A 72,089-nucleotide genomic window follows, 5' to 3' on the forward strand; every position below is an offset into this window, starting at 1 on the left:
ATCTTGGAGAAGCCAAGGAGCGAGGAGAAGAAGAAGAGGAAGATGGACGTGAAGATGGAGAAGAAGTAATGAAGGGGAAGCTACAGGCTCCGGATGACCGGCCTGGACCGGACGTCCGATGATCTCCAGGATCCGCATGTCTGGGCCCCTCCGGACGACCGACGCCACCGCACCCGAGGCAAATCTATGGATTTCCAGAGCCCCTCGTACGACCAATGATGCCCGGACCTCCACCCTGACCGGATGTCCGACCGAAGCACACCTGAGCCGGAATTATGGACGACCGACAGGCACTGGACGTCTGGACCCTCGCGAGCCTCCGGAAGACCGGTGACCCCCGGACGTCCGACGCCTGTACGCTGTTGCGTGTTGGGCCACAGCCCATGTAGCCCTTCGTTCCCCCTCTTTTGCACTAAGACTATATATACTCCACATGTTCCTTCTAGCTAGGGTTAGCAAAGGTTTAGCTCATGTTTGTGTGAGAGCTTTGCTCATCCACTTGGTTACCTTCTCCACGGAGATTCGAGCCTCCACCGGAGAAGATCCCCCAAGCGGATTCAAGACCCATTTTTAGGGAAGAACTCAAGACCTCCTCACGGAGAAGACCGTTACCATTGTATCGTCCCTAGTTGATCGTGTACCGTGTATCGTTCCATGTATCCGAGGTTCTAGCACATGTGTGACCTATTCATGTTGGTTTGAGTGTTCCTCTTCGTTTCCCCTTGTGTTTCTCTTGTTTTCCCCTTTGTGTTCTTCGTGTTCTTCGCGGGATTCCGCTCCTTTCATGAAAGATCGGTCGATTAGGGTTCCACCCTACATCATCTTGGTATCAGAGCCACGTTGATCACGATTACGGAGCCTCCCCATTGTGTTGCTAGCCTTGTTTTGTTGTTTTTCGTCCTAATTCGAAAATTCCCCACAAAAATAGCCCCAAAAATTTCTTATGATTCGTTAGTGTGTTGAGATTTTGTTGGTTTGGATCCGTGGATTTGCTTTGTTTTGAGAGGATCTAGCTTTCCCCCCTTTCCCCACCCTTTCCATCCACAAAACCCTCCGGATTTGACCATTTTTGCCATCTCCACCTCGAACCCTAGTTGTTCATCCCGTGCCCGAATTTCGCCCAAGCACCGGACGTCCGACCCAGCCCGGACGTCCGACCGACCCTAATGAAACTGAATTTTTTCCAGTAAAGTCACCACCACCGCCCCACATTTCCGCAAACGCAGTCCTACCACCATTTGGACCATTTCGCACTCCGACACGTGTTGCCACTTCGAGCTTTGAGAATTTGAGTTGCGGTTCCGTATCCTTTTTTGATTCTGCTATCTAGGTACGGTTCTACATCGACATCACCACCGCTCATCTTCGCCACAAACGCGTCATCAACAACGACCACCTCGACTACATCTTGGTATTCGATATACCATTTTGCCACCATACTGTACGCAAGAACGGCAACCTCATCTTGGTTTTGGACATATCACTCTTGCCATTACATTGATATCCATCATAGCCTTACTCCTTTGCGTTGCTTACCCATTGAGACTAGCCATTGAGTATTGCCGGCAACGAGACTTGTGCACATTAGTGATCATACTTCCCATAGCATACATACATCATTGTTGCATATATTGGTACCATCTCTTGTGTCACAAAGTTGTCATCGCATACACAATTGCTATCTTGGTTCGTCAAGCATCGCATAAGAAAAGAGCTCCAACATCAAAGAGCCAAACAAGCTTTTAAGCAAAGAGGAAATATAAGCAAAGAGCTTTTAAGCAAGAACCATAACATCATACAACATTACGATTGTCATACTCGATCATCTTGGATCATATCATTGAAACACCTTGCATAGAGCATACTCGGGATAGAAATCGTTACATTTTTGCTAAGTAGGTTGTGCACAAGTTCTTGTATCCGCCTATTGTGCAATCATGCTAGCGTCTCTCTCGTGTTGTGCAACAAGAGCATTTTCGTGGATTCCACATTTTGGATCATCCTTGGTTGCCCAACCCCTATTATCTTTTTGCATGTGTGTTTCCGTCTACCTTATATGCTTGGTCTACTTGTTACATTGCATCTTGCGAATCTTTTCCAACATTATTGAAGCTCAGTTACAATTGCATGAAATTTTGTGTCACCATCCTAACCAAGCTCCACCAAAATCTTTTACTTGTGTAGGTGTGAGAAACCGACAAGAGCTAGTACCAATTGTGCTATTTCCTTGTCCTACATTGGAGTGATCATCGATCCACTTTCAACTTTGGTCAAGGTACATTTAGTATTAGTTCTTCTCTTTCAACCACTCACATTTGTCTTGGAATGATGGATAGGCCAAGTACTTCTACCAACCCACTTTTCATGGAGCAAGACGACGACATGAACTCCTTCGTCACCAAGAGTCACCTCTTTGGTGCACAACATGCTTTGCATCAAGAGCAACAAGCCATGAGTGACCGCATCGACAACCTCGGCACCGACTTGCGACTCTCCGAGCAACGTACAAGTGACTACTTCGACCACAAGCTCGACGATCACAAGCAAGAGAATGACGCAAGGATGGATGAAATTCGCGCTTTGTCGCTCAACCGCTCTTCTTCCACTTCTTCTTCATCAAGGACTCGCTCAAGCCGACACTCCGACTTCACACTCTCCGGCTCAAGTACACCGACATCGAACACCCTTCGCCGTGCCGCGCGCAACGAGCATCAAGCAAGCATCAATCCTCTATGCGACACCGACTCGCAAGAGCACCGACGATGACAAAACCAAGAGGCCTTTGCGCTAGCACGAGAACGGCAATGACAACGCCAACATGAAGAGGAAGAGCGAGCGCGTCTACACCAAAATGCTCAAAATGTCGAGGCACAACGTCAAGAACAACAACTCCGTGACGCTCAAGCACTTGAGGCACAACAAGCTCTACATGATTCAAGTCGAGCCATAGCCGACCGAGGCCGACAAGCTCGTGAACATGCAGAAGCACTTCGTGAAGAAGTTCGTGAGAGGATTTATCAAGCTCGCGTGCACCGTCAAGTTCCTCCTCAAGCTCGACAAGCTCCTCCAAAAGCATGTCAAGAACAACAAGTTCCTCAACATCATGAAGACAATGGGGATCCTCCATGAAAAGAGCAACATGAGGTTGACAACCCTCCGCGCCAAGAGCACCACGAGTTGAACAATCATCAACAACATGGGCGTCATCATCCCCGACCCTAACATAATGAAGAGAACGCTATGGCAAGCTCAAGTTCACCATGCCCAAGTTCAACGGAAGAAACGATCCCGAAGAGTACCTTTCATGGGCATTGAAAGTTGACAAGATCTTCCGTTTGCACACTTAAAGAAGAGAAGAAGATCGCGATGGCATCCCTTGAGTTCCAAGACTATGTCCTCATTTGGTGGGAACAAGTCATCGAGCGCCGTGAGGCAAGAGGTGAACCACCCATCACCACTTGGGTACAAATGAAGGATGTCATGAGAGCACGTTTCGTGCCTACCTACTACCACCGCGACCTCTTCAAGAAACTCCAACTACTCAAGCAAGGAACCAAGAGCGTTGAAGAGTACTACAAGGAGATGGAGATTGCCATGATACAAGAAAATGTCACGGAAGATGATGAGCAAACAATGACATGTTTCTTGAATGGACTCAACCATCCTATCAAGAAGATCACCGACTTCCAACCATACTCGAACCTCATCGAGCTAGTGCACCAAGCTACCAAAGAGGAATGCCAAGTGCAAGATGATTTCAAGTATGCCAAGTTCTCTTCCAAGACATACGGTTTCTCCAACAACCAAGCTTCAACGACTCCAACACCGACTACCAAGCCCTCTACTAGCAACATCGACAAGTCGAGTTCCAAGAAAGCTTCGTCAACTCCAAGTCATCCTCCTACTACGAGAAACTTCAAGCCGAGAGCTTCATCATCATCCACTCCAACCGATGAGACCGTCAAGACAAGTTCCTTCAAATGCTTCACATGCAGAGGCCGAGGCCACAAGTCCTATGAGTGCACCAACAAGCGGACCATGATCCTCAACGATGAAGGCACTTACGACTCAATGAGTGAAGAAGAAATGGACGCCATCGAGCAAGTCACCATGCACCGGCAAGTGAACGATGAAGAGGAACAAGTCTTTTGCGATGAAGATTCAAGTCCCGCCCTTGTTGTCTCCAAGGTCTTGACTCTCCAACATCACCAAGAAGAAGACCAACGATGCCATATATTCCACACCAAGGCCAGAATCAATGGACGATCCGTCATGGTCATCATCGATGGAGGGAGTTGTCATAATCTCGCAAGTAAAGAACTTTGCTCCAAGCTCCAATTGCCCAAGACAAAGCATCCACATCCTTACAAAGTGCAATGGCTTAGCGACTCTGGCACTATCCAAGTCGAGCACCGAGTACAAGTCTCCTTCAAAATTGGCACCTACGAAGACACCTTGGAGTGCGACGTCGTTTCAATGACCGTTTGCCATCTTCTCCTTGGACGCCAATGGCAATTTGATAGAGGAGTCATCCACAACGGCCGAACGAACCACTACATCTTCAAGATGAAGGGAAATGAGTACGTCCTCTGTCCAATGTCGCCAAGTCAAGTGATCGCCGACAAGCAAGCCACCCATGGTGGAGATCATAGTGAGAGAGAGAGCCACCAAAAAGAGAGTGAGCGCCACAAGCCCAAATCGAACACCTCCACGATGAGCGAAAAGAAGAAGCTAGTCCTATTTGCCACCAAAAGTGAGATAAGAGGAGTCTGTGAGAACCCATCTAGTGTCATACACTACATCCTCATGTGCAAGGACAATGCACCACAAACTAACACTTCTCACACTCTTCCTCTAGTGTTATCTTCTCTTTTGCAGGAATTTCACGATATTTTCCCCGACAAGCTACCTCCGGGACTACCTCCACTACGAGGCATTGAGCACCGCATCGACTTCATCCCCGGAGCACCGCTTCCGAACAAAGCTCCCTACCGCATCAACCCCGAAGAAACCAAAGAAATACAAAGGCAAGTAAAGCATCTCATAGACCATGGACATGTGCGTGAAAGTTTGAGCCCGTGTGCCGTCCCGGTCATTCTTGTGCCAAAACGTGACGGTAGCTTTCGCATGTGCTCCGATTGGAGACCTATCAACGCTATCACCGTTCTCTATAGGTATCCCATTCCACGCCTTGATGATATGCTTGATGAACTTAGTGGTGCCACTATCTTTTCAAAAATTGATCTTAAGAGTGGTTACTATCAAATCCGCATACAAGAGGGTGATGAATGGAAAACCGCTTTCAAAACCAATTTTGGCTTGTATGAGTGGCTAGTCATGCCTATGGGTCTCTCGGAAGCACCGGGCACTTTTATGCGTCTTATGAATCATGTCTTTCGCCCTTACATTGGTATATTTGTTGTGGTATACTTTTATGATATCCTTGTTTATAGCAAATCTCTTAGAGATCATGTCACCCATGTTCGAACCATTTTGCAAACTCTTCGAAAAGAGCAACTCTATGCTAATATGGAGAAATGCCTTTTTGGCATTGATAAGCTCGTTTTATTGGGTTTTTTGTTTCCTCTACGGGTGTTCATGTTGACGAGTCCAAGATCAATGCTATCAAGACTTGGCCAAAACCAACCAACTTGCATCAAGTGTGTAGTTTTCTTGGCCTTGCGGGTTTCTATCATCGCTTTGTGAAGGATTTTAGCACCATTGCTTCGCCTTTACATGCTCTGAGCAAGAAGAATGCGCCTTTTGTTTGGGGACCATCCCAAGATACCACTTTCAATGAGCTTAAGAACTTTCTTACTCATGCTCTCGTGCTTGCTTTACCCAACTTTGACAAACCCTTTGAGATTCATTGTGATGCCAGTGGTAATGGCATAGGAGGTGTGTTAACACAAGAGAAGCGCCCCATAGCTTACTTTAGTGAGAAACTTTCCGGAGCGCAACTCAATTACCCCATCTATGACAAAGAGTTATATGCTTTAGTGCGAGTCTTGCATGAATCGAAACATTACCTTCGTCCCCATGAGTTTATCATTCATACCGATCATGAGACTCTCAAGTATCTTAAGGGACAAACCAAGTTGAACAAGTGTCATGCTAAATGGAGTGAATTCATTTAGTCTTTTCCTTATGTCATCAAGTACATCAAGGGTAAAGAAAATGTTGTAGCCGGTGCTCTTTCCCGCATATGCATGCTTGTCACTCAACTTGAATTCGATGTCATTGGTTTCGAGCATAACAAAGACTTGTATGAGCATGATCCTACTTTTGCTACTCCTTATGCCAAGTGTTTGTCGCACAACTTTTGCGAACGCTATTACATCAAAGATGGATATCTTATGAGAGCTAACAAACTTTGCATCCCCGTGTCTTCTCTTCGTTTGTTGCTTTTGTAGGAATCTCATGGAGGAGGCTTAATGGGACATTTTGGACGAGACAAGACGTTCTCCACGCTCTTGAAGAACTACTTTTGGCCAAAGATGTTTCGTGACATCAACCGCTTCACCAACCGATGCTCTACATGTCGCAAAGCTAAGTCCAAAGCTCAATCACATGGCCTTTATATGCCTCTACCAATTCCATATCAACCATGGGAAGATATTAGCATGGACTTTGTGCTTGGTTTGCCTAGGACTAGAAATGGAAAGGATTCGGTATTTGTCGTTGTGGACCGTTTCTCTAAAATGGCACATTTCATTTCTTGGAACAAGATAGACGATGCTTCACATGTTGCCAATCTCTTTTCTAGGGAAATATTGTGTTTACATGGAGTGCCCAAGACGATTGTCTCGGACCGCGACATCAAGTTCCTAAGCTACTTTTGGAAGACCCTATGCGCCAAGCTCGGAATCAAGCTACTCTTCTCCACGGCATACCATCCTCAAACCGACGGCCAAACGGAGGTGACCAAATGCACACTCTCCGCTCTACTATGAGTACTCATCAAGAAGAACATCAAGGAGTGGGAGGAGTGCCTACCTATCTCCGAGTTCGCCTACAACAAAGCAAGACACTCAACAACCGGCAAGTCCCCCTTCGAGGTCGTCTACGGATTCAACCCATTGTCACCATTGGACATTCTTCCTCTACCACTCCAAGAGTGCATCAATTTGGACGCAAGTGCACATGTGACACATATCAAGAAGGTGCATGAAGATACAAGAAACACCATCGAGCGCCAAGTTCAACGCCTAGCGACCAATCTCAATGTCAACAAGCAACCTATGGTCTTCAACATTGGTGATCTCGTGTGGCTACACCTTCGCAAGGATCGCTTTCCACAAGAACGCAAGTCCAAGCTGCGACCACGAGCGGATGGACCTTTCAAGGTGCTCGCATGATACAACGACAACGCTTACAAGATCGACCTCCCACGCGACAAGTACAACGTGAGCGACATCTTCAATGTCAAAGATCTCTCTCCCTTCCATGGTGATGAAGAATTTGATCCGAGGACGGATCTTCCCCAAGGGAGGGGAGATGATGCGGAGCATCCCAAGGCCATCCCCATGTACCCAACTACATCTCATACGACACCTCTTGGACCCATGACACGAGCACGTGCAAGAGCTCTCGAAACCAAGGTGAAATCACTCCTTTCAGATTTCCACTTCGGACACTCTGTGCATATTCAGGTATCTTGGAGAAGCTAAGGAGAAAGGAGAAGAAGAAGAGGAAGGTGGACATGAAGATGGAGAAGAAGTAATGAAGAGGTAGGTACAGGTTCCGGACGACCGGCCTGGACCGGACGTCCGACGATCTCCAGGCTCCGGACATCCGGCCCCCTCCGGACGACCGACGCCACCGCACCCAAGCCAAATCTACGGATTTCCGGAGCCCCTCGGATGACCGACGACGCCCGGACGTCTGACCCCGACCGGACGTCCGACTGAAGCACACCCGAGCCGGAATTACAAACGTCCGACAAGCACCGGATGTCCAGACCCTCGCGAGCCTCCGGACGACCGGTGACCCCCGGACGTCCGACGCCTATATGATGTTGCGTGTTGGGCCGCAACCCATGTACCCCTTCATTCCCCCTCTTTTGCACTAAGACTATATATACTCCACCTATTCCTTCTAGCTAGGGTTAGCAAAGTTTTAGCTCATGTTTGTGTGAGAGCTTTGCTCATCCACTTGGTTACCTTCTCCACGGAGATTCGAGCCTCCACCGGAGAAGACCCCCCAAGCGGATTCAAGACCACTTTTTAGGGAAGAACTCAAGACCTCCTCATGGAGAATACTGTTACCATTGTATCGTCCCTAGTTGATCGTGTACCGTGTATTGTTCCATGTATCCGAGGATCTAGCACATGTGTGACCTATTCATGTTGGTTTGAGTGTTCCTCTTTGTTTCCCCTTGTGTTTCTCTTGTTTTCCCCTTTGTGTTCTTCGTGTTCTTCGTGGGATTCTGCTCCTTTCGTCAAAGATCGGCCGATTAGGGTTCCACCCTACATCATGGTGGCCAGCCCGTAAGGCAGTTGGTGCCCTTCTTTCACCGCAAGAAATCCAATATCCAGATAAAAATCGTGTCCAAAATTCAGCCCAATCGGAGTTATGTATCTCCGAGAATTTAAGAAACGGTGAAAGGGCAGAATCAGGAGGGGCTGTCGCCATGCAGGCCATGGACCAGAGGGGAAACCCTTCTCCCATCTAGGGGAAGGTCAAGGAAGAAGAAGAAGGGAGGCTCTCTCCCCCTCTCTTCCGGTGCGCCGGAACGCCATCGGGGCCATCATCATCACCGCAATCTACACCAACAACTTCACCGCCGTCATCACCAACTCTTACCCCCCTCTATGCAGCGGTGTAACCCCTCTTTTACCCGATATAATCTCTACTTAAACATGGTGGTCAACGCTATATATCATTTCCCAATGATGTATGGCTATCCTATGATGTTTGAGTAGATCCGTTTTGTCCTATGGGTTAATTGATGATCGTGATTGGTTTGAGTTGCATGTTTTATTATTGGTGTTGTCCTATGGTTCTCTCCGTGTCGCACAAGTGTGAGGGATCCCTGCTGTAGGGTTTGCAATATGTTCATGATTTGCTTATGGTGGGTGGCGTGAGTGACAGAAGCACAAACCTGAGTAAGTAGGTTGTTTGTGTATGGGAGTAAAGAGGACTTGATGCCTTATAATGCTATGGTTAGGTTTTACCTTAATGATCTTTAGTAGTTGCGAATGCTTTCTAGAGTTACAATCATAAGTGCATATGATCGAAGAAGAGAAAGTATGTTAGCTTATGCCTCTCCCTCAAATAAAATTGCAGTAATGATTACGGGTCTAGCTATCGATTGCCTAGGGACAAATAACTTTCTCGTGATAACAAGCTCTCTACTAAAACTAACTTAGTTGTGTCTTCATCTAAACAGCCCCTACTTTTTATTTACGTGCTCTTTATTATCTTGCAAACCTATCCAACAACACCTACAAAGTACTTCTAGTTTCATACTTGTTCTAGGTAAAGTGAACGTTAAGCGTGCGTAGAGTTGTATCGGTGGTCGATAGAACTTGAGGGAATATTTGTTCTACCTTTATCTCCTCGTTGGGTTCGACACTCTTACTTATCGAAAGAGGCTACAATTGATCCCATATACTTGTGGGTTATCAAGACCTTTTTCTGGCGCCGTTGCCGGGGAGCAATAGCGTGGGGTGAATATTCTCGTGTGTGCTTGCTTGCTTTATCACTAAGTAATTTTTATTTGTTGTTCTAAGTTGTTCTTTATCTTTAGTTATGGATATGGAACATGAAATACCAAAAAAAATTAGGTTTACTTTCTACTCATGGAGATGGGGAACCTCCTAAAACCATCGATGCTCATTATGTGAAAGATATTATGTACTACTTTGATAATCCTGAGAAAACCCCATTCAACTTTATAATGGGAGTAATGTTGGATCAACGTGAATACTTTAGGGATTATCACTTGACTCAAAAAGGGAAACTATTATGGGATCAAATTTATATGTTGCATTGGTTTGCTCGGCAACTATGCTTGAGATATGATTATACTTGTTGCTCTAGGATGAAGGCTCCACACCTTCCCTTTTCATGTGAATTTAATGATAATGAAACCTTAGCTTCTTATGCTAATGGTATATATGATTACTATGATGTGGAACAAATAGAAGAATTCGTTGCTTTTATGGGTGCTTATGAAATTGAAACTTTGTTTAAAGAGTGTGAAAATCTTGATGATGTTGTTTACAGACCTGAAAATTTTGCTATATAGAAATATTGCTATGATAATTATGAATTCAATTCCAATATTGATGATTTTATTGGGAGAGTCTCCGCTGTCCAAGAAGAGACTAATATTTTGCAGGAGTCTATGGAAGAAGAAATTGATGAAACTATGAGCTCATTGGATGAAAAAGATGATGAGGAGAGCGAAGAACAAAAGGAGGAAGAGAGGATTAGCTACACATGCCCACCTTGTAATGAGAGTAACTCTTCAACTCATACATTTTTTAATTTCCCTTCGTGCTTATCGAGGGATGATTGCTATGATGATTGTTATGATCTCGTTGATTCTTTTGAAATATCCCTTTTTGATGGTGCTTGCTATGCTTGTGGCCAAGATGCCAATATGAATTATGCTTATGGAGATGAACTTGCTATAATTCCTTATGTTAAACAAGAAATTTTGCTATTGCACCTACGCATGATAGTCCTATTATCTATTTGAATTCTCCCGACTACACTATATCGGAGAGCTTTGCCCTTATCAAGGATTATATTGATGGGTTGCGTTTCACTACTACACATGATGATTTTGATAGATATAATATGCATGTGCTTTGCTGCTCCTACTTGCAATTATTATGAGAGAGGAACTACATCTCCGCCTCTCCATGTTTCCAATATGATAAAATTGCAAGAAACTGTTTATACTATGCATTGGCCTTTACTATGTGTGCATGAATTGTTCTTTTATGACATGCCGATGCATAGGAAGAGAGTTAGACTTCGTCATCACATGATATATGTTGCTTTGTGCTCACTACTAAATCACAAATCATTGTTAATTAAAATTGGCTTTGATATACCTTGGGATCCGGGTGGATTCATTACTTGAGCACCTTATGCCTAGCTTAATGGCTTTAAAGAAAGCGCTGCCAGGGAGACAGCCCGGAAGTTTTAGAGAGTCATTTTTTTTGTTGAGTGCTTTTATATAGTTTAAAAATAAAAAATAAATAGGTGAACCTAAAACTTTTTCAAAAAGGAATGTGAAAGTGTGAGAGACAAGCATTGTTGAAGTGGGGGAGCTCCTTGAACTTTGTTCATGCTCACGGAAACTTTGTGAATCTTGATTACAGAAACTTTTCAACAAAAATAATTATCCCTTGTACAATTCCATTGTATTACAAAAATAATTTTCCAAGATTTGCCTTTAGGATGTTTACATTGCTTGTTGGTTTATGCGGTGCAGAACAGAAACTTTGGCTGTAGTGCACGATTTTACATTTTTTTACTAAAACATCAAACGGTTCTGAAACTTTTTGCACTATATTTCTATACAAATTATTTATTTTTTCTAATTTTTTCAGAACTTTTGAAGTACTATAAGTATGGTGAATATTCAGATTACTACAGACTGTCCTGTTTAAGACAGATTCTGTTTTTGATGCATAGTTTGCTTGTTTTGATGAAACTATCAATTTCTATCAGTGGATTAAGCCATGGAAAAGTTATATTACAGTAGCTACAATGCAAAAACAAAATATGAATTGGTTTGCAACAGTACTTAGAGTAGTGATTTGCTTTATTATACTAACGGATTTTACCAAACTTTCTGTTAAGTTTTGTGTGATTGAAGTTTTCAAGTTTTGGGAGAGATCACGATGGATGAAGGAATAAGGAGTGGCAAGAGCCTAAGCTTGGGGATGCCCAAGGCACCCCAAGGAAATATTCAAGGACTCCCAAGCAACCAAGCTTGGGGATGCCCCGGAAGGCATCCCCTCTTTCTTCTAACAATCATCGGTAATTTTACTTGGAGCTATATTTTTATTCGTCACATGATATGTGTAAATCTTGGAGCGTCTTTTGCATTTAGTTTTCACTTTTCTTTAATGCACCATGCTGGTATGAGATAGTCCTTGTTTGATTTATAGAATGCTCATTGCACTTCACTTATATCTTTTGAGTATGGCTTTATAGAATGCTTCGTGTGCTTCACTTATATCTTTTGAAGTTTGGATTGCCTGTTTCTCTTCACATAGAAAACCGCCATTTGTAGAATGCTCTTTCGCTTCACTTATATTTGTTAGAGCGTGGGCATATCTTTTGTAGAAAGAATTAAACTCTCTTGCTTCACTTATATCTATTTAGAGAGATGACAGGAATTGGTCATTCACATGGTTAGTCATAAAATCCTACATAAAACTCGTAGAGCACTGAATATGATATGTTTGATTCCTTGCAATAGTTTTGTGATATAAATATGGTGATATTAGAGTCATGCTAGTGGGTAGTTGTGGATTGTAGAAATACTTGTGTTGAGGTTTGTGATTCCCGTAGCATGCACGTATGGTGAACCGTTATGTAACGAAGTTGGAGCATGAGGTATTTATTGATTGTCTTCCTTATGAGTGGCACTCGGGGACGAGCGATGGTCTTTTCCTACCAATCTATCCCCCTAGGAGCATGTGCTTAGTACTTTGTTTCGATGACTAATAGATTTTTAAAATAAGTATGTGAGTTCTTTATGACTAATGTTGAGTCCATGGATTATACGCACTCTCACCCTCCCATCATTGCTAGCCTTGGTATCGTGCATTGCCCTTTCTCACCTCGAGAGTTGGTGCAAACTTCGCCGGTGCATCCAAACCCCGTGCTATGATACGCTCTGTGACACATAATCCTCCTTATATCTTCCTCAAAACAGCCACTATACCTACCTATTATGGCATTTCCATAGCCATTCCAAGATATATTGCCATGCAACTTCCATCATTATCATATACATGACTTGAGTATTTATTGTCATATTGCTTTGCATGATCGTAAGATAGCTAGCATGATGTTTTCATGGCTTGTCCGTTTTTTATGTCATTGCTACGCTAGATCATTGCACATCCCGGTACACCGCCGGAGGCATTCATATAGAGTCATATCTTTGTTCTAGTATTGAGTTGTAAGTAAATAAAAGTGTGATGATCATCATTATTAGAACATTGTCCCATGATCAAAATAAAAGTGGCCAAAGAAGCCCAAAAAAAGATAGTGGCCAAAGAAGCCTACAAAAAAAGAAAAAAAAAGAAGGGACAATGTTACTATCCTTTTACCACACTTGTGCTTTAGAGTAGCACCATGTTCTTCATATAAAGAGTCTCTTGAGTTATCACTTTCATATACTAGTGGGAATTTTTTCATTATAGAACTTGGCTTGTATATTCCAACGATGGGCTTCCTCAAATGCCATGGGTCTTCATGAGCAAGCAAGTTGGATGCACACCCACTTACTTTCCAGTTTGATCTTTCATACACTTATAGCTCTTAGTGCATCCGTTGCATGGCAATCCCTACTCCTCACATTGACATCAAATGATGGGCATCTCCATAGTCCGTTGATTAGCCGCGTTGATGTGATACTTTCTCCCTTTTTGTCTTCTCCACACAACCTCCACCATCATATTCTATTCCACCTATAGTGTTATATCCATGGCTCATGCTCATGTATTGCGTGAAAGTTGAAAAGGTTTGAGGACATCAAAAGTATGAAACAATTGCTTGGCTTGTCATCGGGGTTGTGCATGATTTGAATGCTTTGTGTGGTGAAGATGGAGCATAGCCAAACCATATGATTTTGTAGGGATAACTTTCTTTGGCCATGTTATTTTTAAAAGACATGATTGCTTTATTAGTATGCTTGAAGTATTATTGTCTTAATGTCAAATGATAGACTATTGCTTTGAATCACTCATGTCTTAATATTCATGTCAGGATTAGATTACATGATCAAGATTATGCTAGGTAGCATTCCACATCAAAAATTATCTTTTTTATCATTTACCTACTCGAGGACGAGCGGGAATTAAGCTTGGGGATGCTGATACGTGTATGTCGTATCTATAATTTTTGATTATTCCATGCCAATAATGTTAATCTTTCATATACTTTTGGCAAATTCGTATACTATTTTTGGGACTAACATATTGATCCAGTGCCCAATGCCAGTTCCTGTTTGTTGCATGTTTTTTGTTTCATAGAAAATCCATATCAAACGGAGTCCAAACGGGATAAAAACTGACGGAGATTTTTTTTGGAATATATGTGATTCTTGGGAAGAAGAATCAACACGATACGATGCCCGAGGGGGCCACGAGGCAGGGGGCGCGCCCTGGGACCTTGTGGCTACCCCATAAGTCGGATGGTGCCCTTCTTTTGGCGCAAGAAAGCCAATATCCGGATAAAAATCGTGTCCAAAATTAAGCCCAATCGGAGTTACGGATCTCCAGGAATTTAAGAAACGGTGAAAGGGCAGAATCAGGAACGCAGAAACAGAGAGAGACAGAGAGACAGATCCAATCTCGGAGGGGCTCTTGCCCCTCCACCGCCATGGAGGCCATGGACCAAAGGGGAAACCCTTCTCCCATCTAGGGGGAAGGTCAAGGAAGAAGAAGAAGAAGGGGGCTCTCTCCCCCTCTCTTTCGGTGATGCCAGAACGCCGTCGGGGCCATCATCATCACTTCAATCTACACCAACAACTTCACCGCCGTCATCACCAACTCTTCCCCCCTCTATGCAACGGTGTAACCCCTATTTTACCTGCTGCAATCTCTACTTATACATGGTTCTCAATGCTATATATTATTTCCCAATGATGTATGGCTATCCTATGATGTTTGAGTAGATCCGTTTTGTCCTATGGGTTAATTGATGATCGTGATTGGTTTGAGTTGCATGTTTTATTATTTGTGTTGTCCTATGGTGCTCTTCGTGTCGCGCAAGCGTGAGGGATCCCCGCTGTAGGGTTTGCAATATGTTCATGATTTGCTTATGGTGGGTGGCGTGAGTGATAGAAGCACAGACCCGAGTAAGTAGGTTGTTTGCGTATGGGAGTAAAGAGGACTTGATTCCTTATAATGCTATGGTTGGGTTTTACCTTAATGATCTTTAGTAGTTGCGGATGCTTGTAGAGTTCCAATCATAAGTGCATATGATCCAAGAAGAGACAGTATGTTAGCTTATGCCTCTCCCTCAAATAAAATTGCAATAATGATTACTGGTCTAGTTATCGATTGCCTAGGGACAAATAACGTTCTCGTGACAACAAGCTCTCTACTAAAACTAACTTAGTTGTGTCTTCATCTAAAAAGCCCCTACTTTTTATTTACATGCTATTTATTATCTTGCAAACCTATCCAACAACACCTACAAAGTACTTCTAGTTTCATACTTGTTCTAGGTAAAGCGAACGTTAAGCGTGCGTAGAGTTGTATCGGTAGTCGATAGAACTTGAGGGAACATTTGTTCTACCTTTAGCTCCTCGTTGGGTTCGACACTCTTACTTATCGAAAGATGCTACAATTGATCCCCTATACTTGTGGGTTATCAGTGAGCATCACAAAGTGCAGAGTTGTTGCAAAACAAATAAGTCAAAAACTTAGTTTTAGTTCTCCATAGAAATCATTTCGGAGATACCGATTTGATAAACTAGGTGATACCGAAGCAACTTTTGGAACCTAAACTAGTGAACTCGGTCAGATCGAGTCATGGTTCGGTGGCACCGAGATTTCTAGGGTTTCACAGAGAGGCGAACTCGGTCGCATCGATTTGCAATTTTTGGTCAGACTGAAACGCACGTGCAATGGCCTAAGACAAATCGGTGAGACCAATTTCTACAACTCGGTCGGTCCGAGAAGAGTTCGGCGGAAACCTAACCCTAAATTTTCGAATCAAACCTAACCTAAAGGATGTTTTCTCTGGATAGATTGTTTTCATACATGGTAATGATCATGGCAAAGCAATGTGCTAGGAATCAGAGTAAGGACATAGCACAAAGTATTGAACCCATACCCTAGTTCGGCGGGAGTTCGCTACGGCGACAACGGCGAAGCAGAATTCCATTGACGGCGATAAAAACCAGCGGCGGGAGGTCGCTGGTGGCAAGGAGACGATCCGGAGACCCGAGGAGGCAGAGCAGGATATGCGCGGGCTGAGGAGGTTTGAAGAAATTTCCAAATTCTCACCCGTGGGTATATATATCCCGACCCTGTCGGTGTGACCGAGTGGAACAACTCGGTGGCACCGAGATGCAGAATCGCAAGCGGTTACTGCAACTCAATGTGATCGAAAAGTTCAGATCGGTTGCACCGAGATGTAAAACCTAGATCAACTTGGTGAACTCGGTGTGACCGAAGTGGATGACTTGGTTATACCGAAATGCACAAAGAGGTTTTGGAAGTTTAAGACTATGACGAATCAGGGACTCCAAGTGCTCCTCACACAGAGTGGTTCGAATCTGACTTGATCAAACTTTGTGATGTAGCATGAATAGAGTTTGAGACGAGAAAAGCATAGATAGCTAGAGGAGGTTCTTAGGCATTCTTGTCCATCCACTTGGCAAAAGAGAAAACACCAAACAATCAAAACAACAAGTGGATGTCCTCGAATGAGTAAAATATGCAATCAATATGCTCACACAATAAAATGGCAAATGAAATATGTGGCAAAGAATGCACAAACACTCTAGCATCTATCAAGCAATTGGCGATGACTAGGTCATCTATATATGAGTATATTGACTGAGGATTCAAATGAGAACATTTGATCGTAGGTCATACTCATCGTTTAAGCACAGGTGGGGTTACCACTTTTACATAAAGCGTTGTTGTGCTCACACCTTTAGAGTTGCTTTAGCTCAATTGATTAGAGTAAATCTCCCCCTAGATGTGATATCCCTCCTAAGAGGGATGAACTAACCTTGGGTTTTGTCGATGATGACTTCATGTAGGTGTTGAAGATGTGGATGCTCGATGAAGATCATTTGGAGCAATCCATTGGAGTGAGTTGCACTTTCAATACCTATACGGGTTACTCCCACAAGGAACAAACAAGGATATCCATAGACATAGAGTGATGTACACACAAGATGATGTCCATGAAAGCATTAGGTTACCTTGTCCCTTGTCTTACCAACAAGAGGGTTTGTGACTCCTTGAACTAGTGCAAGATGTGGAGGTTGTTTGCACTTGTCCTTGCCAAAAAGATATGTGTGAAGTATGTTGGCGGAGTCACCCTCAAGAACTCTCTAGTTCTTCTTCTTCAGGATCCACATCATCTTGATGGGAATCCTTGGAGTTGTAGTCGTACTTGATGAAGTAGAACTTGATGTAGTCTTGGGAACCCACTTGACCAAGGCCTTAGGAGCTTCTTCAAATGCAACAATCTCCTCTTGAAGCTTGTCCTTGCCTTTTTGCTTTTGGTCTTGTGGTGGAAGATCATCTTGAGCTTGTATCCCTTGGAAAGAAGTAGGATCATGCTTATCTTGTTGAGGAACAAACTTCGTCTTGGGATATTGAACTTCTTCCCACTCAACTCCATTGGCATTGAACTTTCGTTCAAAACCAATACCTTGATTCTTCCGGTGCCTTCCTTGCTTGCGTACAATTTCCTCAAATTGCTTACTTCCGGCAAGACTCTTGTAGACACCTTTCTCTATAATTCCCTTCAATAAGCTATTTTCTTGCTCAAGTGTAACTTGGCTAAGAGAATCATTAGTGGAATCAAGAGAACTACTAGAAGCAACAATATTGGATTTAACATGATTGTTGTTACTACTAGAAGAAGAATCTTTCTTACTCTTATTGCTAGATTTAACTTGTGGCATGTAAGTAGATAAGAGTAAACGCTTGGCAATGTAAGAAGAACTTTTCTTGTGAAGATCATCATTGATTGCCTTTAAGAACCCATGCTCTTACTCAAGGTTGAGCTTCTCAAAGCATAACTTCTCATGAGCCTTTAAAAGTTCTCGATGATCTTCCAAGGTAGTTTTATGAGCTAACTTAAGAGTGTTTAGTTCTTTAGTTAGACGATCAATCTCCTTCTTATCATCCTCATTCATTTTATCTTGATTAGCATGATTAATAGCAAGTTGATCATAGTTTTCATCACTAGAGTTGTCAATAAGTGAATCATCATCACCTAGCAAATCATCTTCATCACTATTGAAATCAACATACTCGGGGTGTGATACCTTTGGACCTTTAGCCATGAAGCATCTTCCAATTCCTTCGTTTGGTGAGTCAAATATGTCATAGGAGTTGGTTGACACAAGTGCTAGACCGGCAACACCTTCATCTTGATTATATTCGGAGTTAGAGTGATAACTTCTCTCAGAGTGATTATCGGAGTCGGAGCCGGATACCCATTCACCAACATGAGCTTGATGTCTTCGTTTTGTGTAGCTCCTTGATGATTTGTCCTTCCTTTCCGAATCCTTGCTTCTCTGTGATGTTCTTCATTCATCACGGTCATCTCTACTCCTTCTCTCTCTCTTAGTGGTGATTCTTCTCTTCTACTTTTCCTTTTGGGTGAATCTCCTCTTCTTTTGTAGGGAGCCGTACACTCATTGGAGTAGTGTCCGGGTCTTCCACAATTGTAGCAATTACATTCACGACTAGAAGATCTTTTGTCATTGTAGGACCTTGACTTGGAACTTCTTTCCTTGCTTCTACTCTTGTAGAACTTGTTGAAGTTCTTCACCATTAGGCTCAATTCTTCATTGAAGGCTTGTTTCTCACTTGATGATGTAGGAGCATCACACGAGGCTTTGTAAGCACCACTTGACTTGTTGTGAAGCTCTTCCTTATCCTTGAGTGACATCTCATGAGCAACAATTCTTCCAATTACTTCCGGCTTGAGATCTTTGTAATTGGGCATCATTTGAATCAATGTACACACGGTATCATAATTTCCATCCAAGGCTCTTAGGATCTTCTTGATGAGGAATCTATCGGTCATCTCTTCACCTCCTGAGCCGGCAATCTCATTTGTGATAAGAGCAAGCCTAGAGTACATTTCAGTGACACCTTCACCATCCTTCATTTTGAACTTGTCAAGTTGACTTTGAAGCACATCCAATTTGTACTCCTTGACGGAGTCGGTACCTTCGTCCATATCAATCAAAGTATCCCAAATTTCCTTTGCATTCTCAAGATAGCTGATTTTTGTCGAATTCTTCGGGGCACAATCCATTGAAGAGGATATCGCAAGCTTGAGCATTGTATTGCAGCATCTTCAACTCTTCCGCGGTAGCTTCACGGTTTGGTTCTCTCCCATCAAAGAATTCACCTTGCAAGCCAATACATACAATAGCCCAAACGGCGGGGTTATGTCCAAGAATATGCATTTTCATCTTATGCTTCCAACTAGCAAAATTAGTACCATTAAAGTAAGGACCTCTACGGTGGTAATTTCCCTCGCTAGACGCCATACTCTCCTAGGTTGTGAAACCAAGGCTATGATCACCACACCCTATGGAAATTAAGACAAATGGAGACCAAAGCTCTGATACCACTTGTAGGATCGAAAGTATGTCTAGAGGGGGGTGATTAGACTACTTGACCAAACAAAAATCTAGCCTTTTCCCAATTTTAAGTCTTGGCAGATTTTAACAACTTAGCACAAGTCAAGCAATCAACCTACGCATGCAAGTCTAAGAGTATAGAAGCGGAATGTAAAACATTGCACATGAAGGTAAAGGGAGGAGTTTGGAGGGAGCAAACGCAATGTAGACACGGAGATTTTTGGCGTGGTTCCGATAGGTGGTGCTATCGTACATCCACGTTGATGGAGACTTCAACCCACGAAGGGTAACGGTTGCGCGAGTCCATGGAGGGCTCCACCCATGAAGGGTCCATGAAGAAGCAACCTTGTCTATCCCACCATGGCCATCGCCCACGAAGGACTTGCCTCACTAGGGTAGATCTTCACGAAGTAGGCGATCTCCTTGCCCGTACAAACTCCTTGGTTCAACTCCACAATCTTGACGGAGGCTCACAAGTGATACCTACCAATCTAGGAGACACCTCCAAAAGGTAATAAACGGTGTGTTGATGATGAACTCCTTGCTCTTGTGCTTCAAATGATAGTCTCCCCAACACTCAACTCTCTCTCATTGATTTGGATTTGGTGGAAAGATGATTTGAGTGGAAAGAAAATTGGGGATGGCTAGAGATCAAGATTCATATGGTTGGAATGGAATATCTTGGTCTCAACACATGAGTAGGTGGTTCTCTCTTAGAAAATGAATATTGGAAGTGTAGGCATGTTCTGATGGCTCTCTCTACGAGTGAATAGTGCGTCGGGGGGTATTTATAGCCTCCACACAAAATCTAACCGTTACACACGATTCACCAAACTCGGTAGGACCGAATTAGAAAACTCGGTGGGACCGATTCAGTTCAAAATGTGAATGTTAGGCTTTTCAGTGGGACCGACATGTCAACTCGGTGGGACCGATTTGATTAGGGTTAGGGCATAACGTAATCTTGGTGAGACCGATTACACAAACTCGGTGGGACCGATTTTGGTAATAAGCTAACTAGAGAGTTGGTCAGGCAAACTCGATGGGACCGAATCGCTCATTTCGTTGAGACCGAAACATTACGGAAGGGACAGAGAGTTTGCATTGCAAACTCGGTGGGACCGATCGCTCATCTCGGTTGGACCAAAACGTTACAAAGGAAAACAGAGAGTTTGCAATCCCATCTCGGTGAGACCGAGATCCCTATCGGTACGACCGATATGACTAGGGTTTCTAGCAGTGTCTATGTCAAGTGAACTCGGTGGCGCCAGATAGAACATTTTGGTGGGGCAAGTTTGACCTTTTGGTTTGGGACATATGTGGACATGAGAAAGTGGTTGAGGGTTTTTGGAGCATATCACTAAGCATTTTGAGCAAGTAAGCCATTAAGAAACACCTCATCCCTTTTTAATAGTATTGGCTTTTCCTATGGACTCAATGTGATCTTGGATCACTAAAATGAAAAAGTTAGAGTCTTGAGCTTGAGCCAATATGTGTCCTTAGCATTTTGAGGGGTCCACATTCTTAATCCATGCCATGCCAATTATTAAACTTTCTGAAATGATCATCTTGAAATAGTATTAGTTCAATGAGCTATATGTTGTTAATAATTACCAAAACCACCCAGGGATAGTTGCACTTTCAAAATTTCATAATTTTATCAAGCTCGAGAAAATCTCAAGAATTCTGCTACTGGACGCAAAAGTTTCTATTTTTGCACAAAATCAAAGCAACTATCATCCAAATCATCCCAAAGGCTTTACATGACACAAACACTAATTTAAACACAAAAACACAACCATAACAGTAGCATAATCGTGTGCACACAAGAAAACAGAAAAAATAAATAAGAAAATTAAGATAACTATTGGGTTGCCTCCCAACTAGCGCTATCGTTTTACGCCCCTAGCTAGGCATAATGCATAGTTTAAAGTGTTCTCATCTTTCAAATTAACTCCATAGGCTTCCCTCATAATAGATTCATATGGTTGCTTAATTCTTTTTCTAGGGAAGTGTTCCGTACCTTTATTTAATGGAAACAAAAATTTTATATTCCCTTCTTTCATATCAATAACAACATATGGTTCGTAAGAACGGTCTACCAGGTATTATGGGACAGGACGGATTGCATTCAATATCAAACACAATGAAATCAACAGGTACACAATTCCTATTTGCAAGAATAAGAACATCATTTATTCTACCCAAAGGTTTCTTGATAGTAGAATTCGCTAAGTGCAAATTAAGAGAACATTCATCCATATTAGTAAAACCTAGCACATCACATAGAGATTTCAGTATCGTGGAAACGTTAGGACCCAAATCACATAAAGCATTGCACTCACAATTTTTTGTTTTGACTTTAATGGTGGGTTCCCATTCATCATATAACTTCCTTAGAATTGAAATCTCTAATTCTAGCTTTTCTTCTACGCTTTCATCATCGCTTCTACAATATGTTTAGTAAAAGCCTTATTTTGTTCATAAGTATTGGGTGAATTTAGCATGGATTGCAATAAAGAAATACACTCAATGAAAGGACAACTATCATAATTAAAATCTTTGTAATCCAGAAGAGTGGGCACATCAGTATTTAAAGTTTTTACCTCTCAAAACCCACTTTTATCAAGTTTTTCATTAAGATTTTCACCCTCCAAACTATGGGGACGCCTTCTAGCTAATGTTGACTCTTCACCGGTCCCCCTTTCGTCAAGTTTAAAATTGCTAAATAATTGAAGAAACACCAATCATTTTAATATCTTCATCATTACTACGATAAAACCGAGCGGACTCGCTTTTTCTAAGAATTCTCGCTTAGCCCTTAATCTAGCGGTTCTTTCTTTACTTTCATCCATGGAGACATAAAGAGATTTAGTTGATTCACTAATATCAATCTTGGGTGGAAAAAAATTAGACTTAAGATTTTCCACATCATGAAGAATTCTATCCATGCTTCTAGACATATTATCAAGTTTACTCAATTTTTCTTTTATCGTGGTGTTGAAAACATTTGAGCATTAATAAATTCTTTAATATTAATCTCAAGATAAGAGGAAATCCTATTATTATTATTATTATTATTATTATTATTATTACCATAGGAATTTCCATAATTATTAGAGGAATTTCCAGGAAATGGCCTAGGATTAAAATTACCTCTATAAGAATTAGTAGTAAAATTGTTTCGGGAGACAAAATTCACATCTACGGGATCATTATGTTTCTCAATCAAAGTGGACAATGGCACATCATTAAGATCAATAAGAGAATTTTCACTACCACCCAATTTCATGAGAGCATCAACTTTTTTTATCACTCGTGAAAGTGACTACATAGGAGACTCTCTATATGAAAAACATGGGTTACTTTGAAGCACAAATGTGGAAAACCATAGTAACATTGCCCCTTCTCACTTTTTCTCTCATTGTTTTGGTGGGCTCTTCTTGGCCTCTTTTTATGGGATCTTTTTGGCATCTTTTATTATTCTTTCCTCACTGGGACAATGCTCTAATAATGAATAGTGATGATCATCACACTTCTATTTATTTAAAACTCAGAATTATAACTCGATACTAGAACAAAATATGAATCTATATGAATGCCTCTGGTAGTGTACCAAGATGTGCAATGATCCAGCGTAACATGTATAAAAATGATGAACGGTGGTTGATCCACAAATACTATGTCAACTATATGATCATGCAAAGCAATATGACAATGATGATGTGTGTCATAATAACGGAATAGTGGAAGTTGCATGGCAATATATCTCAGAATGGCTATGAAAATGCAATAATAGGTAGGTATGGTGGTTGTTTTGAGGAAGATATAACGAGTCTTATGTGTGATAGAGTGTATGATATCACGGGGTTTGGATGCACCGGCAACGTTTGCACCACATCTCGAGCTGAGAAAGGGCAATGCACGGCACCGAAGAGGCTAGCAAATTGCAGAAAGGTGAGAGTGTGTATGATCCATGGACTCACATTAGTCATAAAGAACCCACATACTTATTGCGAAAGTCTATTAGCCCTCGTAGTAAAGTACTACTATGCATGCCCCTAGGGGGGAGGTTGGTAGGAGTTAACCATCACGCGCCCCCGACCTTCACGCAAAGGAAGACACTCAATAATAAATCATGCTCTAACTGAAGGTAATATGCCCCAGAGGCAATAATAAAGTTATTATTTATTTCCTTATATCATGATAAATGTTTATTACTCATGCTAGAATTCTATTAACCAGAAACATAATACATGTGTGAATACATAGACAAACAGAGTGTCACTAGTATGCCTCTACTTGACTAGCTCGTTGACCAAAGATGGTTATGTTTCCTAACCATAGACATGAGTTGTCATTTGATTAACGGGATCACATCATTAGGAGAATGATGAGATTGACATGACCCATTTTGTTAGCTTAGCACATGATCGTTTAGTATGTTGCTATTGCTTTCTTCATGACTTATACATGTTCCTATGACTATGAGATTATGCAACTCCCGTTTACCGGAGGAACACTTTGTGTGCTACCAAACATCACAACGTAAATGGGTGATTATAAAGGTGCTCTACAGGTGTCTCCGAAGGTACTTGTTGGGTTGGCGTATTTCGAGATTAGGATTTGTCACTCCGATTGTCGGAGAGGTATCTCTGGGCCCTCATGGTAATGCACATCACTTAAGCCTTGCAAGCATTCAAACTAATGAGTTAGTTGCGGGATGATGTATTACAGAACGAGTAAAGAGACTTGCCGGTAACGAGATTGAACTAGGTATTGAGATACCGACGATCGAATCTCGGGCAAGTAACATACCGATGACAAAGGGAACAAACGTATGTTGTTATGCGGTCTGACCGATAAAGATCTTCGTAGAATATGTGGGAGCCAATATGAGCATCCAGGTTCCGCTATTGGTTATTGACCGGAGACGTGTCTCGGTCATGTCTACATAGTTCTCGAACCCGTAGGGTCCGCACGCTTAACGTTACGATGATAGTTATTATGAGTCTATATGTTTTGATGTATTGAAGGTTTTTCAGAGTCCCGGATGTGATAACGGACATGACAAGGAGTCTCGAAATGGTCGAGACATGAAGATTGATATATTGGAAGCCTATGTTTGGATATCTGAAGTGTTCTGGGTGAAATCGGGATTTTACCGGAGTACTGGGAGGTTACCGGAAACCCCGGGAGGTAAAATGGGCCTTAGTGGGCCTTTACGGAGAAGAGGAGAGGCGGCCAGGGCTGGGCCGTGCGCCCCTCCCCCCTAGTCCGAATAGGACAAGGAGAGGGGGGCGGCGCCCCTCCTTCCTTCTCTCCCTCCTCTTTCCCCTCCCGAATATTATTCCAACTAGGAAAGGGGGGAGTCCTACTCCCGGTGGGAATAGGACTCCTCCTGGCGCGCCCTCTCCCTGGCCGGTCGCACCCCCCCTTGCTCCTTTATATACGGGGGTAGGGGGCACCCCAAAGACACAACAATTGATCAAGTTGATCTTTTAGCCGTGTGTGGTGCCCCCCTCCACCATAGTCCACCTCGATAATATCGTAGCGGTGCTTAGGCGAAGCCCTGCGTCGGTAGAACATCAACATCGTCACCACGCCGTCGTGCTAACGAAACTCTCCCTCAACACTCGGCTGGATCGAAGTTCGAGGGACGTCATCGGGCTAAACGTGTGCTGAACTCGGAGGTGCCGTGCGTTCGGTACTTGATCGGTCGGATCGTGAAGACGTATGACTATATCAACCGCGTTGTGCTAAATCTTCCGCTTTCGGTCTACGAGGGTACGTAGACAACACTCTCCCCTCTCGTTGCTATGCATCACCATGATCTTGCGTGTGCGTAGGAATTTTTTTGAAATTACTACGTTTCCCAACAGTGGCATCCGAGCCAGGTTTTATGCGTTGATGTAATATGCACGAGTAGAACACAAGTGAGTTGTGGGCAATATAAGTCAAATTGCTTACCAGCGTGTCACACTTTGGTTCGGCGGTATTGTTGGATGAAGCGGCCCAGACCGACATTACGCGTATGCTTACGCACTGGTTTTACCGCCGTGCTATGCACACAGGTGACTAGCGGGTGTCAGTTTCTCCAACTTTAGTTGAACCGAGAGTGGCTACGCCCGGTCCTTGAGAAGGTTAAAACAGCACTAACTTGACAAACTATCGTTGTGGTTTTGATGCGTAGGTAAGAACGGTTCTTGCTCAGCCCGTAGCAGCCACGTAAAACTTGCAACAACAAAGTAGAGGACGTCTAACTTGTTTTTGCGGGGCATGTTGTGATGTGATATGGTCAAGACGTGATGAGATATAAGTTGTTGTATAAGATGATCATGTTTTGTTGAAGTTATCGGCAACTGGCAGAAGCCTTATGGTTGTTTCTTTATTGCATAAAATGCAAGCGCCAAATAATTACTTTACTTTATCGCTATGCAATAGCAATAGTTGCAAGAGCAATAGTTGGCGAGACGACCATGTGACGACACATTGATATAGATCAAGATGATGGAGATCATGGTGTCATGCCGGTGATGATGGAAATCATGACGATGCTTTCGAGATGGAGATCAAAGGCACAAGATGATGATGGCCATATCATGTCACATATTTTTGATTGCATGTGATGTTTATCATTTATACATCTTATCTTGCTTTGATTGATGGTAGCATTATAAGATGATCTCTCACTAAATTATCAAGGTATAAGTGTTCTCCCTGAGTATGCACCCTTGCGAAAGTTCTTCGTGCTGAGACACCACTGTAAGTGCATCTAGTGCCATCCCTAGTTGGTTTTGGAGTATTGACGACAAACCTAGTTGAGGGACTAATGTGTTTGTGAGAATTGCAGGATAACACAGGTAGAAGTCCCTCATTGATTCGGTTTTCCTACCAGAGATGACCCCTAAAAATGTATGAAGACATTGAAGTCAAAGGTGGTATATGAAGATATTCACATTAAAGACTATGACAAGAGAAGACACCACATGAAGCCTATGGAGCTCGAAGACTTAGATCTTTCGTAGTTCTCTTTCTTCTGTATTGAGTCATAGGAACCACCATACTGTTAAGTGGGGTCCAAGAGAACCAGTCAGAATGACTGAAGTGATGCTTAAACAAAACCTATGTCTTCGAGTGAAGACTTTGAGAGCGAATCTTGTCCAGAGTCGGGCAAGTCAGCTTTGCTTGAAGCCCAAGTAAAGTTGTCGTGTGAGTTTGAAATCTGACCGCTGGAACATGTGTCAGTTCCTTAGTGACCCAGGGTCATTTCAGACAAATCAGGTCGGGTTGCCAAGTGGCTATAAATAGCCCACCCCCTACAACCATAAACGGTTGGCTGCTCAGATTCAGAGTACGGCTTTTGTCGTTTGAGAGCAACCCACCTCGAAGCCTTTGAGAGAGAATTCCTTGCGAGGATAAAGCCCTAACCACCCAGAGCCAAAGAGAATTAGGCATCACTTAAGTCTTCTTATCTGTGTGATCTGAAGATTTATTACACTTGAGAACTGTGCATCCTCCTGCCGGTTAGGCGTCGCGTTCTGAGCATCCAAGAGACATTGCAGATTGTCGGTGAACGAAGTCTGTGAAGGTTTTGGAGTCTACCTTAAAGACTTACCAGAGTGATTGGGCGAGGTCTGTGTGACCTTAGCTCAAGGGGAATACGGTGAGGACTGGGTGTCCTGAGCTGCGTGTTCAGGACTGGGTGTCCGGGACTGTGTGTCCTAAGGTTTAAATACCTAGCCGCCCTAACCAGACGTACAGTTGTCACAGCAACTAGAACTGGTCCAACAAATCATTGTCTTCAGCGAGTCACTGGTTTCATATTCCCTTCCCGTTACTTACTGTTACTCCTTGTGAAGTCATTGTATGTTCGCACTATCTTTTGTCTTCACTGAGTGACTGCGTGTTCTGTGTGGCTTCACAATATCTTCCTACCTGATCCTTACTACATTGCTGCTATTAGTCATTGTGCTTTCACTCTATTCAATACTTGACTATGGCTTGCCTAGTGTAGTCTACCTTCTACTGCAGGGTAATAGGTTTATTTCTATCATTTGTCTTCATAACTTCCACGTTTTGAAGACTTTCATAAAAATCGCCTATTCACCCCCCCTCTAGTCAATATAACGCACTTTCAATTGGTATCAGAGCAAGGTGCTCCCTTGTTCTGTGTGATTCGGTTTAACCACCTGGAGTTTTAGCTATGTCGACTGCAAGGATAATTAAAGTCTCCGATGCGTGCCCCGTCTTCGATGGAACTGAATATCCCTACTGGAAGAATAAGATGCGCATGCATCTTGAAGCCATTGACGTCGACCTATGGTATGTCGTCAAGAACGGCGTTCCCAAGGCTGGAGAAGGTGTCACTGCTGCTGATGTCAAGAAGTTCGTTCAACTGGACTCTACTGCCAAGAATATCATCTGTGGTCATCTGACCAAAGGACGGTATGACCATGTGAGTGCTTTGGAAACATCTAAGCTGGTCTGGGACTGGCTCTCCAAGGTCAATGAAGGCGTCTCAACCCAGAGAGATCAGAGAATCAGTGACCTTCGCAACCTCTTCAACCGCTTCAAGCGAAATGACAATGAGAATGTCCAGCTCACATTTGACCGACTCACTGACATCACAAATGAGCTTCAAGCCCTCGGCGCTACTGAGATCACCAAACATGAAGTCGTCAAGACACTACTGAGATCACTTGATAGTTTGTTTGACACCCTAGCCCTGATGATTCAAGAACGTCCTGATTTCAAGACACTCGATCCGTCTGACATACTTGAGAGGCTCAACACACATGAGTTTCAGCTTTCTGAGAAAAGAGATATCTACGGTCCAAACTATGGGCGAACTCGTGCCTTGAAGGCAAAAGCTGTCTCCTCATCTGAAGAAGAATCTGACAGCAGTTCGGATGATCCTGAAGACATTGGAAGGGAACTTGCTATGCTTGTGAAGAAGTTCCAAAAATTCACCAAGAAGAAAGGTTTCAGAAAGTCTTCCCGATCAAGCTCAAGGAATGATGAAGCTTCTGCTCACGACTACAAGAAGAAAACATGTCACAAGTGCAAGAAACCTGGCCACTTCATCTCTGAGTGTCCACAGTGGGACAATGAGAACAAAAAGAAGAAGAAGAGCAAGGAATATGACTCTGACGACAAGAAGAAGAAGAAATACTCAAAGTCTTCTTCCAAGTCTTCCTCAAAGTCTTCATCACACAAGAAGAGCTCATCTGGCAAGGCACGTGCGTTTGTTGGCAAGGAAATGGATTCAGAGGAGGAGTCCGCTTCTGAGGAGGCGGAGGTGGAGTCTGAGGAGGAGTCCGATTCAGGCGTCGCAAGTCTGGCTACAGCATACGTTGCCAAGTCCATCTTCAACACTGAAGACAATGACTTCATCACCGACACCGATGCAAATGACAAGGACCACTTCTACCTACTGCTTCATGGCACGCGGTGCCAAGGTAAACACACGCACTACTCACTATCAAACATCTAGTGACGATGACTCTGATTGTGGTTCAAAACCCAGCTACAAAACACTTGCTAAAATTGCAACTGAACAACAGAAAGCTATGGAACATATTCAAAAACTGTTAGACAGAAGCGATGATCTGTTAGGTGCTGAAATGACTCGATCTGAATCCTTAATTGAAGACATAAAAAATCTTCACGTTAAGTATCAGGAACTTGAAAGTCGTCATGAAACTCTCTCAACAACTCATGAAAAGCTTTCCTATGATTATCTTCAAAGGAAGCAAGATCTTGAGAAATTGAGAGCGGCTCATGAAGATCTTCAAAAGGAAAACGAGTCACTTCACGCCAAACAGATCAGTTCCGCTCAGGAAGGATTTGAACCACCATGTCTTAAATGCATTGAGCGTGATAATGCTACTTCTGTTGCTGAATGTTCTACTGCTACTACTGTTGCAATATCTTCAACTGTTGATGTGGTAACTAACCCCTCTGCTGAGGATACCACTGCTATTGCTGATGAGAATGCTAGGTTGAAGACATTGCTTGAAACAGGGATGTACAAAAGTCTTAAAGGGCATCAGACACTATGTGATGTCCTCAAAAAGCAGATTCTGAACCGAAACCCGAGGAAAGAGGGTGTTGGGTTCGTAAGGAAAATGAATGCTGATGGCTCTTACTGGAAACCTGAGCAGTACCCCAAAACCACGTGGGTTGCTGCAAAGGAACCTTCAGCAGATCCATCCAATCTATCTGGCTTCACTTGTGCTAACCCCATTATCATTGATGAATCCCTTGATGCAAACTATAAACTGTTTAAGAATCAGAATGGTGAAGTGTTTGCCAGGTACATTGGTACTAACTGCAGGAATGGACCGCCTATGAAGAAGATCTGGGTTCCGAAAACGTGTCTGGAGAATCTTCCTGTGAATGTCATCATGACACCTCACGTGAAGAAGACAAACCTCAGACCAAAGGCTTCATACGGTCCAAAGGCTTCATACAGACAGAGGACTCACCTGAGTCGCACTAACGCAAATGTTTTGCAGGGAAACCATACTCAGGCATATGAATATGAGAGCGGTTCGTCAAACCGCCATGTTCATAAGACCAAGAACTATTCTGCTTATTCTTATGAGTACTATTGTCCGCCTGCAAGACTGTTTGCTAGGGCTCCAAAGCCAAAGTTCTTAGATGCTGCACTTAGACTTATTGCTTCTAAGCCACCCTTGAAGATGTGGGTGGCTAAGAAAGCTTAACTCTCTTTTGCAGGGAAAGGTCTCCAGCAGAAAACCAAAATCGTCTGACGCTATTGCTGGGGACCTTAAACATCTTGTAGGGTGCAAGATCAAATGCCCGAATGGTCTTACTATGTACTTCATTCCTGAATCGCTTGCTACTCTCCCTATTAGTCCTAATCTGGATCTAAGCTTTCATAACCCACTGGTTCGTCAAATGTTTTTGCTTCACAATGCTCTTCGTGAAGCCTATCCCCCTAACTGCACTGTAGGGTACGACACCAGCGTCTTCAGAATGGATTATTGATAGTGGGTGTACAAATCACATGACTGGCAAAAGAAGCCTTCTTATGGACTCAACCTTACGTCCATCCGACAAGAGCCACATCACATTTGCTGACACTGGTAAAAGTAAGGTATTGGGTCTAGGTAGAGTTGCAATCTCAAGGGATCAACACATGGATAAAGTCATGCTTGTTGAATCCCTTGGCTTCAACTTAATGTCTGTCTCAATGCTTTGCGATTTAAACATGATCGTAATATTTGGAAAATATCGTTGCCTTGTTCTAATGGAATCTGACAAGTCTCTAGTATTTGAAGGGTATCGAAAAGATGATTTGTACGTGGTAGATTTCTCAGCAGGACCACAGCTTGCCGTATGTCTTCTAGCAAAAGCTTCAGAATGCTGGCTCTGGCATCGGAGGCTTGGGCATGCTGGCATGAGGAACCTCCACACCCTGGCAAAGAAGAAGCATGTCATAGGCATCGAGGGTGTCAAGTTCAAGAAAGATCACTTATGCGGTGCCTGTGAGGCAGGAAAGATGACGAGGGCCAAACATCCCTCGAAGACAATCATGACCACTACTCGACCCTTCGAACTGCTTCACATGGATCTTTTCGGTCCCACTCATTACTCAACTCTTACTACTACTGCTTGTCTCTATGGCTTTGTCATTGTTGATGATTATTCTAGATATACTTGGGTGCACATAATCCTTTACAAGACTGAAGTGCAGGATGTCTTCAGACGCTTCGCCAATCGAGCAATGAACAACTATGGCGCCAAGATAAAGCATATCAGAAGTGACAATGGCACTGAATTCAAGAACACTGGCCTTGATACATATCTTGATACCTTGGGCATCACACATGAATTCTCAGCCCCGTATACGCCACATCACAATGGGGTCGTCGAACGCAAGAACAGAACACTCATTGAGATGGCCAGAACAATGCTAGATGAATACAAGACTCCAAGAAAATTCTGGCCTGAAGCCATTGATACTGCATGCCATACAATCAATCGTGTTTATCTTCACAAGCTTCTGAACAAGACATCTTATGAGCTCCTTACTGGCAAGAAGCCAAATGTCAGTTACTTCAGAGTATTTGGCGCCAGGTGCTGGATCAAGGACCCACATCACACCTCAAAGTTTGCACCAAAAGCACATGAGGGTTTTATACTTGGATATGGAAAGGATTCGCACTCCTACAGAGTCTTCAATCTCTTTCATTACAAAGTGGTTGAAACAGTGGATGTGCGGTTCGATGAGACCAATGGTTCACAAAGAGAGCAACTGCCAAATGTGCTAGATGAAGTTCCATCCAGTGAATCAATCAAGCTAATGGGAACTGGAGAAATTATACCTTCTGAAGCTCATCCTGAAGAAGAACTTATCATCTCAGCACCTGATCAACATGAAGACAATGCTCAGCCTGAAGACATTCCTTCTAACAACGACAATGATCAGCAAGAGCAAAATCTTCGCCCTGTACATCCTCGTGTTGCCAATGAAGTACAGATTGAAAGAATAATTGATAGCATCAATGCACCCGGTCCACTCACTCGTTCAAGGGCAACTCAGCTAGCAAATTTCTGTGGGCACTTCGCATTCGTCTCAATAACAGAACCCAAGAAAGTTGAAGAAGCCTTCATGGAACCTGAATGGATTCAAGCTATGCAAGACGAGCTTCAACAATTTGAGCTGAATAATGTATGGGAACTGGTCAAGCGTCCCGATCCTCAGAAGCACAACATAATAGGCACCAAATGGATATACTACAACAAGCAAGATGAGCATGGTCAAGTTGTCAGAAACAAAGCTCGTCTCGTTGCTCAAGGATATACTCAAGTGGAAGGCATTGACTTCGATGAAACATTTGCTCCTGTGGCTAGACTTGAAGCCATACGCATACTGCTGGCCTATGCAAATCATCACAACATACTTCTTTATCAAATGGATGTGAAGAGCGCCTTCCTCAATGGCAAGATTGAAGAAGAAATGTATGTTGCACAACCTCCTGGCTTTGAAGATCCAAAACATCCTGACATGGTATACAAGCTCAACAAGGCACTGTATGGCCTCAAACAAGCCCCTCGGGCCTGGTATGACACACTCAAATACTTCCTGAAGAGCAAAGGCTTCATACCTGGTTCTCTCGACCCCACTCTCTTCACGAAGACATATGATGGTGAACTGTTTGTGTGCCAAATATATGTGGATGACATTATCTTCGGCTGCACCAATCAGAAGTACAGTGAAGAGTTTGGATATATGATGCAAGAGCAATATCAAATGTCTATGATGGGAGAGATGAAGTTCTTTCTCGGTCTTCAAATACAACAGCAACGCAACAGCATCTTCATATCTCAAGAGAAGTATCTCAAAGATTGCCTGAAGAAGTTCGGTATGCAAGACTGCAAAGGCTTCATGACGCCAATGCCAGCCAAGCATCATCTGGGTCCTGACGACAATGGTAAAGAGTTCGATCAAAAGGTATACCGCTCCATGATTGGTTCTTTACTTTATCTATGTGCATCTAGGCCAGATATTATGCTTAGTGTTTGCATGTGTGCTCGATTTCAAGCGGCACCAAAGGAGTCGCATCACTTAGCTGTGAAGCGAATTCTTCGACATTTGGCTCACACCCCAACTCTAGGATTATGGTATCCAAAGGGATCAGAGTTTAATCTGGTTGGATTCTCGGATGCTGATTATGTTGGTGACAAAGTTGATCACAAGTCTACATCAGGCACATGTCACTTTCCGGGACAATCACTTGTATGTTGGTCTTCAAAGAAGCAGAACTGTGTATCTCTCTCCACTGCTGAATCTGAATACATTGCTACTGGATCTTGCTGCGCTCAGCTTCTGTGGATGAAGCAAACACTCAAAGACTATGGCATTCATCTGAAGAAAGTGCCACTCTACTGCGACAACGAAAGCGCCATCAAGATTGCCAACAACCCAGTTCAGCACTCGAAGACAAAGCACATTGAAATTCGTCATCACTTTCTCAGAGATCATGTTGTGAAGGAAGATATTGATATCATACACGTCAACACTGAAGAGCAATTGGTAGATATCTTCACCAAGCCCTTGGATGAGAAGAGATTTTGCAAGTTACGGTGTGAGCTAAATATCCTGGAATCCTCAAATGTCCTGTGATCAGGCACACATCCTAACCCTTATGCATATTGATGACTTAGATGTGCAACACACGAAGTAAAGTATATCTTCAATCAATGAAGACATACATTCTAAGTGTGAATACATTAATGTGGAATTTTACTTCGGAGCGCCACGATAATTGTGCGCCGTGTCTGGGTCTAATACTTCCTATACAGTGGGTAACGCCACCACCAAATGTTCTATTTTGAAGTGTTTCACTCATTGCGTTACCTTGCTATGTCTTCACATTTGGTTTGGCTTCAATCCCAACATGTCTTCATGATTATATTCACTATGTTGATTATATATATATACTAGTGCTCTATCCTCTACAGCATTCACTTATAGCTATGTCTTCTTGTTGAATCTTTTGAACTAAGTGAATGTGATCGGACCCTAACCTCTCTATGCTATCTATCTCAAACTCTATCTCTCCAAATCATATGCATTCTATTGAAACTGTCGAATGTCTTCTCTGCGTCCTTGTCAGCAGAAGATACAAAGACAAACCTTAAGTCCACTTTCAATGCTCATTCCTCCACATGAAACCCGGAGAAGTAGGAACGACCACCCGACAATCTAGGCGTGTGTGGGACGTGGAACAAACCCCAAAATTCTGCATAATGGCCACGTGTTCCTCAGATGCGAATCGCCAGGGGCACCTGTGTAATAACGTAGTGCCGCCCCTGTACCTATAAATACACACTTCATGGCGGTCATTATCTCTTCTTCCACTCTCGCACGAACCCTAGCGCCACCGCTAGCCCTCGACGACACCGGCGACGAAGCGCTTCGCTTCCGCAACCTCTCCGACGCCGTCTTCACGCCGACCGCGGACATCGTCCTCTCCGCCGTCGCCGTAGGTGTCCTCCGTCGCCAAGTTAGGGCACGAAAGATCGAACTGCTCGGCCTCATCTTCCACTCCGTCTAGCAGTTCTTAGTGTGGTAAATAAAACTTCCTTTTTATGGCACCGTTGATCCTATGGCTTTGTCACTTTCTACCACAAGCAGCTTCTATTCACACAAGTTAGATCTCTCTCATACTGCATCTCATAACATGCCTAGTATATTCACTTGTACTTCACAAAGTAGTTAGATTCCTCACTTGTACTGATCTCTGGATTCGTACAAATCTGGAACCAACTCCTTATCTATGAGTGAATGTCTTCGCACGATGAGGTCAATGTCTTCTAAACTGATTTATATTCAAAATCTTCTGAGAATGCATATGACCTCTTCCCCTTCCCTCGCACCTTAATGCTGTCACAGGTACATGTCTGTGGGAGAATCCCTTGGTTCTCATAGTCTGCATTCATTTGCAGAATTCTTACAGCATCATATAAATTCTCCCGAAGCAAGTTCCTGTTTGTCCAGCAAGCGAAAATCTTTGAAGCCTTTGAACGTGTTGAAGCCTTTCAGTTTAAAGTTCATGGCTTTAGAGAAATCAGCAAGGAAGGGTGGCAGAAAGCATCGTGGAGAAACATCTAGAGATCTGCCAGATGACCTCTCAGAACTGTACAATACAGATCCTGAAGAGGATTACAATCAGCGCAAGACCCGAATCCAATGGATTCGAAGATATTGGGCAGAACAATGGTTCAAATACCGATTTGTAACCCAGGAATATGCTGAGAAAAATGCCATCAAGAGACTGTGGGGAGACATCCTATACAAGAATCTTCAACCCAGGTCCAGAGATGAAGCCATTGAACAAGGCTTCTATCCCTGCAGGGTCCGTGGGCCACAGCCTGTTGATGCACACCCATCGTCACTACTATGGTGTCGTGACGACATTCTGTTCAAGCGCAACTTCCAGTTTGCCCAGAACTCAGCGAAGCAAAACAAGAAGACATTGGGACTAGACTTCAACCTTGGTCCCTCAGCTCCAAGGGCTGATGGCACACGAGATGCAGAACCCAATGTCGTTGGTCCTTTCTACAACCTTGAAGGCCTCATCACCCATATCTTGGTTCAAGGGACTGTAGTGAATGAGCCTGCAGCTGACGCTAAATCAGATGAAGCGCCTGCAGCACCGAAGCCAAAGAAGTTGAAGAAGCCTAAAGCTTCAAAGCCTGCCCCTTCACCAAAAATCTCACGGGCGAAGCCACTGGCAACTGCACCTCCTGAAGACAGTGTGCAGTCCGAAGATTTATCACGCATCTCCAAGCCCCAGAAGGTCAAGATGCCTCTGCCACACACCGGCCAAGAGCTAACAGCTGCTGCCATTCTACGCAATGATGCCATTGATCTGTCAAGTGATGAAGATCTTGCAGATGACGCTCTTGAGCAACTCATCAAGAGCAAAGAAGAAGCAGAAATCTTCAATGATCTGCCTCTCTTTGATGTAACAATCATCCACAACTTCATTGATGAATGGTTTGACACGCCAAACATCAGCTTCAAAGATCTGCAACTACCCATTGGCCTCAGTGTCGCCTTCCATGGCGCCATTGCTTCAGAGTTAGCTATCGCCCAGCGCATTGTTGAACTGAAGCAAAAGATTGACTATGAAAAGGCTCAGTTCAAGAAGCATATGGCCAAGCTCAGCGTGCAAGAGGTGAAGAACTTCAAGATTATGCTGCACGAGCTCAAGGAAGCCTTTCTCAAGAAACGTGTAGAAGCTCAAGGTTCTCGTGAGCGCATGAAGGTTCTGGCTGACAAATGTGTGCATGCCTACAATGAGGCTGAGAAGCGCAAGGCCCTTGGACGTCCTGGCATCGACCCCAGGATGGCAGCAAAGAAGATGAAGAAGCCCGCTACGGCTGAACCTGACGCACCAAGGCAGGAAGCAGATCCCATTGTCTTCCCAACTAGAATGACTGGCTCGAAGCCAAAAAGCCGGTCAATCGCTTCAGAGCTCAAGAAGACGAGGACTGCTGAGGCTGAAGCCAGGAAGAGGAAACATCCTGAAGCCTCTCCTATTGCCCCCTCCAAGAAGAAGAGGAAGACCAAGAAAGATCGGGCTGCTCCCACAGAGCCTTTGATAGTTGAACCCATTTCCATGGTTCGTCCTAACGTTGAACGCCAACTGACAATCCATGAGCCTGCTTTCACAAAGGCTCATGAAGCTGAAGACTTTTCAGCAGCTGATCCCATTGTTGCTGAAGACATTGGTCAACATGACCATGTAGAAGATGGTGCAGTCCTTCCTCAGCTTGAGAACAGCGAACTCATCAGCATTGGTCGTCCTCTGACGCCAATCGCTCAGGATGCTTCATGGGCTGATCGCCCACAAGAGGAAGAAGACTTTGAGGCCCAGCCAACTCCAACTACACAGGCATCACCCGCATTTCGCAGGCTTCGCAAAGGTCCAAGGCCTCAAGTCTCTACTGAAGACAATCCGGCTGCATCAGCCGCGGAAAAAGAAGTCCCACAAGTTGCCACTCCCCTGTCCCACCAAGAAGCAGTTCTCGAGGAGAACGTGATCGTGACCGATCCTCCTGCTCGTCAAGTGGAGGTTGAACATCTTGAGGCTGCCACCACCAACACCACTGAAGCCACTGACGCTGTCATGGCTGAAGCTAATGTGGAGCCCTCACCAACAAAAGCACCAGAAGTCAGCGAAGCCACTGATCCCGCCACTTCTGTTCCTGAGTCTGCTGCAGGTCCCCAGTTCGACTATCATGTTGAGCACAGGCCTCAGGTACAGAAGCCAATCCCAAGATTGCCAAGGTTCCCAGGTCCTGCATCAGCACCTGGCTCCTTCAATATCAATGGCTTCAGAGCAGACAACACATTCTTCAACAGCTCCAGGAACCCCTACTCCAGGGAAAGAATATCATCTGATCGGTTTTGGAGTTATCCGTAGCAAAGCTATTACTCATGCGTTCTTTACAACCAAGGTCGCATCTTCCCACACAAGCGCCTTGACATTGAAGCAATAGCTGGTCTGCCCTGTCTGGAAGAAGCTCTGGATTGCTTCAAAGAGGTTGGACTGCTGCCGTTCGTCACTGACAAAGAGCATTGGAATGAAGAGTTGCTGCTCCAATTCTATGCCACACTTCACATCCGCGGGTATAGCAGAGATCCGAAGACTTGGGTCCTGGAGTGGATGACAGGAAACGTTCATCACGAAGCCAAAGCCTTTGACATCATTGAGCTCACTGGTTTGCCCACTCCTGGCGATCTCTACGAGCATGGCTGTCAGCTTCATAGTGAAGCTATTGAGAGCATCTTTCAGAAGACTGAACCTAATATGAGTCAGATGCTCAGTATGATGAAGCCATTGCCCCAAGATGCTGCTTATCCCACGGAGTTCTTCGTTGAAGACCTTGAGTATCTGCCAAGAACCATTTATCACATCATAAGGCGAACTTTCTGGCCAATCAAAGGGCACTCTCCACATGCCAAGCTTGAAGGTGCAATGAAGACTTTGGTCTTCTATATTCTTCATGGAAAATGCTTCAATGCACAAGACTTCTTCATTTGCCAACTTGCTGCATCAGGCTCTGATCTGTTTGGCTTGAAGTTCTACGCCCCATGGGTCATGCGGCTGATCAAACTTCACTCCACTATCTCATATCAGCCATCTGCTCGCAATCATCGGATTTTTCTGCCTGATGTGGATATGTCGATTCAAGCCATCTATCTTGAGCCTACCAAGGAACCTCTCAGTCTTCAGAATGCAGAGCATCAAAGTTTCACTCAGAATGTTGAAGGCGTGGAAGCCGTAACTCGTGTGTACCCTTTGGCTGGCACTACACGTGCACCGCATCCTGCTCTCACTGAAGCCACTGACAGTACAACTGCTCCACGACCCAAGAAGTGCACTCGTGTTCTCAAAGACTGAGAGCTTCTTGTGGCTCTTCATCAGAAACAGGATAGGCATCATGACTGGCTGAAGCGTCAGATGCAAAGCCTCTTGGTGGATGTTAATCGCATTCGCAATCTTGCCACCAAGAATGCTTTTGTTGTCCATGAAACCTCTCGCCACACATGGAAAGGGCTAACGCTGATGTGTTCTGAAGATGATCTTCAAGAGGATGGCTTCACTGAGCGATTCAAGTTTGACTCCACACCTCCTCGAATGGCAGTGCTGCAACGAACTCCATCCCTTGAAGACTCTGAGTTCTCTTCCTCTGCTGCAACTGTGAATGCCAGAGTGATCGAGGATGAAGATGATGCTACTTCACCGCCACCTCCTTCAGCACGCTTCGACTCTGCTCCAAGCTCTTCAGCACCGCCAAACACCACCAATGACCCTGCTGCTTCACCTACTCCTCATGGGAACGAGTAGATGCTCTATGTCTTCAAACCTTTTTGGTCCTTAATGACAAAAGGGGGAGAAGCATATGAGGTTGATAGTCTTCAAGCGGGTCCATATGGGCGGGTGCTTTATATTTTGCTTCGTGCTTACAACTCTCGTTTTGCTACATTTGGTTCTTTGAGTTGTAACACTTAAACTCGATGGTCGTCTGCTACTTATCTGCCACCTTGTGTTGCGATGATAAATTCCGCACTTAGATCATTCTGCAGACGTCCATTTTCCATTATGCATGTCATTATCTTCATATACTTTCACATGCATAGTGGATTGTCATCATAAGTTGAAGTGGATCTCCACAAGTACAACCTGCCATGTGCATTTGCATTCCAAAAGCAAATTACTTATATGCACATCTTCAGGGGGAGCCCTTGCAACTTATGAAGACAATTCCTTATCCTTTACAATTTCACAGATTATATTCCCCGTTGAAAACTTCAACTAGTTTGTCATCAATCACCAAAAAGGGGGAGATTGTAAGTGCATCTAGTGCCACCCCTAGTTGGTTTTGGAGTATTGACGACAAACCTAGTTGAGGGACTAATGTGTTTGTGAGAATTGCAGGATAACACAGGTAGAAGTCCCTCATTGATTCGGTTTTCCTACCAGAGATGACCCCTAAAAATGTATGAAGACATTGAAGTCAAAGGTGGTATATGAAGATATTCACATTGAAGACTATGACAAGAGAAGACAACACATGAAGCCTATGGAGCTCGAAGACTTAGATCTTTCGTAGTTCTCTTTCTTCTGTATTGAGTAATAGGAACCACCGTACTGTTAAGTGGGGTCCAAGAGAACCAGTCAGAATGACTGAAGTGATGCTTAAACAAAACCTATGTCTTCGAGTGAAGACTTTGAGAGCGAATCTTGTCCAGAGTCGGGCAAGTCAGCTTTGCTTGAAGCCCAAGTAAAGTTGCCGTGTGAGTTTGAAATCTGACCGTTGGAACACGTGTCGGTTCCTTAGTGACCCAGGGTCATTTCGGACAAATCAGGTCGGGTTGCCAAGTGGCTATAAATAGCCCACCCCCTACAACCATAAACGGTTGGCTGCTCAGATTCAGAGTACGGCTTTTGTCGTTTGAGAGCAGCCCACCTCGAAGCCTTTGAGAGAGAATTCCTTGCAAGGATAAAGCCCTAACCACCCAGAGCCAAAGAGAATTAGGCATCACTTAAGTCTTCTTGTCTGTGTGATCTGAAGACTTATTACACTTGAGGACTGTGCATCCTCCAGCCGGTTAGGCATCGCGTTCTGAGCATCCAAGAGACATTGTGGATTGCCGGTGAACGAAGTCTGTGAAGGTTTGGGAGTCTACCTTGAAGACTTACCAGAGTGATTGGGCGAGGTCTGTGTGACCTTAGTTCAAGGGGAATACGGTGAGGACTGGGTGTCCTGAGCTGCGTGTTCAGGACTGGGTGTCCGGGACTGTGTGTCCTAAGGTTTAAATACCTAGCCGCCCTAACCAGACGTACAGTTGTCACAGCAACTGGAACTGGTCCAACAAATCATTGTCTTCAGCGAGTCACTGGTTTCATCTTCCCTTCCCGTTACTTACTGTTACTCCTTGTGAAGTTATTGTATGTTCACACTATCTTTTGTCTTCACTGAGTGACTGCGTGTTCTGTGTGGCTTCATAATATCTTCCTACCTGATCCTTACTACATTGCTGCTATTAGTCATTGTGCTTTCACTCTATTGAATACTTGACTATGGCTTGCCTAGTGTAGTCTACCTTCCGCTGCAGGGTAATAGGTTTATTTCTATCGTTTGTCTTCATAACTTCCACGTTTTGAAGACTTTCATAAAAAACGCCTATTCACCCCCCCTTAGTCGATATAACGCACTTTCAACCACGTGATGATCGGGTGTGATAGGCTCTACGTTCAAATACAACAGGTGCAAAATAGTTGCACACGCGGAATACTCAGGTTAAACTTGACGAGCCTAGCATATAACAGATATGGCCTCAGAACACAGAGACCGAAAGGTCGAGCGTGAATCATATAGTAGATATGATCAACATAGTGATGTTCACCATTGAAACTACTCCATCTCACGTGATGATCGGACATGGTTTAGTTGATTTGGATCACGTGATCACTTAGAGGATTAGAGGAATGTCTATCTAAGTGGGAGTTCTTAAGTAATATGATTAATTGAACTTAAATTTATCATGAACTTAGTCCTGGTAGTATTAGCATATCTATGTTGTAGATCAATATCTTGCATTTAGCTCCCTTGTTTTATTTTTTATATGTTCCTAGAGAAAACTAAGTTGAAAGATGTTAGTAGCAATGATGCGGATTGGATCCATGATCTGAGGTTTATCCTCATTGCTGCACAGAAGAATTATGTCCTTGATGCACCGCTAGGTGACAAACCTATTGCAGGAGCAGATGCAGATGTTATGAACGTCTGGCTAGCTCAATATGATGACTACTTGATACTTTAGTGCACCATGCTTAAACGGCTTAGAATCGGGACTTCAAAGACGTTTTGAACATCATGGACCATATGAGATGTTCCAGGAGTTGAAGTTAATATTTCAAGCAAATACCCGAGTTGAGAGATATGAAGTCTCCAACAAGTTCTATAGCTAAAAGATGGAGGAGAATAGCTCAAGCAGTGAGCATGTGCTCAGATTGTCTGGGTACTACAATCGCTTGAATCAAGTGGGAGTTAATCTTCCAGATAAAATAGTGATTGACAAAATTCTCTAGTCACCATCACCAAGTTAGTAGAACTTTGTGATGAACTATAATATGCAAGGGATAACGGAAACGATTCCCAAGCTCTTCGTGAAGCTGAAATCGATGAAGGTAGAAATCAAGAAAAGCATCAAGTGTTGGTGGTAAACAAAACCACTAGTTTCAAGTAAAGGGACAAAGGGAAGAAAGGGGAACTTCAAGAAGAATGGCAAACAAGTTGCTGCTCAAGTGAAAAAACCCAAGTCTGTACCTAAGCCTAAAACTGAGTGCTTCTACTGCAAAGGGACTGGTCACTGGAAGCGGAACTACCCCAAGTAATTGGCGGATAAGGAGGATGGCAAAGTGGACATAGGTATATTTGATATACATGTTATTGATGTGTACTTTACTAGTGTTTATAGCAACCCCTCAGTATTTGATACTAGTTCAGTTGCAAAGAATAGTAACTCGAAACGGGAGTTGCAGAATGAACAGAGACTAGTTAAGGGTGAAGTGACGATGTGTATTGGAAGTGGTTCCAAGATTGATATGATCATCATCGCACACTCCCTATACTTTCGGGATTAGTGTTGAACCTAAAATAAATGTTATTTAGTGTTTGCGTTGAGCATGAATATGATTGGATCATGTTTATTGCAATACGGTTATTCATGTAAACTAGAGAATAATTGTTGTTCTGTTTACATGAATAAAACCTTCTATGGTCATACACCCAATGAAAATGGTTTGTTGGATCTCGATCGTAGTGATACACATATTCATAATATTGAAGTCAAAAGATGCAAAGTTAATAATGATAGTGCAACTTATTTGTGGCACTGCCGTTTAGGTCATATTGGTGTAAAGCGCATGAAGAAACTCCATGCTGATGGGATTTTGGAATCACTTGATTATGAATCACTTGATGCTTGCGAACCATGCCTCATGGGCAAGATGACTAAAACTCCGTTCTCCGGAACAATGGAGCGAGCAATTGACTTATTAGAAATAATACATACTGATGTATGTGGTCCGATGAGTGTTGAGGCTCGCGGCGGATATCATTATTTTCTGACCTTCACAGATGATTTGAGCAGATATGGGTATATCTACTTGATGAAACACAAGTCTGAAACATTTGAAAAGTTCAAAGTATTTCAGAGTAAAGTGGAGAATCATCGTAACAAGAAAATAAAAGTTTCTACGATATGATCGCAGAAGTAAAATATTTGAGTTAACGAGTTTGGCCTTCAGTTAAAACAATGTGAAATAGTTTCACTACTCACGCCACCTGGAACACCACAGTGTAATGGTGTGTCCGAACGTCACAACCGTACTTTATTAGATATAGTGTGATCTATGATGTCTCTTACCGATCTACCACTATCGTTTTGGGGTTATGCATTAGAGACAGCTACATTCATGTTAAATAGGGCACCATCTAAATCCATGGAGATGACACCGTATGAACTGTGGTTTGGCGAGAAACCTAAGCTGTCGTTTCTTAAAGTTTGGGACTACAATGCTTATGTGAAAAAGTTTCAACATGATAAGCTCGAACCCAAATCGGAGAAGTAAATCTTCATAGGATACCCAAAAGAAACTGTTGGGTACACCTTCTATCACAGATCCGAAGGAAAGATATTCGTTGTTGAGAATGGATCCTTTCTAGAGAAGGAGTTTCTCTCGAAAGAAGTGAGTAGGAGGAAAGTGGAACTTGATAAGGTAATTGTACCTTCTCCTGAATTGGAAAATAGTTCATCACAGAAATCAGTTCAAGTGATGCCTACAGCAACAAGAGAAGAAGTTAATGATGATGATCATGAAACTTCAGATCAAGTTACTACAGAACTTCGTAGATCAACCAGAGTGAGATCCGCACCAGAGTGGTACGGTAATCCTGTTCTGGAGGTCATGTTACTTGACCATGACGAACCTACGAACTATGAGGAAGCGATGATGAGCCCAGATTCCGCGAAATGGCTTGAGGCCATGAAATCTGAGATGAGATCCATGTATAAGAACAAAGTATGGACTTTGATTGACTTTCCCAAAGATCGGCGAGCCATTGAGATTAAATGGATCTTCAAGAGAAAGACGGACGCTGATAGTAGTGTTACTATCTACAAAGCTAGAATTGTCGCAAAAGGTTTTCGACAAGTTCAAGGTGTTGACTATGATGAGAGTTTCTCACTCGTATCTATGCTTAACTCTGTCCGAATCATGTTAGCAATTGCCACATTTTATGAAATCTGGCAAATGGATAAACAAAACTACATTCCTTAATGGATTTATTAAAGAAGAGTTGTATATGATGCAACAAGAACGTTTTGTCAATCCTAAAGGTGCTAAAAAATATGCAAGCTCCAGCGATCCATCTATGGACTGGTGCAAGCATCTCGGAGTTGGAATATACGCTTTGATAAGTTGATCAAAGCATATAGTTTTATACAGACTTGCCGTGAAGCCTGTATTTACAAGGAAGTGAGTGGGAGCACTACAACATTTCTGATAAGTATATGTGAATGACATATTGTTGATCAGAGATAATGTAGAATTATTCTGCAAAGCATAAAGGAGTGTTTGAAAGGAGCTTTTCAAAGAAAGACCTCAGTGGAGCTGCTTACATATTGAGCATCAAGATCTATAGAGATAGATCAAGACGCTTGATAAGTTTTTCAATGAGTACATACCTTGACAAGATTTTGAAGTAGTTCAAAATGGAACAGTCAAAGAAAGAGTTCTTGCTTGTGTTACAAGGTGTGAAACTGATTAAGACTCAAATCCCGACCACAGCAGAAAATAGAAAGAGAATGAAAGTCATTCCCTATGCCTTGGCCATAGGTCTATAAAATATGCCATGCTGTGTACCAGATCTATTGTATACCCTACACTGTTTTTGGCAAGGGAGTACAATAGTGATCTAGGAGTAGATCACTAGACAGCGGTCAAAAATTATCCTTAGTGGAATAAGGATATGTTTCTCAATTATGGAGGTGACAAAAAGGTTCGTCGTAAAGGGTTACGTCGATGCAAATTTTGACACAGATCCAGATGACTCTAAATCTTAATCTGGATACATATTGAAAGTGGGAGTAATTAGCTAGAGTAGCTCCGTGCAGAGCATTGTTGACATAGAAATTTGCAAAATACTTACGGATCTGAATGTGGCAGACCCGTTGACTAAACTTCTCTCACAAGCAAAACATGATCACACCTTAGTACTCTTTGGGTGTTAATCACATAACAATGTGAACTAGATTATTGACTCTAGTAAACCCTTTGGGTGTTGTTCACATGTCGATGTGAACTATGGGTGTTAATCACATGATGATGTGAACTATTGGTATTAAATCACATGGCGATGTGAACTAGATTATTGACTCTAGTGCAAGTGGGAGACTGAAGGTAATATGCCCTAGAGGCAATAATAAAGTTATTATTTATTTCCTTATATCATGATAAATGTTTACTATTCATGCTAGAATTGTATTAACCGGAAACATAATACATGTGTGAATACATAGACAAACAGAGTGTCACTAGTATGCCTCTACTTGACTATCTCATTGATCAAAGATGGTTATGTTTCCTAACCATAGACATGAGTTGTCATTTGATTAACGGGATCACATCATTAGGAGAATTATGAGATTAACATGACCCATTCCGTTAGCTTAGCACACGATCGTTTAGTATGTTGCTATTGCTTTCTTCATGACTTATACATGTTCCTATGACTATGAGATTATACAACTCCCGTTTACCGGAGGAACACTTTGTGTGCTACCAAACGTCACAACGTAACTAGGTGATTACAAAGGCGCTCTACAGGTGTCTCCGAAGGTACTTGTTGGGTTGGCGTATTTCGAGATTAGGATTTGTCACTCCGATTGTCGGAGAGGTATCTCTGGGCCCTCTCAGTAATGCACATCACTTAAGCCTTGCAAGCATTGAAACTAATGAGTCAGTTGCGGGATGATGTATTACAGAACGAGTAAAGAGACTTGCCGGTAACGAGATTGAACTAGGTATTGAGATACCGACGATCGAATCTCGGGCAAGTAACATACCGATGGCAAAGGGAACAAACGTATGTTGTTATGCGGTCTGACCGATAAAGATTTTCGTAGAATATGTGGGAGCCAATATGAGCATCCAGGTTTCGCTATTGGTTATTGACCGGAGACGTGTCTCGGTCATGTCTACATAGTTCTCAAACCCGTAGGGTCCGCACGCTTAACGTTACGATGACAGTTATTATGAGTTTATATGTTTTGATGTACCGAAGGTTGTTCGGAGTCCCGGATGTGATCACGGACATGACGAGGAGTCTCGAAATGGTCGAGACATGAATATTGATATATTGGAAGCCTATGTTTGGAAATCGGAAGTGTTCCGGGTGAAATCGGGATTTTACCGGAGTACCGGGAGGTTACCAGAAACCCACGGGAGGTAAAATGGGCCTTAGTGAGCCTTTACGAAGAAGAGGAGAGGCGGCCAGGGCTGGGCCGCGCACCCCTCCCCCCTAGTCCGAATAGGACAAGCAGAGGGGGGCGGCACCCCTCCTTCCTTCTCTCCCTCCTCTTTCCCCTCCTGAATCCTATTCCATCTAGGAAAGGGGGGGGGAGTCCTACTCCCGGTGGGAGTAGGACTCCTCCTGGCGCGCCCTCTCCCTGGCCGGCCGCACCCCCCCCCCTCCTTGCTCCTTTATATACGGGGGCAGGGGACACCCCAAAGACACAACAATTGATCAAGTTGATCTTTTAGCCGTGTGCGGTGCCCCCCTCCACCATAGTCCACCTCGATAATATCGTATCGGTGCTTAGGCGAAGCCCTGCGACGGTAGAACATCAACATCGTCACCATGCCGTCGTGCTGATGAAACTCTTCCTCAACACTCGGCTGGATCGGAGTTCGAGGGACGTCATCGGGCTGAACGTGTGCTGAACTCGGAGGTGTCGTGCGTTCGGTACTTGATCAGTCGGATCGTGAAGACGTACGACTACATCAACCGCGTTGTGCTAACGCTTCCGCTTTCGGTCTACGAGGGTACGTAGACAACACTCTCCCCTCTCATTGCTATGCATCACCATGATCTTGCGTGTGCGTAGGATTTTTTTTGAAATTACTACGTTTTCCAACACTAACTTCTTAGCATAACAAGAGACTATATATGCATGCTTCGGGAATCACAAACCTTAACACTGATATTCTTACTAAACCACAATCATTCACTAGTACCTCCCACATAATACCATCTTTATATCGCAAAACTATTGCAAGAAATCAAATTTATCATATTCAGTGTTCTACATAAAAGTTATTATTATATCCCTCTTGAATACCTAGCATATTAGGACCAATTTCATAACCCGTGCATATTGCCATTACTATTATCAAACTCTCAAAATGATATAAGTGAAGCATGAGAGTACAACTATTTCGTTAAAATATAACCACTGTCGTCCTCTAAAAGATATAAGTGAAGAACTAGAGCAACTGTCTAGCTCAAAAGATATAAATAAAGTACAAAGAGTATTCTAAAAAACCATTGTTTGTTTATATTTTACATGAGTCAAGCCACGATATGATCCGATATCGTTATATTAACAAGTCGAGCCGTGCTAGCTCGTCATTTAGACGAGCTCTAGCGAGTCAAGCTGAGTTAGCTCGACTCGGCTTGAATTCCGCCCCTACCCGTAGTGTTCGCCTGCCTCATAATGGAGGAAAATCAACGTCATTGACCTAGACATTTTCCTTTAGGAAAGATCATTTGATGCTAAATTGAAAAAAATAGCTAAGCAAGGGCGACCTTATTGCTTCTGATAGAAGTTCCTTTCTGAAATGAACTACCTAAAATCTACCTTTGCTCCTACATGAAGGCGCCATGTACGCAACAATATGGTATGTTATTGCTATCTTTCCACTCCGCATATGTACCTAAAACCCTTAAAGCCCTGCCGTTGATGGTTAATGCCCTAATTTTCCCTAGCAAGTACCAACCCCGACACCCTACATTCCCCTTCTGTATATCCTCCTCTCTCCTATGAGTTAATGACAATGAGAGGCGGCAATCTTTTTTCTATATGTGGAAACTACAATTGTTTGTCTACATTTTACATGAGTCAAGTCAAGCTTTGATCCAAAGTTGTTAGATTAACAAGTCGAGCTGAGGGAGCTTGTTATTTAAACGAGCTCTAGCGAGTTGAGATGAGTTGGCTGGACTCAGCTCAAATTCCACCCCTAGCCACAGTGGCTGACAGGCTCGTAATGGAGGAAAATCAACGCCATTGGATCTTTATCCTAATCTAGACCTTTTCCTTACGAAAAGATTGACTGATACTAAACTGGGAAAACAGCTGAGCGGTGACGACCTTATAGCTTCTGACAGAAGTTCCTTTCTCAAATGAACTACCTGAAATCTACCTTCGCCCCTAAGACTAATACATGGAGGTACCATGTACGTAATAGTTTGGTATGCTATCTTTCCACGCCGCGTATGTACCCAAAACCCTCCGCCACACCACGCTATAAGTTAAAACGCTTTCGCGTTTTCTTCACTGTCAAGTTCAAGAAAAGTTCATTTCAAAGAAAAAAATGTTCAAGAAAAGTTGACAGATATTTTCTTCTTCTCAGCTGCTGCACATGTGATAAGTAGCTAGCACCCAAGATACGGCAGCCACGCAAAGCCGCACATGCTCAACAGAACAACAAACGCTCCTTGTCACCTTCCAAAATGGTGTGCGGGCGTGCGGTCTCCTGCCACTCCAGCAGCTAGCTCACTCCACTCGCACCGCACGCATCGGCAAAGCGAGCCTCCCAGGATGGACGCCAGCGCGCGCGCCCGTGGCGCGTAGCTGGTGATTGATCACGCCGGCCGCAGGCGCGGGCAAAGCGCCGAGAGCGCCGCGCGGCCGTTAGAGCCCTTTCCTCTCCCCGGACGAAATTAACCAGAGCTGAACTGGCGCAAGGCACGCATGGAGAACCGGCCACCTCCCCCCACCGGGGCGAGGCGTGCGGGCCACGCGGGGGCACCGGCTTTGGGTTTCCCAGCGTGGCACACGGGGCCAACGGCCAGGGAGGGGCCTTTATATGCCCCGCCATTGCCGCGCTCCCCAACCTCGCAGATCGATCTCCATTCCTCACCGCCTTGGGTGGGAGGTTCTTGGATCCGGACTAACAAACGCCGGCCGTGTTTGGGAGGGCCTCGTTCCTAGCCTATCTCGTCGAGAGGATGGCGACGGCGAGCATGGTTGGCATGCCCAAGAGCCCCCGGTCGGTGGCCTTCGGGACGGCTGCCTCGCCCTTCGGGGACAGGAGGAAGGCCCGGTTCTGCGTCGCGGCGTGCGGCAGGGACGACCAGCAGCCGCCCCCGTCGATGGCCGCGGTGCCGGCGTCGCTGCGGGCGATCCAGGCCAAGAGGAAGATGGCGGCGCAGGCGCGTGGGGTGCCGCGGGCGACGAGCGCGGCAGGGTGCGCGGTGGCCGCGCTCGCCGCCGCGGTGGAGGCCGTGCAGGGCGCGGCGGTCGGGGGAGCCTCCGGCGCCGCGCGCGGCGCCGGGGATGCCGTGGCGTGGGTCTTCCAGAAGGTGCACTTCGAGTCGCCCGACCTCGCCGTGGGACTGCTCGGTATCGTCGCGTCCTGCCTCGGCACGGCCGTGGAGATGGAGATGGAGCGGATTAGGGCCAAGGAGATCGAGGAGGCGGCCAGCAAGGCCAAACCCGCCGCCGCTGTCGACGACGACGATGACAACGGCGAAGACGCGGAGGAGGCAGACGATCTGACGATGCTGGTGGGGATGGAAATGGAGAAGGAGCTCTGGGCCAGGATCGGCATCCATCATGACGACGACGACGACATGCCGCTGGGCGACAACGACGACGAGCAGGAGGCCATTGAGACCGCCCGCGCCGGCATACGGAAGGCCGCGTACGAGCGGATCATTGCCACCTCCGAGGCCAACTCGCTCATCCTATCCAACTACGCGCAGCTCCTCTACGAGTTCGACAAGGATCTCGACAGGTAAATACGCCGCCATGGTCTTGAACATTGATTCTCATGCATTCCGCCAAGATGCACCTGATTAATTTGTACGTACGTGTCATGGTCCTTACCCGCCGTCTCGATCGACCTCGGTGACCACTGCAGGGCGGAGGACTATTTCAAGCGTGCAGTGGCCATCGAGCCGCCCGACGGCGAGGCGATGCGGAGGTACGCGGTGTTCCTCTGGCAAGCCCGCGGCGACCTGGCCGGCGCGGAGGACATGTTCACCGGCGCCATCGACGAGGAGCCGGACAGCAGCCACCACCGGAGCAGCTACGCGTGGTTCCTCTGGATGACCGGCGGTGTGGAGACCTGCGTCATCGACTCCAGCAACAACAACGACACTGAATGAAGCCAATCGCCGGAGCAAGGGCCACCCGCGCAATCTCGAGCTAAAGACAATTAAAGACCGACCTCGCCGGCAGGTGCCTGGCCGGCGAGGCTGCCGGCCATTTTAGATGGTGCATCTAGGTATATATTGCGCACTGTCGGTGAGCAGCATCGGCCCTTGTAGGGGCCAAGTTATACTAGGGTGCGCGTGCGAGCATGGCATGCAGGAGCCAAACCCAAGGGAAGGCGAATAATGTTGATGTTGTCAAGCAAGCGCACATATAAAGTACAGTAGGGCCTCATCAAATCATGTGTGGATTTGGAATAAAGCATGCATGCATCATCAGTGATGGCATGCTGTTGCTGAATTGTGAACAATATCTATATGTAAAGAACAATATGAAATGCATAAGGTTTTTCATTTGCTGTAAGTTGTGTTTGCACAGATCAAGTGCAGCTGTGGTATGATATTTACGGTATACAAAAGCTTGTACATACATATTTTCAGAGGGGGGAGGGGGGTTGTCATCCTGCTGGTGCTCTATAACAGACCTGACTTACTAATCTTTACCGGACGATGGATGTCGATGCTGCCATAAGTGCAGCTATGATTGAATCATCTGCATCCCAGCTCCAATCTTGTGTCTTCATTGATGCTGGTGTTTCTGCAAAGCTTCTGAAGGTCAATGTAGCCAATGAGTGTGTCCTCGAAATCGACGTCCTTCATATTAGCTTCATCGAAGGTTGATCCCGACAAGACGGTGTTCTTGAAGATTGCACCTTCGAGGTCGGCTTTTCCAAAATTGGCACGGTCTATCACTGCATTCGTGAAGTTCGTGCCTGAAAGCATTTCAAAGACAAGTATTTATCTTTATGTTCATAATCTAGCATGCTCGATGCAAAGATCTAAAAGGTTCAGTGTTTGGGAGCAAGTGCAACAACTCGGTGTGGTGAATAACACAAGCATTTTACACCCTGCCTAGTATACGCAATGTAGCAATGATCAATGCAAAGGTACATCTGAAGAGCTCAAGTATTAGGAAGCCATGCAGCAATGAATAATGCATTGTGGTTAAAAAAACGATTAAGGTGTGTAGTTCTGTTTCTGTTACCTTTGAAACTTGCACCAACAGCATAGGCCTTGGACATGACAACTTCTGTCAAGTCAGCACCATCAAACTTTGCGCCTGACATCAAAGCCGCAGACAGAGTCTTGCCTTTAAGATTATCTTTGTCATTTGTGAAATCACAGAACCGGAGATCAAGCACCTTGTCATACACCCCATTTGCCTGACCAATTGTGTTCCCAACAAATGCAGCCTCGCATCTCTTTGGGTCTGTTGACAGTGGAGGCAACCTCTAACAACCAAAGCAAACAGGGAACAGTGTTATCTCAGAGAACTTTTCCTACTCGACAAATTATCTCAGAAAATATATTAGAAAAAAAGGAAAATGTAGGATTGCAGTGGCATGTCCACCCGGATCCTACAGGATTTTATCTGCACCAAAGTGTCTTTGATTGTACCATAGAAAAAACAAAAGCTTTTTTACATGAGGTTGGAGTGGATGTAAATATTTCCTTTGAAATGCAGTGTAGTGGATTCCTTAGGAAAAAATCCTATGGGATTCAGTCCTCCACTATAACTATGAAAATCCTTTGAATCAAAGAGGTCCTAAAACGGAGAAAGGAAGTTAAGCTCTAATGCTAGAAGGCAGTTTTCCAGAACAGTACTATAGTGCCAAACTGACGACTATATATTCAGGTTAGACTTGTAGGATTGTAAAATGAAGTGCACTTCTCTAACAGATATGACAGTGATTTTTAGATGAAATCTGGTTTCACAATACAAAAGACATCAGCATATATAAAGTATTCCTGCAGTGAAAATTGCCACGCCACAGTCAGTTAATTCTGATTAAAGTATGCAGCAAGACGATGATTTCTAAAACAGATGGTATTTCCTGCTTCTCTAGAGTTGAGTTGTATCAGTAACTGAGTCTAGATACAAATGAAACCCCAAATTAACATATAACCCTCTGTCCCAAAATATAAGACATATAAGGTTTGCCCTAACTCAAAGTTTTATAAGTTTGACCAAGTTTCTTACAAAATTATTGATACCTACAATAGCAAATCAACATCAATAGTTTCACCATAAAATATATTTTCATAACATATTTATTCGGTATTGTAGATATTGACATTCTTATCTGTAAACCTGGTCAAACTCAGAAAACTTTTACTTATGACAACTTATACGCCTTATATTTTGGAGTACAAGATAGTAACAAATACAACAGAGTTCTTGGTAAGTACTCCCTCCGTTCCTAAATATAAGTCTTTTTAGAGATTTCACTATGGACTACTCCCTCCGTAAACTAATATAAGAGCGTTTAGAATACTAAAATAGTGATCTAAATGCTCTTATATTAGTTTACAGAGGGAGTACATGCAGATGTATGTAGACATATTTTAGAGTGTAGATTCATTCATTTTGCTCTGTATGTAGTTCCTTATTGGAATCTTTAAAAAGACTTATATTTAGGAACGGAGGGAGTAACTTGCAGTAGTGCACATTACATACTGTGGTAAGTGGAGTACTCTGTTGTGACCTCATGGACGCTTCCGGGACCCTCGCCCGTCCTCCCCAGGGCGAATCAGGGGCGACTAGGGTTTCCCCGGCGGCGCCACCCCATCCACCCTCTCCCTCCCTTGCCACCACCCAAGGTGAATGCCGGGCAAGCCGGTTTGGACGCCGATGAAGGTGGCGGTGAGGTTCTCGCTGCTTCATTCCTTCGCAAAGAACTCTGGTTGCCGGGGTGGCAGCCCCGGATGGCGAGGTGGCATTGCCTCCGCGACAGGCGGCGTGTGGAAGTGCTAGCCGGCTTCCTTGTGCATGGGCAGTGAGGAGTCGACAGGTAGTAATCGTGGCACGGATTTTCTCTCTATCGCTCCAGATCTGAAGGTCAGGGTCATCTCCCCCTTAGTTTACTCCCCCTGCCGGCTTTGCCTATTAGCGGCCATCGGTCGCTGGATACGGAGAAGGCGGGGTGTTGGTTGTGTAGGCTTGAGACCAGGGGTAAATCCTTGGTCGGTTGCTCCGGCCATGGAGGCAGTGATGCACAAGTGAGCCACCTTCCTCCTTGCAGGCGCCGCCGAGGTCTCTTTTCTCCACCCCCCATCCCAGTTCCCGGGTGAAAGCCCAAAAACCCACCTCGGTTTGGGCGGCGGCGGCACCTTGTGCATCGTGACCTTCATGGAGGCACCGTCTCGGCATGTTTTGGTTCTTTGGGTAAGTGGTGATGCGGTTGGTTGGCACTCGGTGGCTGTTGAGTCCGAACGGCGGCAAATCAATGGAGGTCCATAGGTCCAGCAAGTCCCCCACTTATCTTTGGGGTGGTGGTCTTCGGTGGCCAGGAGTGTGCCTGTGTCCAGACGGTGCAACGCCTTCGAGCCTTGGCGGAAGGGGATAGGGTTCCCCTTCCCAGTGGCAGCAACGTGGGGGGCACTGTGGATGCCTGAGCTCTGCGATCGATAGGTCTGTGCCTCAATACTCAGATATTCCTAGCTGCGCCTATGTGATTCTGCAGCTTCCTTCTTCGGCGACTATTCCCAGTGGCTTTCCCTATGTTTTCGGTCGTCCAAGGGCAGCGGCAATGCAGCTTGTGTGTGTGGGGGGGGGGGGGGGGGGGGCTTCCCGCGTGAAGATGGCCATGCACAATGGCTGCTCTAGGTTCGAGGCTGGCATCTGTTCTAGCCCTCGGTTGAGCGCTTCTACGATCCGATGGTGTGACGCCTTCGATCCTAGGCAAAGGGATGGGGTTCCTCTTCGACAGTAGACAAGGAGGTGTTGGGTGCCTCCAGTCCAGTGGATCAGGTTTGTTCATGATTCTTTCAGATTATAGGCTTATCCTTGAAGCTTCTTCTGCTTGTCTGTTCTTTTGTAACAGAGTGCTTCTTTTGTAACAGAGTGCAGCGGGCTTCGACATTACTAGCAGTGCACTCTGTTTTTTTTTTCTTTGTGTTCTTGTAGTGTGCGTTGTGTTGTAAGCAGATCAGTCAGCTCCCTTGTATCTTTCGGCCGATGTTGCTTGGTGCCATGTAATCCCTCGCCGATTGATGGTTTCGCTAATTCAATGTCTTCCTTCTAAAATACACTATGTTGAAAAATTATTTTAAGCCTTCACCTTCAGGTTAATTAAACCACTATTATTTTCTCCAAAACCAGTACCTTCTTCAGACTATCACTATTCATTAGCTAATCTCCAGCAGTTGTTCAAGAGTAGCATTTGTATGGAGAATTAAACCCAGTATTTAGAAAGTAATTTTCCAGCTGGCTAGTATATTTGATCGAATCAAAAAAGTGAAACCCAATACATTTCCCAATATCAAATTTGAGCAAAAGCTTAGGTCACAAGAGGTGTCATTTTATAGGGACCAAAATTCCATCTAAAATTGCGACTTCTCCTGTCCTCATCTGCCACCAAATCTTAACGCGACGTGAGTCTATTTATGCTAGCGCTTAGCGATCGTTGGGTTCTACAAATTTCCTCTCAATTAATTAAGTAAGAAATACGAAGGCGATTGGAATCGCGCAATGCCCGTGGTGGAGACGGAGGAAACCACCAACCTGGCCAGCGGCGATGACCGGGCTGGGGGCTGACGCGACGGCCCAGGCTGCGAGCAAGCCGCACGCGAATCCTCCCACGGCCTTGGCGCGGCCGCCGCTCCCGGCTCCCCCCGCGTCGGCCAAGCACGTCACGCGGCACCCCCTCGGCTGAAGCTGCAGACGTAGAGCAGAGCCGCCGCGCGCAGTGGCCGGCGAGGCGAGGCAAGACGAGACCATGTCAATGCAATGCGGGGAGCGCGGCTGCCTGGCTGAGAGGAGAAGAGAGGGGGTGGTGGGTCTGTACGTACGTGTGCGGCGCGCGCGGCGTGGTGACGGGAAAGGGGGGAGATGGAAGGGATCATGGTCTTTCTTATCCTCCCAAGGCTTATCCCGGTTTCGTCTCTCGTCCGCTTGACGACCACGGGCCCACGTGACCGGCGAGACCGGTAAAAATGGCCAACAGTAGTTTAAGAAAGGGCACTAATCTGCGTCGGGGCACCGGCCCAACCGTTCGGCCGATCGCGTCAGGGCCGTTGGATTTGAGCCGCCATTGAATCTGGCGGAAAAAAAGAGTTTGCCCCGCAGCTTTTTCTTCTTTTCGCTGGAATCACATCTCCCACTCGGTTCGCGCATCCTCTCCCATCCGGTGGCTGACCTCGTCGCCAGTCCCCACCTCCGCCGGCCGTCCTCGTCACCGGTCCCCATCCTCGCCGGCCATCCTCGTCGCCGGTCCCCACCTTCGCCGTCCGTCCTCGTCGCCGCCTTGACCCATGAAATAGTTGCACCTGCGGTGGTAGCTCTCAGCAACAACAGGTGAAGCTCAGGTTGCAGCTCCGCCGCCGCTCCGAGCCGCAACCATGTCGCCATGGCCATGCCCAACCATTCCTTTCTCCTTCATCATCCACGTGCAGATATATTTTGCTTCAACCATGGTTCATTTTTGCTACGACCGATGACAGGAATCGGTACAACCATTTATGTCGACAGTCATCACGGCGACCACAATTTGCTTCAACCTTCGTCGGGTTTTGCCGGGAGTAGCAAGACGTGGAACTGGTTGTAGCTTTTCCCGCTGCCGATTGCAGCAAAAAATCGCATGCATCTCCTACCGGTGAAGGTCGCAGCTCCGACGAAGGAGTGCCACCATTACATCAACGATGAGGTGCCAGTTCTAGCTTTCTGTCGCCAGGTTAAAGCTTTTCAAAAGTAGGGTTGAAGCTTTTCATGTCAACGATTGCAACTTTTTCGTTGTGTGCTTGCGGGTTGAAGCTTACTATAAAGCTAGTTGAAGCTTTTTATAAAACCGGTTGAAACTTTTCAATTCAACGATTGAAGCTTTCCAAAATGATGGTTGTAGATTTTTTTTTTCATTCATAGTGGTGGGTTGAAACTTCTCTACTCCACCGTTTGAAGCTTTTTCAAATATGGGTTGAAGCTTTCACATGAACTATTGAAGCTTTTTTTTAGTTGTACGGGGTCCGTCGAAGCTTTTTCAAACTATAGCTGAAGCTTTCATATGAACGATTGTAGCTTTTTTCAGTGCATGGTGTCTTGTTGAAGCTTTATATACCGTTGGTTGAATCTTTCGAATCGAACGGTTGTAGATTTTTTGGTCGTCGGTTGCAACATAGGGGGAGGAGCAAAATGCTTTCAATTTCGTTTGGAAGAAGATGGTTGCAGCAGCAGGGAGAGGAGGGCGCGCCGCCATGCTGGTAGCATACCGGTGGACGGTTCCAACAGCTCTCGGATGGCTTATCCATGGCGGCTTTCAACTCTAGTTCATCGGGGCGGAAGGAACCTGCAGCCGCGGGCATCGGAAAGAAGTGGGCATGGCGCTGATATTGAAGGTATGGACCTGCGCGGGATTGGGGCTAGCTGGCGGTGAGATCTGAAGGATGAAGAGGAGGGGCGTGGCCACCCCCATGCGTGGATGCGGCTAAGAGAGAATTTAGGAGGAAGAAGGGGATCGGGAGGACGAAGGTAGCGAGTAAGAAGAGGATTGGGAGGAAGAAGATAAGGCAGGGGCAGGTGGGTCACGCGAGGCGTACGATGGCCTCGACCGTGTGGCTCGCGCGGGACCGACCAAAAGTTTCGGCCGGTGCGCCACGTAGAAACATTTCCCTTTAAGGAATTGATCGAACAGGCGGCTGCCACAAATCTACCGACTGATTTCGGTCGTCGCCCGTCCGATTCATTCTTCCCAACCCTTAGGTACGTCAATGTGCGCACGTCTTTCTCTCACATCACATCCAACCAGGCCCCCTTTGCTTCGATCACGTAGCACCGCCAGTCGCTGGCGAGCATCCATCGCACCACCGGAGAGCCGCCGTCGAGAGCTCCATAGCAACAGCACAGGCACGGAGAGTGCCTGTGACACTACTAGGAGAAAGCCTACTAGTAGCGTTGGTTCTTGGGCTAGCAGTAGCACGGGTTGGCATGCGCTACTACTACCCTACATAGCAGTAGCATTGGTCATTCCGGCGCTACTGCTACAACTAACTATCAGTAGCGCTGGTTGGGCCCCATGCTACTACTTGAGATTCCTGTTTTTTTCCTCCTGTGCATTGACAATGTATATGTACAGATTTTATACAGTAGTCTCATCATATGATTTTATGAGCATGATGAGTTATTATATATATCAGTGGGTGAAATAAACGTGGATTAGATTCAAATGGAGGCAACATGGTGCAGATCGAAAGTATATGTAATAACTCATCATGCTCATAATAATATAACAACTTAGCATCATCATCATAATAATAACTCATCATAGTTTTCATAATAACAGGTCATACTCATTATTATCATAGTCGTCTAACAACTTCTACCCGTTATCATAATAACAAGTCATACTCATCACCATCATAGTCATCTAACCAACCCTAGTTAATTGTTCTTAGCACATGATCATGAGTATTAGCTAGGACCTGCTATCCTCTCTAAAGTAAAATATCATAAAACAACATAGCCCCTGACTCTCCATTATGGAGAATAGAGATTACCCTGTCTTTAATTCGTGGGCTTCGCACCATGTTGCCTCCAAGTAGCTCCCTGGGGCTATTCATAACTTCTTTCCATCCTTTGATTGTGAGGTCTTCATCTCTTTTAGAAATTGTGTATCCACAGCAAGCTTTTAAATAGCGTCCGCGACCTCCGCTATTGCGGCCGCAATAGCGGTAGCGTCACCCTGCCGCTATTTTGTTTAAGGTTGCGTTAGAAAATAGCGTGTTGTCATGACGCGGGCGCAATATCACTTGTTAGACCGCTATATTGTCCGCTATCCGCAATATCGCCCGCTATATAAGTCCTTGTTGTTCTTTTGTGTAATCTATTTTGATAAATGTGTCTTGCTTGCCTGGTTTTGCACGACCAAATGTTGTTCAATTATAGTTTATATTGTTATATAAATGATGATTTATCAAATTAAGTCCCATATTTTTGTCAATGGCTTAGAAAAATACACAACAATCTCAAATTTATGAGTGTTTTTTTTAAAATTGGCTATGTGGACATAGCACCCGCAATATCACCTGCTATCCGCATTCCGCTACGTGGACCCTAATCCGCAACCAGTCCGATATCCGCTATTTAAAAGCTTGATCCACAGTGAACAACCGTAGGCAGACCTGGTCGTAAGCTCATAATATCAATGTCACCTTTCGTATGCATCAGATGAGGCACACAATCCTTCAGGATTTTCTGTTCAAAAGCATAATAATAATAATAATAATAATAATAATAATAATAATAATAATAATAATAATAATAATAATAATAATAATGTAAGCAATGTAGTTTAACTTTAACTATAAGAATGTATGCAAAAGATGCACTAGTGTCATAATAGTAAAAAAAATCTTACCATGTCATCTCCATGGATGTTGTCGTAGTTCAACACGTGGACTAGTGGAACGTATTGACCATAATGTGGAGGAATTTTACAATTCTTATTGAAAGTCTCAACATCAATAATAAATGATACAAGATGATATTTCTCCTCGTAAGTTAGTTTAGAGCCATCAGTGTAGTATGTTTTGTCTACTACTTTTCGTACATTTTTTGAAGAATGGAAATAAGTTGTCAATGGAAATAAGCTGTCAACTATTTTTTAAATAAACAATATAAATTACTTAATAAATATGTTTGAGAAACTCACATAGAGGTAGAAGTGGAAGCGTATCAACATCGACCCAAATGTCGATATTCTCTTCGTCGATATTATCTTCGTGGATGTCATCTTTAGGATCACCAAGATTGAAGGTGACATGCATACCCTCCTGAAAACCATACGCCTTTCAGAGTGCTGCCTAATTCGAGCAACCAAAATGGGAGTAGGTCACCACATTGTATAGCTTTACGTCAAAAAGCATAACCATGATTGGTCCTGAGGTGAACTCTCTTTATCTCCATATTCTCATGATCTTCAAAATCCAGCTTCTCCAAGACATAACGTTCTGCATGGCAGGGGATGCACTAGTCGAATTGTAGAAAGCGGGAATTAGATGTTGAAGCAGAAGTCATGCTTAATTACGAAAAAATACTTGTCATTGTTGCGTACCGTATAAACATCGAAGGTCTCGTCGAGCTTAACACTGAAGCGCCGACCATCTTCCAGATGAGGCCTGTCGCACAAACCCTAGTCGTCATCACAGTAGTCGCACTCAGGGATCCTATCATCGTGAGACATTTCGTACATTCATAATTCAAAGATTAAACTTCTAAAATTCAATATATGTACTACAAAAACTAAATTAGATCATCATTATTCATCATGGGTTGACTATCAATTTGTCAAGTCTTTTCTTGAAAACTCTCAGCTCACGTGGTGTATATGGAGGGCACTCCCTCTCTGATATATTCGATTGTCGGTGATGGTCGCTCCTCCCTTCATCCCCGAGTCTGTTACACCAAAATGTCTAGTGCACGGGAACGAAGGAGAAGCAACACCCACGATAACAGTCAGGGTTCTTCCTCTCTGACATGTTGCGACCGTCGGTGAGGGAAGCTCCTACATTCATTCAAAAGTGCATTACACCAAAAATGTCTAGCACCTTCGAATGAAGGAGAAGCTCCCATCACGACAACTGTCGGGATTGTTGATAACCCACAAGTATAGGGGATCGCAACAATTTTCGAGGGTAGAGTATTCAATCCAAATTTATAGTTCGACACAAGGGGAGCCAAAGAATATTTGTAAGTATTAGCAACTGAGTTGCCAATTCAGTCACGCCTAGAGATTAATTATCTGCAACAAAGTGATCAGTAGCACAATAATATGATAGTTTTGATAGTAGTGACAATAGCAATAGCAACGGTAACAATGGTAGCAGTAATTTTGTAGCAAGTGCAACAGTAACAATAGAAGTAGTAAATTAGCAAGAACAATATAGGATAAATTCGTAGGCATTGGATCGGTGATTTGTTGGATGATATTCATCATGTGACAGTCATAACCTAGGGCGATACAACACTAACTCCAGTTCATAAATATAATGTAGGCATGTATTCCGTAAATAGTCATATGTGCTTATGGAAAAGAACTAGCATGACATCTTTTGTCCTACCCTCCCATGGCAGCGGGGTCCATAAAGAAACTAAGGGATATTAAATCATCCTTTTAATAGAGCACCAGATGCCACTATTGGGAACGTAGTAATTCAAAAAAAATCCTACAATCATGCAAGATCTAACTAGGAGATGCATAGCAACGAGAGGGGAGAGTGTGTCCACGTACCCTCATAGACCGAAAGCGGAAGTGTTTAGTAACGCGATTGATGTAGTCGAACGTCTTCACGATCCAACCGATCCAAGTACCGAACATACGACACCTCCATGTTCAGCACACCTTCAGCACGATGACGTCCCTCGAGCTCTTGATCCAGTTGAGGACGAGGGAGAGTTCCGTCAGCACGATGGCATGGCGGCGGTGATGATGAAGTTACCAGCGCAGGGCTTCCCCTAATCACTATGACGATATGATCGAGGTGTTGAACTATGGAGGGGGCACCGCACACGGCTAAGAGATTGTCTGTTGTGCCTTTGGGGTGCCCCCCCGCCTCCGTATATAAAGGGGGGGAGGAGGTGGCCGGCCAAGGGGGGCGCGCCATGGGGGGTCCTACTTGGACTCCTAGTCCAAGTAGGATTCCCCCCTCCTTTGTTCCACCGGAGAGAAAAAGGGGAAGGGTGAGAGAGGGAGAAGGAAAGAGGGGGGCCGCCCCCCTCCCCTAGTCCAATTCGGTTTGGGCAAGGGGGCGCCCCTCCTCACGTGGCCTTTCTCCTCTCCTCCAACATGGCCCAATAGGCCCAATACTTCCCCCCGGGGGGGGGGGGGTCCGGTAACCCCTCGGTACCCCGGTAAAATATTCAAATCACTCGGAACCATTATGATGTCCAAATATAACCTTCCAATATATGAATCTTTACCTCTTGACCATTTCGAGACTCCTCGTCATGTCCGTGATCTCATCCGGGACTCCAAACAAACTTCGGTCATCAAATCACATAACTCATAATACAAATCATCATCAAACGTTAAGCATGCGGACCCTACGGGTTCGAGAACTATGTAGACATGACCGAGACAAATCTCCGATCAATAACCAATAGCGGAACCTGGATGCTCATATTGGCTCCTACATATTCTATGAAGATCTTTATCGGTCAAACCGCATAACAACATACGTTATTCCCTTTGTCATCGATATGTTACTTACCCGAGATTCGACTGTCGGTATCATGATACCTAGTTCAATCTCGTTACCGGCAAGTCTCTTTACTTGTTCCGTAATGCATCATCCCGTGACTAACTCATTAGTCATATTGCCTGCAAGGATTATAGTGATGTGCATTACCGAGAGGGCCCAGAAATACCTCTCTGATACATGGAGTGACAAATTCTAATCTTGATGTATGCAAACTCAACAAACACCATCGGAGACACCTGTAGAGCATCTTTATAATCACCCAGTTACGTTGTGACATTTGATAGCACGCAAGGTGTTCCTCCGGTATTCAGGAGTTGCATAATCTCATAGTCAAAGGAACATGTATAAGTCATGAAGAAAGCAATAGCAATAAAATTAAACGATCATTATGCTAAGCTAACGGATGGGTCTTGTCCATCACATCATTCTCTAATAATGTGATCCCATTCATCAAATGACAACACATTTCTATGGTCAGGAAACTTAACCATCTTTGATTAATGAGCTAGTCAAGTAGAGGCATACTAGGGACACTATGTTTGTCTATGTATCCACACATGTATCAGGTTTTCGGTTAATACAATTCTAGCATGAATAATAAACATTTATCATGATATAAGGAAATATAAATAACAACTTTATTATTGCCTCTAGGGCATATTTCCTTCAGTCTCCCACTTGCACTAGAGTCAATAATCTAGTTCACATCTCCATGTGATTTAACACCAATAGTTCAAATCACCATGTGACCAACACCCAAATGGTTTACTAGAGTCAATAATCTAGTTCACATCGCCATGTGATTAACACCCAAAGAGTACTAAGGTGTGATCATGTTTTTCTTGTGAGATAAGTTTAGTCAATGGGTCTGACACATTTAGATATGTATGTATTTTGCAAATTTCTATGTCTACAATGTTTTTCATGGAGCTAGTCTAGCTAATTGCTCCTACTTTTAATATGTATCCAGATTGAGACTCAGAGTCATCCAGATCAGTGTTAAAGCTTGCATCGACGTAACTCTTTCCGATGAACTCTTCATCACCTCCATAACCGAGAAATATTTCCTTACTCCTCTAAGGATAATTTTGATCGCTGTCCAGTGATCTACTCCTGGATCACTATTGTACCCCTTTGCCAAACTCATGTCAAGGTACACAATAGGTCTGGCATACAGCATGGCATACTTTATAGAACCTATGGCCGAGGCATAGGGAATGACTTTCATTCTCTCTCTATCTTCTGTCGGGGTTGGGTTTTGAGTCTTACTCAACTTCATACCTTACAACTCAGGCAAGAACTCCTTCTTTGACTGATCCATTTTGAACTCCTTCAAAAACTTATCAAGGTATGTACTCATCAAAAGTCTTATCAAGTGTCTTGATCTATCTTTATAGATCTTGATGCCCAATCGAGGTCTTTCTTTGAAAAAACTCCGTTCAAACACTCTTTTATGCTTTCCAGAAAATTCTACATCATTTCCAATCAACAATATGTCATTCAAAAAGCTGAGACTGACCACATTGTTAAGGTATAAAGGCAGATGCCGATGGCTCTCCTCCTCCTCCTCCTCCCACCTTCTCTCCACCAACCATGGATCTAGCCACTAATCTTCACCATGGAAGGCCTCCTACACTGGGATTTCAATCCTGGTCTAGCTGTGGCAGATGAGGTACGTAGAAGGTTTGGAGAAACGGTGCACTTCTCACCATCTCGCAATACCAAGGAATTTTTCTTGGAGGTTTCATTTTCTTTGGCTTCGTTCCCTCTTTCTAAAGATTCAGTGGGTGTGGCTTTGCAATGTTGCATTCGGGGTCACCCGAAAGGTTTTAAGGTTTCAAATATTTGTGACAGATCATCTCGTGTCTCTGTGGCCAGCAGTAAAGTGAGTCATTTCATTCATGGCCTCAAAGACCGTATTTGGCCAGACTTTATTTGTCATTTTCATCTTTACAATGGTCGTTTCAATGGATATAAGCATTTTGATCATATTTGGCATGCCGATGAGCACTTGGAACCAGTTGCTGCTCGCATCCCCATGGCCATCCGATATAACAAACCGGTACTTCAGGAAACTTCTATTTGTTCTGATTCTGCCAAGGAATTGAGCAAGTTTGCTATTTTTCCTTTAGCCTCCATGGATTTTCATGACAAGAACAGCAATGAGGCTTCATCTTCTTCCTCACTACCCTCGTACATGGTGCGGCCGACAGAGGATACGATCATCATGGACTCCGTGCATGCGGTCATTAATTCTGCATCAGACAATTCAGAATATTTTGAGCATTCAATTGTGATTGGCAGTTTTCAATTTTCCTGCATTATGGATTATCCACAATTACCGCAAAGTTTCCTTACTTCTGCACTAAGGTATGCCCCGCCTCACTCATCATGGCCCCCTATGCTATCCAAATCTCACATAGCCGATTTGTCGAGCGCTGGATATTCTCAAAAGGAAGTTTCTGATCTTGCCAAAAACTGGGGCCTGCTCTGTGCGAAATGCTTACAATGGGGTCATCACAAATATTTTTGCCAAGCGCGGATTATTTGCCTTTCGTGCTCCGCTCCGGGACACAAAAGCTTTAATTGTCCTACCAAAAAAATGTCTGTGGCCTCACACAGCTCATTTATGGACTCCAATCTTCATAATTCGGTCACATCTGACCAAGCGAGGCAACAGATCAATAGACCCCCATCAATCACTCCAACCTGTCCTCCCCCACTCGCCCAAGCAGCCGCCCAACATCAACCGTTCAATGCAACATCTATGGTCACTATGGACACCTGGACATCTCCTGTTGGCAGCGTAGGTGGGCCCAAAGATGGCAGTGGAGACCAAAAATCCTCACCCTGCTCCGGACTACTCGCATTCCACATCCCAGCCCGCCTTACTTCCCAATGAAATAGAGTGCTCTGCTCTAGCTGCTCCATCGCCATCCACCTCGCCCGCAGAGCTCACCGGTGTCTCCACCACCATGGCCAACTATCCGGTGAACCCCCTTTCCTGCCACCCGGATGGTCGGTCGAACCTGGTCCGGCGGACCGCAAGGTGCGAGCTGACATGGCTGTCAACCCCACCCCCCCGCTTAACAATAACTTCCTCGCCATTGCGGAAGTCAGCAGATTTGTGCCACTCCATCTCTGGGAGGGTCTCCGCGACACCATTGAAGGTCTCCTGCATGAATCGGGCCTGCATCCAACAGAGATCTCTGACCACCCCCTAGGTATCGGTATGTTTGCATTTGCCGATACAACGGTCAACACTACCCCGTACAGCTTGATGATGAGGATCTAGTAGTCTCTTTCGTTAGACATAATGCTTCCTTGAATATGCGCAATACCACATATGGGCCTGAAGTTTGGTTGATGTATATTGGGTTCCCAGATGATTATCAGACAGATTTTTACCTACAGTGTTCCGTAGATGACTATGGTCGTCTTGTTTCCTGGAATAATCCTAATATTGACCGCCGTGTGGTTCTAATCAAAGTTAAAGTTATCCATATGCGTCTGATTCCCAAGAGTATTGTGATCCGTCAGTTAGGTGGTGATCGATCATGCTGGACTGTTGTTGTTTTCATTCTTAGGGGAGCGGACTGGAATGCTCATGATCCGGAAGTTCCCACTGCCGATGAGGAACCACCACAAGCCAATGGCATTCCGCACCCCATGTTTGGTGACGGCCTCACGGCTGAGCAGCTCTACCAGCAGTAGCTGCAAAATTGTCTCATACAGAATGGTATTGGGAATGATGATGGACCACATAACGCTGCTTACCAGGATGCCCCTCAACCAGCGCGGTGGGATGCTTGGCCTCAACCTCCTGTGGCTCACATGCCTGCAACTTTGGTTAATTTTCAGGCCTGGCTGGCGGCACAACATTTACGAGTTGAAGATGGCATTCTGCCTGAGGGTAATGTTTCTGACAGTCTCAACTCCGCCTAGGGCTCTAGCTCGACTGCAAGCAGTATTGGTACTTCTTTAGAGATTGCAGCTCCTGTCAGTACCTTGTTTGTGGTTCCTGTCACACCTGAAGTTATTTCTGTTGATGTCGCTGTCACTGCTGATAATATGCATGTGAGTATTGCTGTCCAAGGCACTGATCTTGCTACTGTTCTTACCAATGGGCTGATCCCTCGCAACATATTCACTGAATATCTGTCTAGTGCTATCATGTGGGTGGTTGTTGCTTATGGCCCTTCAAGTTCAGGTTATGGTTTGCCTCCGCTGCATCTGCAAGCTGCAGTTCCCGGGACTGGTTTTCAGGTTCAGACTGATGAGAATCTGCCCTCTGTTTGCTTCGCCCCCCGCATACTGAATGCACCTCCTCGGCCTTCTACTGTTCAGATCACTGAAATCCTGCCTAAGGATGCTACAACAGCTGAAGCGTTAACTATTAATGCTACCGAAGGAGTCAGTGATGCTCTGCCTGATCTGCCCGTCCTGGATAACCTGTAGGATATCTCTGTTGATGAGAATAGCCCTGATATGCTGATGGAAGCACCAGATTTGGTGCCTACTGACAATTCAAATGTTGGGCCTTCCCAACAGGTGGATGACCCTTCTGACTTGGGCCTGGCCCAGGTTCTGCCCACAGCCCCAGGCCCGTCTCCTGCTCGCCCACGCCGGTCTAAGTTTCAGGTGCCCCTGGTCACTACTGAAGTTCTCCGTAGTACCCGCTCCACTTGTTATGATGGTTTCAGAGTGCCACGGATTTCTGATGTTCGAGCTCCTCTTTCCAAAGTCAAGCCAAGATAGGTCCCTTCGGCTGCTGCCAGCTCCTCAACCGCTGCTGTTAATCAGGCTCCACCACCCACACCCCTTCACATCATGCAAGACATCGGCATCAACCGCTGCGCTATTCCACCCAGTGAACTAACTGATGATGCTCTGCTGGCTCCCGTGGCTCCTGTGGCTCCTGACGATCACTTCATGGATGCAGGGGAGGGTTCTTCATTTTCGGAGTAGGTTGCATGTCACCTTATGCCTCTTTTGCGTAATTGGAATGTTCTATGTTGGAACATTCATGGGTTAAATTCGGAGAAAAAACTCCTCGCTCTATGCAATGCTATTTCTGTTAGTGGCTGCGCTATCGTATGTCTACAAGAAACTAAGAAATCTCTTATCGACCTAGCTTTTATAAAAAACTTGTTGCCCTAAGAGATTTGATAAGTTTGCTTTTGTTCCTTCTCATGGTGCCTCTGGGGGCCTCCTTACTATTTGGAATAGCTCTATCTTTACTAGGATGTGGCCACCTCTCATGACTTTGTTTTGGGTATCAAATTTACTAGCACTCTCTCTGCGCAATCCTGGACCTTATATAACATTTATGGTCCTTGCACGGGCCTGGCTCATGATGAATTTACTCAGTGGTTGTATGACATGAATACACAAACAAATGATGATTGTCTATTCCTTGGCGACTTCAATTATATTAGAGGCCCTGAGAACCGCAACAAACCAGGAGGTGGTCCTAATGACATGTGCACTTTCAATGACATCATCCGAAAGCACAACTTAATTGAACTACCGCTCAAGGGTCGTCTGTATACGTGGAGCAATATGCAACAAGATCATTTACTTGAGCAACTCGACTGGTTTTTCACCTCGCTCCACTGGACTCTTGTGTATCCCAACACGCTAGTTAAACCTCTCTACAAACCTATCTCTGATCATACTCCTTGTGTGGTAAGCATCGAAACAAAGATTCCTCATGCCAAATTATTCAAATTTGAATCCTACTGGCTTCTCCACCCGGGCTTTATGGATGTGGTCAAACAAGTCTAGGACCGGCCTATCAACTCTTCTAATGCGGCCACAGTTCTGTGTCGAAAATTCAAACTGTTACGTCAAGAATTAAAGGTGTGGAGCAAGAATATCTCTAGATTATCGGTGGCAATTGAAAACACAAACAAAAACCTTACTGAGCTGGATGATCTTGAGAACCTACGAGCTCTCACTCTTCCTGAATGCAACTTCCGTAAGATCATCAAAACCCATCTCCTCCGATTGTTGGACTATCAAAAATAATATTGGATGAAGAGATGCACCATTTGTTGGGTTAAGTTCGGAGATGATAACACTAAATTCTTCCAAGCAGTTGCAACAGAACGTTATAGAAAAAATAATGTGGCTATTCTGCAAACTCTAGATGGTCTCATGGTGGAGGATCATACGGGTAAAGAAGCCCTCCTATTTCACGCATATACTAATAGACTTGGCACTTCCAACCCAACACAGATGTTGTTCGATCTCCCATCCCTCATCCGCTCGACTGAGAACCTCGATCACCTCTAGGTTCCATTCACCAAGGACGAAATAGACCTGGTTATCAAAGAAATGCTTGCATATCGAGCACCAGGACCTAATGGTTTTAGTGGAATGTTTCTCAAAGCTTGCTGGGAAATCATCAAAGAGGACTTCTATACCCTCTGCGCATAATTCCATGCGGGAGATCTTGACCTACAAAGCATAAATGATGGCCTAATCACTCTGATCCCCAAGAATGGTTCTCCCACCACAGTCAATGATTACCGTCTGATCACTCTACTCAATTGTTGTCTTAAGTTAATCACAAAACTTCTGGCCAACCGGTTGCAAAAGGTCATCCTGCGCATTATACATCGCAACCAATACGGCTTCATCAAGGGGCGCTTGATCCGAGACTGCTTAGCATGGACATTCCAATATATTCATTAGTGCCAAGCATCCAAGCGGCAAATAATTCTCCTAAAGTTATACTTTGCTAAAGCCTTCGACACGATCGAGCATGAAGCGATGATCAACATCATGAAACATATGGGGTTCAATGATAAATGGCTGTCATGGATAAAAACAATCTTTTCCTCTAGACGATCCTCTGTACTTCTCAATGGGGCGCCAGGACGACAATTCCACTACCGCCGTGGAGTCCGACAGGGAGACCCTCTCTCCCTGCTCATTTTCGTCCTAGCCGTCGACCTGCTACAATATGCAATTGATGATGCCTTTAGGAGAGGTCTTATTAACCCGCCCTTCCCGTCCAATGGCAATATGGACTATCCTATCGTCCAAAATGCCGATGACATGATCCTGCTCATGCCTGCCTGCTCTAGACAAGTTGTGATCATCAAGAACATTCTGACCGACTATGCTCAGTCCATTGGCCTGAAAATCAACTTCCACAAGTTTACACTCATCCCCATCAACTTGGATGCTGATCTGGCCAACAATATCACAATGATTTTTGGGTGTTCCATTGGCTCCATGCCCTTCACCTACCTCGGCCCGCCCCTCAGCACTTCCCGACCCACAATACAAGATTTCATGCCGCTTGTTAGCAAAGTTGAAAGGAACCTGACCTCAACGCTTTCCCTTATGTCTTATGCTGGCAAACTGACATGGCTCAACACCTCAGTCACTTCATTTCTCATTTATGCAATGTGCACATTAAAGTTCCTGCCAAAACTCATTGAAATGTTGGACAAAATCAGGAGAAGATGTCTTTGGATCAAGAAGATTGACCAAGGGGAGAAATGTAATTCTCTTGCGGCATGGGACATGGTATGTAAACCCAAAAAAAGAGGAGGCCTTGGAGTGCTCAACCTCAAGATCCAGAATGAAGCCCTACTCATGAAATTTCTTCACAAATTTTATAACAAGCTGGACATTCCTTGGGTGCAACTCACTTGGGACACGTACTATCACCAAAAAATCCCGCACGCTGTGGACCCAGTTGGATCATTCTGGTGGAGGGATGTGCTCAAGTTGACTCCCTACTTTCGTGGGATATCTCGCATCAACATTGTATGTGGCACCACAGCCCTCCTATGGAAAGATCTCTGGGCCGACCAATTACTCCAGGAGCCACACCCCCGAGCCTTCTCGCATGCAACCAATGAAGATGTCTCTATCCGCGATTTCTTGGGGATCACATCACTAGGGGCGGCCTTCCACCTACCGCTCTCTCCACAAGCGCTCGATGAGATATGGAACATGCAAATGATTGCATCATTGTTTTCACCCATGGCTTCCTCGTCGGACGTTTGGAGCTACACTTGGGGTAAAACAATCTTCAAATCCACATACTATTACCGCTTCTTCTTCAGGGATGTTCAATCTCACCAAGTGTTTGGATGGCTGTGGAAATCTAAGTGCACGATGAAGTTGAAGGTCTTTGCATGGCTCTTGCTCAATGACATGATAAACACCCGAAATATGCTCAAACGACGGCATTACAACATTGGGGAAGATCACAACTGCCTCTTATGTGGACTCAACATTGAAGAAACGGTCGAGCACATGATCTTCACGTGCACATTCAGTAGGCAATGCTGCCGTGCTTTGCATATTAATTGGGAGCCTTTCCCTGGTCGGATACAAGCTATCGAGGACCAAAAAACCAACCACCCCACGCCTATGTTGTTTGAAAATTTCACTATGCCGGTGTGGAGCATATGGAAGGAGAGGAACAACAAGCATTTCACAGCAATAGATCCTTATTTTCGGTCCTGACTCGATAGATTCAGAAAGGAGTTCGTGGTCAAAGAGGCCAATAGGCCTCTTGTACTGAACTTTGTAAACTCACTACACTAGACCCTCTTGAATTGTCTCTATTAGCTTAGCTGGACACAAAGTGGCCAAGCCTCCCCACCTCTCCACCATGTAATTATCACCCCTGTACAGTGTTACTTGAGCTTTAATACATTTGCACAGTAGGAGCCTTTCCTACTGTTTCCGGTCAAAAAATATGTCATTAACATATACCTATCAGAAAGGTTGTAGTGCTCCCACTCACTTTCTTGTAAATAAAGGCTTCACCACAAGTCTGTATAAAACTATATGCTTTGATCAACTCATCAAAGTGTATATTCCAACTCTGAGATGCTTGCACCAGTCCATAGATGGATCACTGGAGCTTGCACACTTTATTAGCACCTTTAGGACAGAGAATACCTTCTGGTTCCATCATATACAACTCTTCTTTAATAAATCCATTAAGGAATACAGTTTTGACATCCATTTGCCAGATTTCATAAAATGTGGCAACTGCTAACATGATTCGGACAGACTTTTTAAGTATCGATACGAGTGAGAAAATCTCATCATAGTCAACACCTTGAACTTGTCGAAATCCTTTTGGCGACAATTCGAGCTTTGTAGATAGTAACACTACTATCAACGCCTGTCTTCCTCTTGAAGATCCATTTGTTCTCAATGGCTCGCCGATCATCGGGCAAGTCAATCAAAGTCCATACTTTGTTCTCATACATGGATCCCATCTCAGATTTCATGGCCTCAAGCCATTTCGCGGAATCTGGGCTCATCATCGCTTCCTCATAGTTTGTAGGTTCATCATGGTCTAGTAACATGACTTCTAGAACAGGATTACCGTACCATTCTGGTGCGGACCATACTCTGGTTGACCTATGAGGTTCAGTAGTAACTTGATCTGAAGTTTCATGATCATCATCATTAGCTTCCCCACTAATTGGTGTAGGAATCACCGGAACTGATTTCTGTGATGAACTACTTTCCAATTTGGGAGAAGGTACAATTACCTCATCAAGTTCTACTTTCCTCCCGTTCACTTCTTTTGAGAGAAACTCCTTCTCTAGAAAGGATCCATTCTTAGCAACAAATATCTTGCCTTCGGATCTGTGATAGAAGGTGTATCCAATAGTTTCTTTTGGGTATCCTATGAAGACGCACTTCTCCGATTTGGGTTCGAGCTTATCAATTTGAAACTTTTTCACATAAGCATCGCAACCCCAAATTTTAAGAAACGACATCTTTGGTTTCTTGCCAAACCATAGTTCATATGGTGTCGTCTCAATGGTTTTAGATGGTGCCCTATTTAACGTGAATGCAGCTGTCTCTAATGCATGACCCCCAAAACGATAGCGGTAAATCGATAAGAGGCATCATAGATCGCACCATATCTAATAAAGTACGGTTACGACGTTCGGACACACCATTACACTGTGGTGTTCCAGGTTGTGTGAGTTGTGAAACTATTCCACATTGTTTTAAATGAAGGCCAAAACTCGTAACTCAAATATTCGCCTCTGCGATCAGATTGCGACTTTATTTTCTTGTTACGATGATTCTCCACTTCACTCTGAAATTCTTTGAACTTTTCAAAATGATTCAGACTTGTGTTTCATTAAGTAGATATACCTATCTCTGCTCAAATCAACTGTGAAGGTTAGAAAATAACGATACCCGCCACGAGCCTCAACACTTATCGGACCGCATACATCGGTATGTATTATTTCCAATAAGTCAATGGCTCACTCCATTGTTCCGGAGAATGGAGTCTTAGTCATCTTGCCCATGAGGCATGGTTTGCAAGCATCAAATGATTCATAATCAAGTGATTCCAAAAGTCCATCCGCATGGAGTTTCTTCATGCGCTTTACACCAATATGACCTAAACGGCAGTGCCACAAATATGTTGCACTATCATTATCAACTTTGCATCTTTTGGCATCAATATTATTAATATGTGTATACCCACAATCAAGATTCAACAAACCATTCACATTGGGTGTATGACCATTGAAGGTTTTATTCATGTAAACAAAACAATAATTATTCTCTGACTTAAATGAATAATTGTATTGCAATAAACATGATCCAATCATATTCACGCTCAATGCAAACACCAAATAATGTTTTATTTAGGTTCAACACTAATCCTGAAGCTAGAGGTAGTAAGCGATGGTGATCTTATCAACCTTGGAATCCCTTC

At 44.4% G+C, this 72,089-nt stretch overlaps 2 protein-coding genes across 2 annotated transcripts; one reads left to right on the plus strand and one right to left on the minus strand.

Moving 5' to 3' along the window:
• The first annotated feature begins 48,499 nt into the window (after positions 1–48,499).
• Positions 48,500–50,471, plus strand: LOC123047672 (uncharacterized). Its single transcript, XM_044471237.1, has 2 exons — positions 48,500–49,689; positions 49,816–50,471. Exons 1-2 carry the CDS (start codon positions 48,902–48,904, stop codon positions 50,060–50,062), a joined length of 1,035 nt encoding a protein of 344 aa, XP_044327172.1. The 5' UTR covers positions 48,500–48,901; the 3' UTR covers positions 50,063–50,471.
• On the minus strand, positions 50,427–55,005 carry LOC123047687 (thylakoid lumenal 17.4 kDa protein, chloroplastic). Its single transcript, XM_044471239.1, has 3 exons — positions 54,672–55,005; positions 51,153–51,399; positions 50,427–50,880 (listed from the first exon to the last, which is right to left on the minus strand). Exons 1-3 carry the CDS (start codon positions 54,885–54,887, stop codon positions 50,657–50,659), a joined length of 687 nt encoding a protein of 228 aa, XP_044327174.1. The 5' UTR covers positions 54,888–55,005; the 3' UTR covers positions 50,427–50,656.
• Positions 55,006–72,089: the final 17,084 nt, after the last annotated feature.

This window comes from Triticum aestivum, chromosome 1A (genome assembly GCF_018294505.1).
Source record: "Triticum aestivum cultivar Chinese Spring chromosome 1A, IWGSC CS RefSeq v2.1, whole genome shotgun sequence".
Classification (NCBI taxonomy): Eukaryota; Viridiplantae; Streptophyta; class Magnoliopsida; order Poales; family Poaceae; genus Triticum; species Triticum aestivum.

What these genes read in the sequence shown, in the direction of transcription:
- LOC123047672 (XM_044471237.1), top strand. Translation starts at nt 48,902, where the DNA reads ATGGCGACGGCGAGCATGGTTGGCATGCCCAAGAGCCCCCGGTCGGTG. An exon ending in TTCGACAAGGATCTCGACAG is followed by an intron (nt 49,690 to 49,815) that starts GTAAATACGCCG and finishes TGACCACTGCAG; the next exon opens with GGCGGAGGACTATTTCAAGC.
- LOC123047687 (XM_044471239.1), bottom strand. Translation starts at nt 54,887, where the DNA reads ATGGTCTCGTCTTGCCTCGCCTCGCCGGCCACTGCGCGCGGCGGCTCT. An exon ending in CGGTCATCGCCGCTGGCCAG is followed by an intron (nt 51,400 to 54,671) that starts GTTGGTGGTTTC and finishes TTTGGTTGTTAG; the next exon opens with AGGTTGCCTCCACTGTCAAC. An exon ending in TGTTGGTGCAAGTTTCAAAG is followed by an intron (nt 50,881 to 51,152) that starts GTAACAGAAACA and finishes AAATGCTTTCAG; the next exon opens with GCACGAACTTCACGAATGCA.